The 72,089-nt window shown below is 36.0% G+C and overlaps 1 long non-coding RNA gene across 1 annotated transcript; it reads left to right on the top strand.

The window, feature by feature from the left end:
* Positions 1–19,558: 19,558 nt before the first annotated feature.
* On the top strand, positions 19,559–66,084 carry LOC132079468 (uncharacterized). The gene is made up of 3 exons (XR_009419414.1): positions 19,559–19,753; positions 25,621–25,690; positions 65,777–66,084. It is a non-coding gene; the product is annotated as an uncharacterized LOC132079468 (long non-coding RNA).
* The last annotated feature ends 6,005 nt before the right edge of the window (positions 66,085–72,089 follow it).

The raw sequence follows: 72,089 nt of genomic DNA, 5'->3' as shown, positions 1-72,089 counted from the left end.
TCACATAAAACCTGGCACAAGCTTTGAATTTCAGAGCAAGACTGGACCCTAGTTTTTGGATTCTGATTACAGAAACCTCCCACAATTGGAGTGTGTTCATGCTTTCCATTATATAAAACTCTCATATAAGAACTCTCTTCAAAGTTTGGTGTATTTTGGATCCTTCCATGTGACACCACATGATATTCTGGATATGAAATTAGTGGATTGAGAAACAATGGAGACAGTGTTTCTGCCAAAAGGTTTACAGATGAAGACTGAAGCAATCTGGTACAAACAATACCTAATATTAGTCAGTTCAGTATTATTAGTTCCTTGTAGCTTTATATAAAGTACAGATGCAGGTGCCCTACATAATTTCTTTTAGACTGGATTCTAAGTCTTCAGACTTTGGAAGACTGAATTCCTTTTCCTTTTCTTCTTCATGATGTCAATAGCTGGAATTGTGAAATATAGCTTACAAGATTAGGTTTTAAAAAGTAGGTTTTAAAAGAACACATCTCTGGTCCTTATAATTATTTATTATTGTCATTTTAGGCCATATTTACCTTATTTATTATTCTCAGTTTACTAAAAGCACATTCCTACAGGTCTCTGTGGGAAAGTGCTATTTATGAATAGTCATGGACAAATAGTAGTGAAGAGAGGCTGTAAGGAGTAAAGGAAATAGACTAGTCACAAACACAGTGAAATTTCCCTACCCTGTAAAGCTTTTTCAGTGTGAATCCAGAGAGATATTTTAAACTAAATCCCATCTATATACATACAAGTGGGCTGGAAATTTGATTGAAGATTCTTATTGATTAAAAGACATTTAGAGAAGAGCTTCATTTCTGGTCACATGTACTATATATCCTGCATAGACATTAATTTATCCAGTAATTTTTTTAGGTACTGAAGAAACAATAACATTTGTAGGACTTTCTTGAGTCTATTGACTTCCAATAAAATTTTGTGACAGAGAAACCTCAGAAAATGTCATGTTCAAATACATATAAATGATTATGAATCATTTACATTCATTATATAAATTACACAAACATTGAAATAATTATTTCGCTTTGTGAATGAAAGCATATTTCTTTATATACTTTTCCTTTTAACATTATGTACAGCTGGCACAGTAATATGATGTTTAATTTGCTGCTCAGTTGCTGGGGATATTTTCTCTATTTTCATTTTTGTTAGCTCTTATGCAGTAATTCACAAGGTGGTAGGCATGTAACAAATGTCTTGGAACAAACAACAGAAGAGATTAAGGAAACAATGAGAAATTTTAACTCTCTAAGTGATCAGGAGGAAAAAACAGGTGTGCATGTCAATCTATAAAGTCTTCCTAAATGCATCTGACATAATATACATTGCATAGGCTTCAGAAATGTGTGTGAGTAAGGCAGGACACAGGTAACAAAGCATCAGCCACAAATAGTGCCATGTAGATCAGATGTCAAAATTCCTTAAACTCTGCAAATGGCCAAAGGAACCTCAGGCACAGCAATCAATCACATTCCCAATCTGGATACCATCAAAACCCACCTCCAAGACTGGGTTATTTCATCTAGAATATTCTGTGAACCAATTAAAAAATCTTTCAGATGATTCTTAATCCCTGATGAAATATGAGTTTCTTTCATGTCTGCTCTGCTTGTCATCAGGATCCATACAGGTTGGGGTTTTTTTCCTCTGCCTTAACCCTTTATTTATCATTTTATCAAAGCTGGGAAAAGAATGTGCAATTTTACTGGGGTTTTTTTTATTGCTTTTGTTTCTCCTCATACCCAAATTTGTGGAAGTGGGTAATCATTGATCAGCCACTAAAGACTTTCTGGTTTAACTCCAAGTGAATTACAATATTTGTACCGCAATTCTCCAGCATTGCTTTATTTAAAATAAAAATAAAAAAACCCAAAACAACATGAAAAAAACCATAACCAAAACCAAAACAAGGTATTAACCCAAGAATCCAAGACAATAGTTACTATATTTCATATTGAAAAAGAATGTGGGTAATATATTAAAATTTGTCAATTCTGTCAGATGTATCTCCTGTTATTATCAATAGTTTTGTGGCAGGCTTAAGATGGAAAGCTACAAGGCAGCAAGTAATTCCTGCATTGGGCTTTCAGCTTAATTTTAATGCTCATGTCAGGCAGTAATAGAAGATTACAAAGTTGACATATTTTTCAGATCAAATCAATTTTTTTTAAAAAAAGCAGATATAATTTTCAGTTTGTTGATCTTGGTAGTGGATTAAGAAGTAAAAATTTATGAAAACCTACTGGCACAGGTTTTTGCAAGGAAGAAACTTGAAACTAAAAGACATTTTATGTAGTCATAAATGGTTTGCACATAAAGTATGTAAAAAAGTACATTTAAAATGTTACTAAGGATGAAAAAGCAAGATTGAGACTTAGGATATTGCCAGAGTGAAGGTTGCCTGCACAGTCTGTCTCTATATTCATGAACTGTGACCAAACCATTAACTATCTGATCATATACTTCTTTTTTGATACTGTCTCTGCCTTATTAAACTCTTATGAAGGAAAGTGTTTTATTACTTGTTGCATTGTGTCATTCCCCATGCATATTAAAACTTTTGCTGAAAAGGTAATTATTAAATTCCTTCTTATACTCAGATCCAATAAGCTTCCCTATAGCATTTGATCATTCTTCATTTTCACAATGGCACTCAGAAATAAATTAGATACATTATCCTAATTTTAAAGATGGTGCATAAAAAAGCTAAGGCCAGAAATAGCTGAGTTACTGCATGAGCACACTGAAATGGATTAGCTCACAGGTTAAGATACGGAACTGTGTTTTTCTGAGGATATGTGTACTGAAGGTCTCACTTTATACACTGGAGATTTGTTTAATACAGTTGGTGCAATGCAGAGAGATATTGACCTCACTTTAAAGGAGATATCCAGAAGTCAGCTTTACTGCCTAAGCACACAGGTACTCACAAAGCACTCTGTGCTGCTGGGCAAATACTCTTCAGTTGTAAGGGGAGCTTTACCACCTAATTCTTGCATTTGACCAAAGGTAGCTGCCTTAATGAAATGCTGAATTCTGCCCTGAGTGTTGTCTAAAATCCATGTTAAGTGATTGTAAATATAGCAAATGTACAGTAAATGAATTTTCAGCCAGAATTTCAATAGCTGATGCATTTCAGGCCCTCAGACTGAAGCCTTCCCAGTCCATCACTGATTTGGCTTTGTGCACCAGACTGGAAAAGTTATTTAGTGGAGTGCAGCATTGTGTGAACACAGCATTCCTCACTACAGTGGTGCTTGTGAGCATCTGCATCTCAGGCACTGAACCTCATGCTGGATACACACAGAAAGAGCAACATCTAATACCCTACCCCATCCTTTATTCCCAAGTCCAGGTTCATCACCAGATCTGCCCTGGATGTGATCAAACAACTAAAGATTGTGCCGTGCCAGGAGTGATTAGAGCTGAGTTGTTACCTCGTGCAGCTTTCTGTATCTGCTCCTACAACACCTTTAAAAGCCCTTCAGAGCAGCAACACATCACTTTTCTAGAGCATAATTTTTAATTCTCTTGGTTGTGGTATGTGGGAAGTGAAAGCCACGTCAGCAGGGAGAAGGGAATCACTCTGCAGAATGCAGTGAAACAGCAACAGCTTGTGCAGCTGTGCAGATGGCTGCAGCATTTGTGCTAAGAATGGCTTTACTCTGTGGAGTGTAGGAGAGAAGAAAACATGGACTTATTTGAAGATATTTTACCTGAAAGTTTGATGAAGGATTCTGCTACCAATACTGGAAGACTTGAACTCTATTTTATGATCTCAATATAATATAAAAGTTGGCTGTTTTGCTGAGCGTAATGGTCACCAAAACAATGTCCCACAGCACAACATTATAGATGATATTACAGCAAAAGACAAAATATTTGCTGAGACTGTGGACATTCTGTAAAATTACCTGTCCCCAAAGCCACTTATGACTGCAAAGCATTTCTCCTTTTAGAGATAAAATCAAGAAAATAAAATATTTCTGAAATATATGACGAGATTAAAGCAATTAAATGAGCTTTGCCAGTTTTGAGGGAGTTTAAGAGATGTATTAAGGGAATGGTTAGTAAGCATGGTGCAAAATAATTCAATCCAAAAGCAGTCTTTGATAAAAACAGAATTGACCCCAAAATGTGAAGGAAATATGGCAGTTTCAAAGGTGCCAGAGAGTTGCAATACTTCATTAAGTTCATACAACAAATAAATTAGATAGTCTCAGAAAGCACAGCACAGAGAACTGAAAGATTAGGTGCCTCCAGTAGAAAAAAAAATCTCCTGATGCTAATCATTGGTGGTTCAAGGACAAGTTCTGAAGGAACTGGAAATAACATACACATTCAGAAAGCATTTGGGTCAGTGCAAAAAGTAAAACTACCATCTCATAAGGCAATTATAAGGAGTATCTGGTTCACCATCTTGCAAAAAACCTGTTCAAGACTGCATGGGATAAAATAGCATCTCAAATCCAGTTACTTTAGATATTTTAAAAATAAATTAATAATGTTTAAAATGTAGCCTGAAAAGGGTTCTGTTGTTTCTGTCCTTCAAAAGCAGAATTGTAAAGACCTTGGCACTTCTAAGAATGTATACAAAGGAAATTCTTGCTCTTCTGGGTGTTATTCTGAAGACATTAAGGGATAACTGTAAACAGCTTATGCTAATGCCCTGTTTGCAATACAGTGGCCATGTATTCCTCAATAAAGATTGTCTGAAAGAAATTCAGCAGGGCTGGCCAAGTGTAAAGCATGCAGGCTCCAAAAATAATTATGAACTGTTGCCCAAAGCAAAAATTAACTGAACTTTTGGGCAGCTGTTATTTTTCTGAGATGACACCCAGAATTTTAAAATGTATGAATGCAAAAGGTTGTAAGCGCACAACACAGTTGCAATTGCTGTAGTTGCTTCAAGCACAGTTTCTGCTAAGCCTGTCCAGTACCTTTGTTTGCAGGACAGCCAAATATAGAAGGGGAACATCACCACTTTCCTGTCCCTGTTAGCCTTTTCTCCAAGGTCTAAGAGGGAAAGGGAAACTGCAGTAGTAGCAGTAATAGAACAGCATCAGGAATGTGGTGAATTACATTCTGATAATTGAGGAATGCATGGTGTGCTTCACCAGACTAGCAGATATCTGTCTCTTTGGTGGTTAGGAAGCATTTCCAGAGGGAAATGTTCCTTAGGGATCATAGTGGTTAAGGATAGTAGAAGCTGCAAGCAGTACCTGACAGCTCTGCCAGCTGAACAGACCAATGTCCTGAATGGCACAGCTGCCCTCTGATGTGAGCAGTCACTGCTGGTTTTCATGGCACACCTGCTCCTCACTGTTACTCTGTGTGTGACTATGGAGGAGGTAGTCCTGAACTCCTTTATTGCATGTTAAGGTGAAGTAGAGTTGAATGAAAATGATGAAAATTGGCAGTGCTTCAGTAAAACAACTGTTTTTGATGTTTCTCAGTAAACAAAATTATGATATCCAGTGAATTCACTTGCTGAATGCTAGGTGCTCTATTTTGAAAATGTCAGTTAACTTACCACTTAACAATACTTTCAGCAGTTTCACAGTGGCAAGTCCCAAAATCTTTGCACTTAGATATCTGATCTCTGTATAAACTCTCTACAGATATTTTTTTAATCTCCATGGCTCTCAAATAAATAAATAAGATTAGAGTGCAATCATCCATAAAAGTGGGATAGATCAAACTAAGGCAATAAACACTGGAGGAAAAGAAGGGCAAAGATTCTTGCTTATTACCCTTTTCTTTATAAAAGAGGACAAACATAAGTAATGCAGGCAGAGTCACAGATTTATTGGTTGAGTAGAAATATTTGATACCTTGATAGCAAGTCATTGCTGTTTAATTATCCCATAACAAAACACCTTCCTATTTATGATAGAGCTGAATTTTTTCATCTATTTTTACAAGATGTTCTCAATCACTTTGGAATATTTTAATCCCTGGATTTTTTAAAATTAGTATAAGAAGCATCTTATATTTTTTCAATATTTCATAACTGCCCTTTGACATAATTCAGTAATGATTATTACATAAATAAAATAAAGTTTACAAGGCAGTTGTATGTAATATATTGCTATGAAACCTGTTACTAATACCAGAATGAGAATGATTTCCAGATATGTGCTATAGTTGATATAATAACTCTACAATTCCCACATACTGGGGTTTATCTCAGACCACCTAAATCAATGGAAAGAATTTACTCCCAAAGGCTTTGGATCTGGACCTGTAGGGAATTACAACAATTTTTGATTCTCTCTTTTATTTAAAACTCTGAAAAAACATAGGTAAAAATAAACAGTGCACCAGGAACATTTCTCTGGCTGGGAGGCAACAGCCACTGAAGGCACATCTGACATCTTAGGCCAGGATTTTCAAGGCAGGATTTCACAGTATCTGGGTGATGCAGATGTTTGAATCAGCAGCTCCTTCAGCAAGACAGATTTTATTATTGTAATGATGTACTGTGATATTACTTAACAACCACAGTCAGGAAGCAATATATCTCACAGCACAAGACATTGTACATAAAAATTGTCCTTCCCTCATAGTGCTTAAAATATTTGAAATAAAGCAGCCCAACAATTGGGTTTGGGAAAAATGAGGAAATGTAGGGAATATATTGTTCACTTGATGGTGTCACATCTCTGGCCTGATTTAAGGCAAATTGTCTGGTTTTATGGCAAAGGAAAATTTCCAGGAAAGGAATAGAAAGATGACAGTGAAAAGACTTTGCAGGTTATTTCAAAGAGTTATTAGCACTGTGAGTAGCAACATCAACAAAGCCTAAAGGTGATTTCTTAAAAATCTAACCAGGTGACAAGCGAGGCTAGCACCTCCCCTTACCAGTTAGGGAGAGCAATTGAACCTAACTCTAGTGAATATGGCAGTTTAAAATGCTGGATTATTCATGATTCTGAAGTTTAAAAAAGCAGTCATTAACACTCTGTGCTTGCACTCCAGCTATGTCTATTTTTTGTGAAATATGTGAAATTTTTGTCAATTAAAAACTTTGTAGTTCTACATGCAGAGCTGATTGAATTCAAACTCATATATTAATATTCCAGGAGATGGACACACAGCAATGTAATGAAAAATGGGATTATTTCACACAGAGCTAGCCATGAATAAAAAGCCCTTCCAAGTACAATATGAGCAGGCATGCTGTAAGGATGCCAGTTGGCTTCATCATATGGAGATATTGCTGCCTTTAGTGTCTGTTTCTCCACAGACTGACACAATAAACTGAGGCTCCAAAAAGCTAAGGGCTTCTTAACTGCTCATTGACAATAAATAGTGGTCTCCAAGTACTCTTTCAGATGTCATTATGTTCTAGCATGTCAGTGATCCATGGATAATAAGAGCATCTCATGTAAATCACTGGGGGGTGTTCTGCTATCTTGTTAGGTTCTCATATAAATTTAATAATAGATTTATTTAATTTCCCTTTTGAGAAATTAAAATGGCTTGAAATGCCTTCGATATAGCCACAAAAGCAAAATTATCTCCTTTGTTTCACAGTGATGTGTTTCAGTTCTGCAGCCCATTTTCCTCCGATTCCCCTCTAATTCAGAGGGCAGCATGTTCCACCCCTGTTTTACCACCCAGCTCAGCTTACAGGGTTCCTGTTCTTCCAATCAGTGTTTTCAATCCTTTCTTCACCTGCTCCTCACTGGAGGTTCTGGCACCACACAGGTGCAGGGAGCAGGGCTCAGTCTCTGGGGATGGCAGGGATTTATCTCAGCTCTGCTGGCTTTAGCTTTTGGGAGAGGGTTTCCCCACTTGCAGAACTTCCAACTAAAGGAGAAAAATCTTTCTTGACACTCAGCAGTGGCATAAATATCTTTTATTACACACCCTTTCGCTGCTGCCCACAACTCTTGAGATTGTTTTTCCCCTTTTGTCCCCCTGTTTTCGTGTGGACAAGCTTTGAAACTGTGTCCAAGACAAAAATCACTCTCATTTTTCTTCCATTAATATTAGGACTTCAGAATGAAAATGTAAAGATCAGCTAGGAATACGTGATACATACAAGAAAGAACACATCAAGCCCTTCAATTTGAGCAATTACCTATACTAAAGTTCCTATTATGCATATAGAAAGGTATCTGTTCCATTTCATAGTTATTCAATGCAGTTCATTATTAAAAGCGCTATGTTATCTGTAATGACTTTATTTCAGTGCCTTTAACTGACCTTGAAATATTTGATTGTGAGTCAACTGCCTTTTTGAAAATAATCCCTATAACCCCCCTAACAAGTGAGAGCTGCACATGCCCCTGACATGCTGGATTTGATTATGCAAAAATCAACTGACTGCCAGATGTTTTGCCAACATACAGAAATTTGGATTTTTCAGAAAGCTTTAATGATTCTTTGTTTTTCAAATTATTGAACGATACTTTTGTGAAAGCTTAAAAAATTTCATAGAGCTTGGATCTAAATGGCCATTTTCATTCCTGAACAATTCAGATTGCTATTTTTTTGGAAAAAAATGATAATAAGAGTCAAAATTTTAAGAAATTGAGTAATCAAGCAGATTATAGTTTTCCTTTTAACTTAATTTAATAAGAAAAAATTGGAGGCCTCTAAAATTTAAATAAAATTAACTTCTTTCTAAATTTCATTTCTAAGGGAAAGATTTGTGTTTCAGACAACTGTGAGTAGGTACAACTACATTACTGCCTTACTAGGAATTGTGATAACAATACCAGCTATATTTGTTTATAGGCTAAAAAATGTTGAAACTCAATGACTTGCATGATTGGATCAATGTACTTAGAGCATTTGTGAGGTTTGATTGATAAAAATAATTTTATTTATGCTAGTTTCTCTATGTTTACTTAGATTCACCTGGTAAGAGCAATTTTCAGTTTTGATATTATTCCACTATATAAATTATCGTGACTCTGTGATAACCTGCTTGATTCTCTGGGAATCTTGTTGGAATGCATAACAAAAAATTTCTGGATGGAAATGTTGACTGTCCAGTATAAGCCTGATGTTTATGATTCTCTAAAAGGCACCCGTGAGAGGTAAATGCATTCAGAAGAAAATCATTCTATCCTAAACCATGTCTATAATTTTGTCAGTTAATGACTCTGAAGTTGCTCATCTCTCAGTGTCTTATAGCCTAGATCAGAAATTAACTCTGCCTAAATTTTAGACAGCTGCATTCAGAGTAGATGCATCCCATCTTAAATTACTCTTTTTTATTTTTTAATTTACTCTAAGCCAAGCTCTTTCAGGTGGATTCTGACTTTTAGATTTGGAGTTTTCAGCTTGAGATCAATGGTTTCTAAAGCCACAGTTGTTTCCTTCCATATCGTTGGTTTTATCTTGTGTTCTCCTATTTTCCTTCGACTTCCTCAGATCACCCTGAGTAAATATCTGTTACTGGAGCTATCAGAGCTAATGAAATAAGAAGCTTGTTCCCAAATTGCATAGTCTGATCCTATTAAGCCCAAAGACTCGGATGTGTTCTTTACTTTTCATTCACTTTGCTCCCTCACACTAGGGATTTGGGAGTAGCAGCTCCCCAGGAAGGTTTTTCAGGTTCTTCAGGAACAACCTGACACTGAAGAAACAGACGGACATTTGTGTCCATAGTGAAATCTGGTGTGTTGGGATCTTTAGCTTGTCAGAGTGACCCTGAGAAAAGTTCGAAAGTCTCTTTTCCCAGCCTGGCGCTTGAGGAAGGAGTCAGAGCTCTTCATTTTTTGGTCTCAAGGTTGTTTATTGTTCCTTATCTATAAAATATTTTCTCCTGTCCTGCTGAGGTCCGTCCAGCAGGACAGTTCCAGGCACTCTGTCTGCCCCCAGGGCGGTGTTATAGTTTTCATTTATACTAAAAACTACGTGTACAATGTTTACAATTCCTTTCCAATACCTATCACCTGTGTTAGACAGTGAGCTGCTACTCTAAACCAATCTAAAAGTGCCAACATCGCAGCAGAAGATGGAGGTCAAGAGGAAGAAGGAGAAAGGCTGGACACGCCCAGATCCCTTCATCTTGCCCCCTGAACCTCCATTCTAAATACCCCAAAATCTACTTTTTCACCTTGTGATAAATTCACTATCATTCTACTTAATTGTCATGGCTTGCAGATCTTCATCTAAGGTTGGTAACTTATTCCAAGGGTTATACTCAAACCCACAGGGGCATCTTGGGCTCTGTGCCAGGGTCTCTGCGCCCCCTGGCAGGGTCTGGGCTGCTCAGGACAGCCAGAGGGATGTGCTGGCTCCTGGCACTGGTGCATCAAATGACTTGTCTTTGCTGACTTCTGCTGACGAGAGTCAGGCCCATGGTTACTGACATATTCCTGGTTCCAGCTTTTTCAGTCACTTACGCTCCCTTGCTTTGTCATGGCTTTCTTAACACCATTTGCCTACAGTGTGTTTTATTTGCTGGTATGTTTTATTGCCCTACTTTCAGTATTTTCTTCCTCTAAAAATAGAGAAATGCAGTAAATATTTTGAAAAATACATGAAAAGCATTCATTTAATGTGAATTCATGTGAATTTGTAAAATGTGACTGCAGGGGAAAAGAAAGTCAAAGGTGTTTGCTAAACAACACTCCTTGCTGTTACATTTATGTATCATTCATTTGGTGTGTATAATTTTAATGAGCAAATCTGTGTGTGTGTAAGAATATAGCGCTGCAGTATTTGAAAATAAAAATATACAAAGTTAAAACCACTAGCACCTTTTTTAGTCCCTTCTCCTCACATTTCAGCAGATCATTCTCTGATTTATATCTATATTTCTCTGACTGGTGAGGAGCTATGGAATTGATGGGCTGGGATTTGCCTCTATTGTCTGCTTCTATTGTCTCACAATCTGACTTCATCAAAACCAATGTTACTTCATAAATGTCAAAATAAACATGATTAGAAAATTATTCCACAAATTAGACATTTAGCTTACAGAGAAAACTAAAAAGTTGATGAGAAAAATACTTGGTTCAATAACATGTAGTCAATTGTTTCCTGACATTCTATGCTTGTTAGGAAAAAGGTGAGGAGAATGTGTTTTAATGAAGGATTAATTTGATATTTAAATCCTTCGTTAGTTGAAGACTTCCCTGTTCTTCACAAAAACATTCTTAATCCTACAATGGAGCTGAATGAGCTTTTAAGGGCTGACAGAAATATCCTGGGCTGGCTGCACACCATTTTTGTTGGAGCCTTATAAGGCACCTGGAACCAGCTTTTTGTCTAAAGTGTAATTACATGATGAAGAGGGGTGAGAGTTTCAAAGCTGCTTTCTTTCCAAATTAAATGGTCACTTGTAAAACATTGGCTTTTTTCCAGTTTAAATTTAATAATGCCATTGCTTTAGTGGTCATCAATCCTTTGGAGACACTGACTTCAGACTGAGCTCCTTGGGGAACAATCCCAGCTGTCAGATGTAAATCACAACAGTGTTCATTGCTCTGTGCTCAAACAGAGATCATGCTGAGGGTGTGCTAATTCCAAGTGAGAGCCAGATCTGGGCTGCAGCAGAAGTGGTGAATGCCATAGATGCTAAATTTCTTATTTCCTCTGTTTTCTCCCCCTTTTCTTAAACAAAAAGTTTGGAATTCCAGTTTTCTCTTGAAAGCATAAGAAGAAATATATGGTAAGTAGGGGAATTAATTTCATTAAATACAGAATCAGTTTCTTCTACAGAAAAAATAAATATTAAGAAAAATAATCTGCCCATAGATATACTCTGAATTTAAGATCTGCAGAATTGCTGTCAGAGGATCACTGGGGATGGAAGGCACCTCTGGAGACCATCTAGTCTGACACCCTGCTAAGAGCACAGTCAACAACAGCCTTTTGGGCTTTTTCTTGGTTTTCTCCCCATAGCTTTTTATTTCTCCTGTACACTCGGAACCACTGACAGTCTGAAATGTGCCAACTCACAAGCAGTCTAGGTAATTGAAAAATATTACATCAAGAATATCCCATTATGGCATAAGTCCTCTATTTTTGTCTTTTTTGGCTGCACACCTGAGAAGCTTAGGAAAGGAGTGAAGGTTTTTTCTCTAATGAGCAATGTCTTTTATACACTGCAGGCATGTCACCTGTAAATAGTATTTGATGCCATCAAGATTTTTCTTTTGTAAGTATGTGAGGTGATATAATGTCATCAAAGTACCTATAAAAGTGATTATTGATGTAGCCATGAAGAGCAAAGGTACACTGTTAAATTTTGCCTAGCTCCATATCTGTTCCAAGAGAAATATTCTCTTTCTCTCCTCTCCTCTCCTCTCCTCTCCTCTCCTCTCCTCTCCTCTCCTCTCCTCTCCTCTCCTCTCCTCTCCTCTCCTCTCCTCTCCTCTCCTCTCCTCTCCTCTCCTCTCCTCTCCTCTCCTCTCCTCTCCTCTCCTCTCCTCTCCTCTCCTCTCCTCTCCTCTCCTCTCCTCTCCTCTCCTCTCCTCTCCTCTCCTCTCCTCTCCTCTCCTCTCCTCTCCTCTCCTCTCCTCTCCTCTCCTCTCCTCTCCTCTCCTCTCCTCTCCTCTCCTCTCCTCTCCTCTCTTTTTTTTCTGTTTATGAAGCTATGACTAATCTCACAGACTACAGACTGGTGTATGGAGCTGCAACTGTAAGGTTGAAAAAGATCTGAAAGTTTTTGTTTTTCCTAGATATAAAGTGCTATCAGTAAATAGAACTATTTCGGACAGATAACCATTATTTGAAGATTATTACTCAGTTCAGAGTATTACAAGGAATTAAGTTGGTTAGTAATCTATGGCCCTGAAAAATGATGTATTGTTAGTTGAGGATCTTTTTCTGGATCAGAAGACATAGATGCACCAAAAAAAAAAAAAAAAAAAAAAAAAGATGAAAGGTAGGATATTTTCTCTCTAATCTTCTGTAACTTTCTTACTTCATTATGAATGGCTATTTATTTTCTTTGCTTAAATTTAAAAATATCTTGTGGGGTTTTGGTGTATGTGAACCCGACAATCGATCTTTTTTTTTCTAAAAATAACTGGAAAAACATTTGAAAATAAGAAACTTGATGTTCAAAGAGATTTTTGTCCCTAAGATATTATCATATGCTTTTCAAATCAAAATATCATTTTTTATGATAAATGTCATTCTATCGATATATTTGTGCAAAAAGCAGTTGAAACTCCTTAAACTCAAGGAGATATTACATTCAGTAAGGAGATTTTATTTATTTTTTTAGATTCAGTAAGGAGATATTAAATACAGCTTGATACTTTGATTTATATTAGGAAGTTTTGTGTTCCTGTTACAGCACGTCTAGAACTTCTCCAAAAGCTTTATGGAAATTAATTTTGTTTTTTTATCAAAGGTTTGTCACTAGAATGTGCCATTGGAGTAGCATGATTTGAATCTTGTTCTTCAGGAAAATCTTTGTTTTCTTAATTTAATCAGTTTAAAGCAATGTACTTAAGTGATTGTTTTCCAACATTTTCAGAATCATATTTTATGGCATCAAATTAGGTACTAATGGCTTTTCTTAACATTAAAACTATCACTTCAGAAAGCAGGTTGATAATGGCTTTTGTATTTGGCCCTTGGGAATTATTGAGAGAATGAGTTTGCCTGCAAGATTTCCCAATCTGCAGAAAGAAATTCATTTCCAGTAAGAAAAAGCTATATCTTAAAAATAAAGGAGAAATACAGTTAAAATCAGACATGCCTGACATCCTAGAAATTATATAAGAGGTCCATCTCAGGAAGAAACTAATTTTTATTTTTTTAATTAGACATTTTGTCAAACTAAGAAAACTGCTTGATCTTACTTCTGATATCAGAAGTGAACTTGTGAAGGACTTGTTCTGCTAGGAGACTGAAAATTCATAACTCACTGTCTAAGCATTGATGCAGGGTTGAGACTGAAATTACAACTGTTCCTGAAGACAGATTGACATTCAGGGCCAACTTTACACCATCTCTTACAATTGATGGAAAAATTTAACTGGATGGGCTCAGCTGGACAACTTGAAAAATTATTTCATATCCTGAGCTCAAATGATTAATAAATATTTGATCCTTGGTAATAAATCACAGCCTTATCAGGCTAAAAAGAACAGCCATTTTTGTGATCTAACCCTGCATCAATTGAGAATATCATATATGTATGTGTGTGTGTATATATATATATATATATATATACATATATAAAAGAGAAAAAGTGAACACAAAAGGATTTAAATGTTGAACATGCCACTGAATCCTTGAGGTGATGGGATAGAGCCATCTTATTTGCCATACCCATGGGATACATTTAAAAAATATTAAAATATATATCCTACTTCTTCATGGAACTTGCCTTGTCCTAATGTCAGACAAAAAGATGGTAGAGAAAACCATCTTGGTCATTTGGTACAAAATTCACATTCTCATAATCAGAAGTTATCAACTACATGAAGTTCCATATTTACTTTAGCAACAAGAATTTCCATTTCATGAGATCACAGGAATTTTTAAGAATATAGGTCACATGGAGACATTCATTTTAATATTTGCAGGAGCCGCTTTTGCTCACTGACTTGCTTGCTGTGATTGCCTCTGCCCCGAAAAAAATTGAAAAATGATAATTTTAACATGTGAGGAACATGGGAATACAGAGCAGCCTATTCTTGGTCTGCAAAGTTATGTAAAGGTTCCGTTGTTTCCATAAGGTTGGATAAAACAAAATCTCCTTTACAAGTATAGGGTATTTTTAGACCTGAAACCAACATTATTATCATAAAACTACTGCTTTCTCCTCTATATAAACCCTTCATATTTCTATTTTAACATCTACAAAAACAAATGCAGCCTTCTAGAACAAAGAGCATTTTTTTCCAAGGGAGGAGGACCACAGCTCTGCCATGGGGAAGGACAGCAACTTCTGTGCAGACAGCAACCTTGAGTAAAACATCCATCTGAGCAACACCACAGGCAGTGAGTGGAATTTTATTTTTGTTCTTTTGTCCTTTTTGCAGCAGACAGACAACCCTATTGAGCCACCCTGGGCTTCCTGTGGGTGGGCAGTGATCTTCTTGTGTTGTGTCCTTTTGTGTGCCAGCCCTACATTTGGTGGCACACAGGACACGTGGTGGAGAGCTGCACATCTTTTGGGGACCCTGAAGCAGCCCAGAGCTGAGCTGTGTAAAGTCAGCCTGGAGATCCTCCCTAGGGCAGGAGGAGTGACCACAGCTCTGCGCTGCCACTGAGAGGAAATTCAGGGATGCTCTGAAACAGGAAGCAACTGCCACAGTCTTGTGGTCATCTCTCCTTCTGTTCTTTGGCTGTCCTATTAATCTTGTGCCAAATAGCTCTCTCCAATTAAAAATATATATATATTTTATTTTTTTTTTTACATAGCTATTCAGTGCAACTGCAAAACCATATTTCAGCACAGTCAATGGAAATAGTTAAAGAAGGAAAACTTCAGTCAAAGCTATAGGTTTTTGCATCAAAGCTATAGCATTGCTTTGCCTCCTATCTTCCTGTGTGCTTTGCTGAGGGCTCCTTTTTTTTTTTTTTTTTTGGTTTGTAGATTTTAATAATTTCTTTTTAATTTAAAATCTTTACATCAGCTGTATGAATTTAAGACTAAGAGCAGTGCTGACAGGCTGCAGAAGACAGTGAAACATCCTGATGTGAGAGCCCTGTGTTTGGAATTTGAGTTTCTGTCACAGTGAACACTTCCAGATTCCTAGCTCCTTACATAACTTGGTAAATCCTGTCATCTGTTTCTGATAGCATCTACTTGTAAGGCTGGAATGAGCAGTGCAAACATTCCTGAAATCCCCTCTGTTTGTCGTACCAATGGGTTCACAAGAATATCAACAGCATACCTGAAAAAGGATACAATGCTTTGAGTGATTAAAATGCATATCATTGCAGCAGCAAGAAATGGACTGCACCAGCTGAGCTGGAGAGAAAATAGTTTGAAGAAAGAGAGGTTTTTTATTCTTTTTTTTAATAACTCTCTGATTTCTATAAACTGTGTCCTCTTTTTCTTTACATAAAATTGCCCCAATATACCTATCATACTGTGTTTAGAATTGTTTCAGAATTTTTCCCTGCTATGGCACTTAAGATCATCCAGAAATTATTACTTATGTATTTAAACTCCTTAGCATCCCTAGAAAATGTGGATATGCAACAGCTGAATATGAGAACTTATTTAAACTACCCTGAAAGCACACAGGTGTTGGTGCAGCACGTCTGAGAAAGGCAGCTCTTTTTTTTTTTGAAGGAAAAAAAAAAGAGAGAAAATTAAAAATGGGGAATCTGGGACTGTCTCTTTTCTGCGTGAATAAACACACAGCATGAGTCTGAGAGCAGTGTAGATGTAGTAAGAAAATTCATAGGATTCCACTGTTTAATGTTTCACCTCTTTATTGAATGTTTTGGTATTTTGCTCCTACTAAATTATATAGAGCTTACAGAAATATTAGTAATCTCTAGGATTTCTAAACAAGGGCTTTTATTTCATTTTTATGGGCATAGGTAAAATTATCTATCTGTTTTTCTGGCTATGTGGTTTATTTGAAGTTTGAGAGTGAGTGAAAGGCATCATAATTTGTATTGGCATAAGCTAAGCACTGAATTTGTTCCTGAAGGGTTTATGAAGCTTGTTATGAAAACAGAAAATATCTGAAGTGTAAATCCTTACAGCAGAAGAAAACAATATAGGCATGATATGTGATGACAGTTCTGTATCAATTATAAAACCATCCTAAGGTATACTTTAGCACTTGCTAGGTCATTTTTTTTCACTACTGCACTAATTAGGAAATATTTCCTAAGGGTAAATGGGCTAAAAACAACCAGATGAAGCTACAACACAAGCATATAGGAAAAGAGATTAAAATTGGTAAAGTGCCGAAAACAGGATCAAGCCAGAGATGAAAATCATTTTACTCTTTATTGCTGCTACTATTTTAAAGTTTTTCACAGGACAATTTCATACAAGCAACATTTCCTCCGCTCGCTTCAATTAAGGTGTTGGTCACTCTGCAGCTGGAAATAAATAAATAAATAGAAGACTAGCAGAAACATAGAAAAAACTATGACAGAGTAAAAGTTGACAATGCTGCCTTCCAGTATGTGTCTGGTAAAACCAATGGGAAAAGGCACCCTCCAGGTGACAGCTGTGCTAACAGGCCCTGGAGCACAGATATCTTTGTCCAAACTGACTTTACAGGCATTTGGGATTCTCTTCTGTATGACTCCTAAAGGAAAGATTTGCTAGTTAGGGCTATGCATATACATTTCAGATACATAACTGAAACAAAACAAAACACATTTGAGACAAAGGCATACACATCTTGCCAAAGAAAGAAAAAGAGTGGCCAAAGACCTCTTCCAGCCATGTGGAGGAAGCAGAACTGAGAGTCCAGCTACAAGCAGCCCAGAGCATGAGGAACAATCCTGATGCTCTTCCTCAGGAGCCACTGGCACCTTGTCCAAGGTGATTTGTGTCGCAGCACAATTCCAGTCCTGCTTTCAGCCCCTTGCATTCCAACAACTTTATTTACTTTCTCATCCCTTCAGTTATCTTTGGCCACCGAAAGGAGGGTGTGACATCCCTTCTGATGTCAAAGGTGGAGCAGACACCATTAGAGGGACATGTAATGGTTACATGGGAGATTGTGTAACTCACTCTCCAACCTTGAACAGCTTTTAGGAGTGATTCCAATCAGCCACTCTTTTTGGCCCAGACCAGCTCTTTGCTAGCAGGCAGTGTCTTTATGCCTCAAAATCCTGGCCACTCAGCATTTCCAGAGACCACTCCACTTTGCCTCTCTTGTACACCTTCTTCTTGCTTTTTAACTTGAATTCCATGTCAGGTGAAGGCATTGCAGTGGGATTTTCCTGCAATTAAAAAAACCTGTTGATTACTTTCAAGACAAATGATGATTACTTTTTAAGATGTCTTCTATTGTCCTGGAGCTGGTGGCTCCTCTGTGTGATGCAGCACCTGCTCAGCTTTGCTCCTGATGTTGGCTGCTGAGTGTGCAGATAACAGGACCTGGCAGCAGCAAGATCCAAAGGAAAGGAGTCAACTCACTTAAAGACCCTGCAGTTTCTTATTCACTTGACATCACTAAGAACGACCATGATCCTGTCTTTTGTGACTTTGGGACTGTTATAATCCTTTAAAGACTGACATGAAACAACCAGGTTCAGAGAAAATGATTTGGTCTTGATACAAGCCTTGTGTTTTGAACTGCTGAGCCACAGCACCAGACTGACATTTCTTCATCATTCAGGTTACCTGAGTCTCTGGCATGCTACTGATGGACTCCATAAATAGAACTGTAACAGCTGGACTGTTACACTCCAAGTAAATGCAGTTTTCAGGTGATATCCATAAAAAGGACTCCTAAACAATTAATTCCTTTGTTTTGTAAATGACATTTTCTCACTTTAACTCATTCCTGACTTCTTGTATTGATCAAGAGTTAGCTATTTCATCAGGAGTCCTTTTTTTAAAGTTCCTTGTTTTCCAAACTTTATTTTCTTCTTGGATTTCAGTATAATCCTCATTTGCTGAGGTCTTACTTCACTAATGAAACTTGAGTCTTTTTATATGCTTTCATGTAATCCAGTCTGCTGTTTTTTGATCTAATTTCTGAACAAATTTTCATGACCTCCTTTTCATTTTCTTTAACTAAGTGTGCAGAGGTAGATGCAGAAGCACATAATATGTAATGGTCTTTGGTTTGATAAACAGTTATCTTAAACTTGTTTTTACATGTTGCCCGTTTATAAAATGCAGGCAGAAGAAAATGAGTGACTACACTGCACTGCTCAGAAAGCCCATCTTCAGAAAACTAAATATCAGATATGACTGTTATTGCAGGACTCTGATATATAAAGAGAGATACATGGTTCATTTAGGTTGAAATTAAAAATATAGCAAAGATCTTCTGTCCACATAAATTATCATAAATAAATATTTTTACAAGATCAAAAGCAAGCTCATATTTTTCCTATATATAGGTCATTCTTCACCTTCCACTCATTAATTTGATGTATTTGGTGACCTTTTCTATAGAACATCCTCAGTTATCAGGTTGAAATAGTAAAATTCTGGGTTTAGATTTATATTTAAGCAATCTGTATTGAAGGAGATTGTTCTAGCAAGGTTCATACACTGATTTTATAACATTGATAAAAAATCTAGTATAAACCCATTCAGTCAGTATTTTTCTTTTTCTTCTCTTTTTAATAAAAGAAATAACCTTACAAGAGATCTTAGAAAACAAAAACCCAAACAAACAAACAAACAAACAAAAACCACAACAAAAAGATATAACCTGTTGCCAGAACACAACATATGCTTTTCTAGAACTACAAGGCAAATGAAATGCTTATAATAAAATTCCTGACACTCCTGCCAAGAGTCATGCTTTGTGCTGATTACTGAAGTGCATGGCACTGTTTGTCAAATGCAGTTATTATTTCTGAGAAATTCTCTGTTGCAGAGGCACAAAAAGCCACAGTTCCTGAAAGATGTACACCAACAAATGTTTATATCTGTTTATATCTACAGTCATTTTTCATGTTTGCTTAACAGAAAAGACAAGATCCTGAAGACTTCATGATGATGTTGACTTATTTCTTCTCTAACTGTCCAATTAGTCATGATGCTACAAAGGGAGATATTAGTGCCATATGGAATGCAAGATGCTGAAGACACCAAGCTTTTTCTCTCCCTCATGAAGAACAGGTAAAACAGGCAGTGATTCTAAAGCCTGATGGATGTGGGAATTGAGCTTTCAAGTAGCTGCTTCACATAAAAAATCATTGAGAAAAACAGAAACATGGCCCTTCTGGGCTATCAAGGAAAGCCACAGTGTGTGCACTGCATTTTCTCTTTCCTCTCAGAAGGGTTGTGATAAATCCAATGGGATTTACTTGCCTCCAAGTGAAAGATTTTGTTTGGATTTAGTTGCAGTGGAAGTTAGAAACTCCTCCTTTGAATTTTAAAATGCATTTGTGGATATTTTTAGGTCAGTTTTTTCACATAGTGGGGTTTTTCTCTTATGTATTTCTTTGGCATGTATGTGTTTCTTTATATTTTATAATGGTGCTTATATTTTATTAGCTTCAAAGTACTTTTATTTTTCCCTCCTTATATTTTAAACTCTTGTTATTACTCCAGTTGCCAGCTCAAGCTCATCCATTCTGTTCTGAATGCAGTTCTTTTGCTATTCTCCTGTTTCTGCAATGTTATCTCAGTTTTGTGTTATTTTAAACTTAGCCACATACTGCTCCTCGTCCCCCCTCCACCTTCCCACCCCCCCACTGAAGATATTAAATGAAGTGAGTTTTGAGTGATATTCTGGAATTTTAAAAGCAGTCTCTTTTGGATCTCTCAAGTACTTTTCCCATCAGTCTTGCCTGTTACCTTTCCTAAGTTACAGTCACTCCACAATATTCATACACATCATATTTTCTTTTTTTTTCTCTATTTTATTTCCCATATGCCATCACACAGAATGTTAAATTTCAGTCCAGGTGAATGAAATGTGAATGTATATATATATGATTTTGTTTATAAACTCAATTATCTTAATGATGGGCGTTAAAACATTGGTCTTTGAAGGTTGTTCTTGCTTAAATAGGTTTGGTTTAATTCTTATTTTCTTGTATAATGCTGGAATTTCTATTCTGTTCCCATAGTGGCATTGAGTGGACAATGGCTGTTAAAGAAACAAAAAAAAAATATGCTCCCTTAGTCTCCTAAAGATACTTTGAGGAAGAGAGTTTAGGAATAAGAATTAAACTTTTGGAGTTCCAAGACTGAAATCAATACTGAAATGTATAGAAAAAAATTCAATCTACATTTTTCTTTACTGGCCAAATACCATTATTTTATTTATTGATTTATATGTGAGAATTGGATAGAGATGAAGAAAAAAGGCAGGCAATTTTACCAGTGATAAAAATTTCAAGACGAATCATGGGAAATGAAATTTGCCAAAACAAAATGGAAGAACTTAGACCTAAACGTGAGGGAATTTCGAATCTTCATGGAATTTTGCGAGCACAAATGCATGCAACTGAAATGATGATAGTAAATATATATATAATAAATGGATTTATGTAATGTTCAATAGCACTCCGTCCCCACCGAGGAGCTGGGCAGCACAGTGCAGGGTTTTCTGGAAGGATGTTAGAGTTAACAGAGCCCTCAGTGCTCATGGAGACAGAGGGAGAATGCTTCCCTTTGATCAGCTAAAGGTCTCGCATGGTGCCTTTGTGGGCCATCTGTATACCAAGGATGTAGCTTTTTTTGTGCAAAAAATGGGTCTTCCGGGAGCTGAAGTTACAAATAATCCAGATATTTTACCCTTAGCTCTTGCTTGTCTTTCCATCATGGATTTGATTTATACTAATGAAACTAACTTTCAAAATATAACAGTGTAAGCGAATTAAAATTAGCCAAATGTTTGTCAAATAACCTTTGGAATAATGTTTGGAAATAAGAGTACCTGCAACACACTATTTATAGTCTCCCTAGGAGCCACTATTGTGTAAAACATAATTAAAGAGTTTCTAAAATTCACACTACAGTCTAGGTCAGGTAAATACATAATCAGGGAGTTATTAAAGGAGCTGCAATTAATTAATATGCCTCCATCAGAGCCATTAAAGCTGATTAATGTTATGGCACACAAAGAGAATTTGTAGCGAACAAATCAATGACCCAGCAGAGCATATTGTCTCCTTTGGAGCCATTACCCTGTGCCATATCAAAGCCTCATTAGAGAATTTTTAATTTACCGATCATCATCCCCAGTAGTCATTAGCTGTCCCAGGCTGATGATGCATGTGTATAGGAGAAATGTGAGATAGTGCTCCATCAGGAGATAGATCTCCTCCCAGTTACACTGCTGTAAATCAAGGCTAACACCACTGGAAGCAATGAATATACATGCTTTGGAAGGAGGGGAAACCAAACCCCAAAATTACACTCCAAGAGTCAAATCAGTTGAGAGTTCAAACTTCATTTATTTTGCTTATTCAATAACTCATTTTTAACCTACCAACTAAAATGTTTGATTTCTTTTTTAACCTAGAAGGCAACCCCCTATGAACTTATAAATATATGATATGTAGGCAGGGAAAAGCAACAAATTACATATTTTCATGCCCGATATATTTGAATTTCATCTGAAGTTTATCTTGGGATCTGAATTTTTACTATGCATTTTACTGGAGACTGCTGATGCATACTCCCAGCCCTTGCTCTTTCTAGGCAGAGATTTTGCCTGAAAATTCACTCAATATTCCTCACCAAGGACAGCTCTTTCTCTGGCTTTCAGCAACTTTAGTGGAGCTATATCTGAGATAATTTTGTACTAAATGGTTAAATATGGAATAAATGTTCACAACTGCAGTAACCAAGAGCCTTTTGAGGACTGGACAGAACAAATATTGCAATCTTTTACAAAGGCTGGGCCCAGGTTTTATCTGCCTAAATTCAGAAACAGACTTGCTGTGGGAGGTCACTGTGCCATCCTGAGAGTGCAGGAAGGGAATGGCTCTGGGTACAGGATTTGCTGCCAGACACTTCCTTTGTAGGTTTTGTTACACTACAATCCCCTTCAGTTTGCCTAAGATTTAAGGACCAGATTCTTGTTTTCTTTTCCTTTTTGAAGGAAGGATTATTATCTGATAGTCCTGCTCAGAAATGTAGATAAGGGTTCATTTCGTTACTTTTGATGTATTGTAAATGGTGTGCGTATTCTGTTTCACACTTTCATTTTTACAATAGGCAGAGCTTAGAGTATTGCTAAGAAGGGCAGGATTTACTACATATTGTCCTGCTTTTGTTACCTACCTCAGACTTTCTGTAGCCATGGGTTTTACAAGAAGTTTGATTGAAGTAGAATAAAGGCATCACAATATTAGTTTAGATTAGAAAAACTAAAACCACCTTTTCCAATAGCTCAAAGTTGAAAGGAAGCAGCACCTCCACTGTTCCCCTTTTCTTTTTTAAACAGAGTGACAGTAATATTGAGCCAGTTATTTTAGGGAACATTCCTTTAATTTTCAATGAGTATTTATATAAATGCCTATATTGACATGTATTTCAGAACCATCAAACTCAAATTATTTAAGAAATAGGTTTTCTAACAGGTCCCATCAGTTAAAGTGTGCTCCTGCTCCTGATTTTAAGTCCTTGCCTCATTTAAAACTTTTTACTCCTACCATTCTCAGCCAAGCAGTGGATTCTGGCTGATGACAAAAAATTCACAGTACTACATTTCTTCACTAAAAGTAAATCAAAATCTAGTGGTACAGCCATAATATACCTATAGTTTGTTACATTGGTGAAATAAATCTATGTGCCTGACAATGATATTCTTTTGTTACCTCACATTTTTTAAAAAATCAAACATTCAAGACCACTGGAATTAAGGGAGATTTTTTTTGCTTTGGATAAAGCTTCATGAAATATTTTGGATGCGCTATTGCTAGACTTGGCAGAATCAGGAGACACTGCATAGTGTCAGGGAAATTTGCATTTTTCTCAGTTTTTGTTATTCTCTTTTACCAGATTCCCAACACTTTCCTTAATCTTAGTTGCTTGAAATTTTGAGTGTATTCATGCAGATTAAAGCTTTATAAGCCATTATGGGGAAAGAATTTTAGCTAAAATTAAAGGCTTACACTGAAGCAAAATTCTTGACAGGTGCAGTGTGATTGAATTTTGTGAGGCAGTGTTGGCCACAGCAAAATACTTAAACTTCAGATAGCCAAAGAAAATACTGAAAGCAGTTGTCTGTTCAGCTTTTCAGAGCATAACAGTGAAACAGAAATATTGTATATATTCATATATGTGTAAGCATCAGCAAAGAAGAAAACAAAATTACATAACAAATAATGATTTTTCATAAAAATTAAATTCCTTTAATAAACCACAAAGCATGCAAACTGGGATCATTTGACAGTCCTGTTTAGCAGGAGTGGAAACCAGGATTGATTGTGTATATATTCTTCCCTGGGAATTATGCAAAACACCTTTTCTCTGCCTTAAATTGATATGCTAGGGTATCTTTCAGTATATTTGTCGCACTGCTAAATAAGTATGATTTTTTGTGTGAATGTTTTTACTAAATAATAAGTATTAAATAATTTTAGACTCAAAATTAATCCTGGTCAAAGAGTTCTAGAGGAACTGAGACAAAGAATTTAATTTTGTCCTATTTTCTAAATGTACAAATCATTATAATTTTGATTTTAACCTCGCTGCTATGCTCTCCCCCATTTTTTTCATTTCTGCTTTGACTCATATTGTGAAACAGTTTTAGAGTGCATGACCAGGAACCTGAAAGTAACTGGGAGCTGTGCTCCAGTGTGCACCTAATGGACTCTAGACACGAAAAGATTATTCAGTCCAGAAGATCAGATGAGAATTAATCCAAACTTAACAACCCTGAAATTTCAACTGTCTTTTTAATGTTCCTCAATACAAACTGGTTCTCTCTGCATATATATCTGTTCTCTTCTGGTCCCTGCTACCTACTCACATAGAAAACCCACCCACCCAACCAACCAATCAACCAACCAACCAACCAACCAACCAACCAACCAACCAACCAACCAATTGTCATTTTTTCTTTCTCTGTCTCTAGACTGTAAACAGTTTAGGACATCTTTTTTTCTATTTTGTGTGAAAAGTGAACCTGAAATTAACTGACGTAAATTAAAATATTTTTAGAGGGGGAGCAATGGCAGTAACAATGAGAAGAACAAAAACCAGTGAGCAATTACATAATAATAAAAATGCTATCAAACATACAGGCTTGATTAGCACAGGGGCAGGATTAGAATGATGAGCACAAAATGAATCCTTGATGCTTCTTCCACAGATCTCTAAGGATTTTGCAAGAGAGGAAGAGGCAGGGGAGCGTCATGTAGAAGAAGTGGAGGTGCCTGTCAGTTTTAGCACAGAAATCTTCCCCTTCAGCAGTGCAGCACAGCAGGATGCCCTGGCTGTGGGAAAGCTGAGCTGCACTTACTCGCACAGCACGGCTCTGCCACAGGCAGGCAGCTTTGTCCAGGCTGGAGCCCCACCAGCCCTGTTTGACACAGCCAACAACTCCCACAGCCCTCGGGTGCTCACTGCAGTCAGGAAATCAATCAACAAATCAGCCAAATAAAAATATGTACACAAACAGTTATGCTTGGCGTTTAACTCTCTCCTCTGTTGACCAGGAGTAGCTGCATCATCTCTGTGTCACCTCTCTTCCCTCCTGATAAATCTATAATATCAGCTGTATCTTTCCTTTTAGCACACTTCATATAGCACAGCTAATAAATTCATTTCCTACTAGATGTCTCATATTTTAAAAGTGTCAAAATAATTTCACAGTCATAATTATGGTACTTTGGCAATGTCAGAAAAGCACAACACATGTTCTACCCTACACAGGAGCTGAAAGACACCTAATTGTTGTTTTGGCTAAGCCAAATTGCCCACTAGAAATTCAGGTACATTGAATTTAGACTTTTAAAAGGACAGTGGAATTGAAGAAGTGCATCAAGTTCACCTTTTTTTTTTTTTTTTTCTAATTTTGGCAGATGATCTTATAATCTGGGATTCTCCTACTTTGTGTAAATGCATCACAGCTGGAATGAAATTTCCTAAAAGGTTGGTTAATTTTATTTACTTGTTATTAAAGCCTTATCCAAAACCAGGTTTTCATTTTCAGTGAGATTCAGGTCTGTTTCTTCTGAGCTGTGTCAAAGGATGATGGAAAAGGCAGCAGGTGCCTTGACCCCAGCCACACAGAGCAGAGGCTTTATTGGCCTCCAGCTCTTTGCTGTTTCCATTAACAAGATGATTCTGGCCCCCCACCCCCAGTGCACCTTTGCAATCCCCTCTGTGGTTTAGCACCAAGGACAAATAAAAATTAAGTCATTTACTGTGTGCTCACAGAGAGTGAACATACCATAGAGGACTGAGAAGCTGAAGTATGTTGGTTATTTGCTAGCACTGAAGTGGAAATGCTGCAAATTCTTTGTCTTTCACCCAAAAGTCTGATTAACATTATGTGAGGAATATGTGTTTATTTTCTTACCTCTCCTTCATGGTTCAGAGCAGCATGGAATTGTTGGCATCAAGAAGAAAAATTCCTGTATTTTAACTTTGGACAAGCTATGTTTACTTCACAGTCATTGATATGTTTAGCCTAAACCTTCCTCTGGTACAGATAACTAGATTTACATAAGATGAGAACTTGCAGATTGACAACATTTTTTTACAAAAAAGTTATACACCATCACTTGCAAAAGGATTTTTTCCATTTTGTTTTACATGCTTTTTTTTTTTCTCCCCTCCAAATGTACTTTCAGCAAAGTCCACAAAAGAAATGTAGATCATAAATGGAAAACATAATACATTATTAATAAAACTTGAAAGCAACAGCTTAGATGGTAATCTGTAAGTAAACTGTAAATCTCTCCAATATGTCCTGTGAGTTATCTAAGCACCCTGAGACAGACAGAGGATACAAATTAGAGAAAAGTAAGGAGACAAAAATCAGCAAAAAAAATTATGAATTGGAAATCTATTCCATTGTTTCTTCTGGGGATTTTTTTTTGGCAAAGAAGAAATTATGTTCTCAGCAAATACAGCAAAGAGAGCTCAGAGCACTTGAAATTCTCATTTATGTTATAGTAATGCAAATCAGAAACAATTTTATGAAGCTCCACGAACATTGTTGGGAGAGAAATGAAAAGCAAGCTCCAAAACTCAGCTTATAAACTCAGTTGCAGGAGCACAGATCAGCTACTTGCACATAACCTGAGGGGAACATGCATCTGAATCCTTTATTCCACTTGCTAAAATATTGATAGAAAATTAGTTCTATAAATAGGACAAAATGAGAGGGATGCTAAATGGCAAAATCTAATGCACCATTGTTCTCCTTTATTCCTCCAACAGTATTGCAGAACCTCCCAGTATTTATTATATTTATCTACAACACAAAAGCACTGGACTTTCTCAGCTAGAGACACCATGTCATCATGGCACTTGTCACAGAAGAAGTTTTTGAGCTCCAAATAAGTTTCTTGCAGAAAGGGGCAGGCTCTTTTGGTGGCTGTAGGGACTAAGTTATCTTAGATATTCATATGTTTTAAATAAAAGGATAAAGCACTTCAATGTGTAACACACACACCCAATCTCAGCAACTTGGAGACTGTGCATGACTTCCAGGAGGAAATTCTCCCATCTCTGACTGATACTACAAGACCAATGTATTGAGCTTTGATACTGTGAATTCCCATTTAGTTCTGACTAGTTCTGGCTCTTTTATGAGTAAAATAAAAAAGTGGAGGATTCCCCATTCTGCCATTGAAATTTACAGTTTTACCATTAAAAAGCCAACTAGCAATATATTAATATAGCCACAGCTGGTAGATAATACTTACCTTATCTACTAATTTGCTATATTTCATTAATGTCTGAAATTTCAATTTACCCATGAAGCAAGAGATAATACACAAGAGTAAAGTTAGGAAGGTGGTCCCTAATTGCTTTTAATGACTATTCTCAATAACAGTATTAAGCATACATATGCATCAAGTCAACAACATCGTTACATTTCAGCCCACCATATCTAAAGAAGCAAAAAATAAAATAAAAAAAAACAAACTGAATACAGTAGTTTGAACTATAAGAATAAATTTTTTATACAACAACTTACGTTTCTCTTTGAATCTTTTACTTCTGTAACACAATTCCAGAACCCTGATTCAAACACCTGGGCAAACACTAGAAAACCTCTTTGCTTCAGTCCAATGCTTCCCAATTAAATTCAGTGTTTGCTAATACTGTTCCAATTAAGCAGTGGCGGTGCTTTGTGCTGTCTTAAGGTTAACAATCCCCTGGGAACATTGGTACAGCTATCCATTAGATACACTCTAAAGATTTTATCTGTCTTTATAAAAAGGCAAAAAAAACCTCTAGTAAAATGCTTAGCAGGTAATAGAGAAATCTGAAAATTTACTTGCCGCTTTCTACCCACCTCGCTAAAATTCTTTCTGTAAATAAAGGATGATCTATACTGGTGATATATTGCAATCACAACTTTTATCAAAATGTATTTTCACCGTGCAGGTCTACCTTGCAAGCTAGTAAAAATGTTCTGGGGGAGAGGGATATGGAGGATGAGGGAGAGGATGAGCAGCAGAATTCCTGTGTCCCCATCCCGGAGTCTTTGGGTGTCACCTGCTCCTGCGGGCAGCAAGAGAGACTGAGCCAGGTCACCCCACACGGAGCCACCTGTGGGGAGGTCAGCACACAAACCAGATCTGCTTGAGGGGCAAACAGCTGATCCTCCCTGCCCTGCAGGGCCTGCCTGGCACCTGCTGGAGGCTTCTTAACGCAGACAGCACTGCACCCCTCACTCCCCAGCCCATCCATCCAGGGATGGCAGCTCTGGCTCTTGCCCGACAAAGAAACTTTGCCAGACAAAGATTCTTTCCCCTTCCTTTGAGGATTTCTGAGACTTCAAAAAATGCTTCCTTCTGGTAATAGAAACAACACCTTTTATAATTCTAGGGATGTTTTTTTCTGTGGTTTTTTTTTTGGTCTTTTTTTTTTTTTTGGTGGTTTTATTTTCATTTTTTTCCCTTGAGGACAAAATCTGAAGAGCATAAAACTTTTGCTTTAAAAATGACAAAATAGAAAGTTAAACCATTCTTGTCGCTGCTGATTTTTCTCCAAATGAAATATAAATTGAGACAGAACATTTCACACATAGGGATTAGGTTTTAACACACAGTTTCTTTGTCTGCAGTTAGTAGAAAACAGCACCTTGAGTAAAGCATTCATCCCATTTTTATACACTTGTGGCAATCTGCTCTTTGAAACTTCTATTTTTGCTTCTGTTTCTGTAACCATAGCTTTGGTGACTAGCTTGGATTAAAAAAATAATCTTCTGAAGGCTGAGAAAATTAATAAAACTAAACAAATTAATTCTGCATTTGTCTTTCTTTAAAAGGCAAACTTTTCCCTAAGAATGGAGGTTTTAATCTCTAATTTGGACTAAAAATCCCAAAGGATAATCTAAAGAGCAAGAAAAAAGAGTCCACTCACTCTAATATTAGATGTCTAAGAAAAAAGAATTGTTTTATTAGAAAACATTTAATTACAAATTTGCAGTTAATTTTGGAGGTTCTCTGTTGAGATCTAGAAAATCAACTGGAAAAGGTGGCTGAAAACTTTAAAATAAGCCAGGAGACAGATCAAGGTTTTCTTAATCCATTTTTATCAAGTCAAGGAGAATATTTGCAGAAGCTTCATAAAATAGAGGGAATCTTACTCCCTGAGCTGTGAAGCAATAAAAGTAAATTACAAGTATTACTGTGATTCTGTCCTGTACTATGATTCTTGTCCTTTGGATATAAGTGAAATGGTAACGGCTTAAAATTATGTCCACAGACCACATATATGCACATATCACCCATTTTCTTATCTGCTTCACTGTTTCATTTGGTTAATGGACTTTTTGGGTGAATATTTAAGATAAAGCTGAAAAAAGCATCATTAACTCTGGATGCAAATTCCAATGGTAGATGGAACTAAAATGCCTGAAATCTCTGGAAGTCCAAGCAGTCCTCACCAATTTGAAAAGTCATATTTTTGTGAAAGCCCAGTCACAGAATAGGCTATACAAAAGAACTTGACTAATTAATTCTATATTAACATCCCTCTCCCCCTTCCCATCCTTATTATTGCTATCAAATCTGTGGGAAAATTATAGGAAAGACAAAGCAATAAGAACAAGGTAATGCTTGCAATATGATAGTAATATAAATAATAACATTAATCCAATCAACAACAGCATTGTTCCTAAATAATAACTCCTTTGTTATTTTCCAGTAATGCTGAATTCACACTCCAAATAACCCATGCAGAAAGACATAATCCAGTCTGACTGTGACAGGGCAGAAGCACTTTGTAAATCTAAGGACTAATATCTTTGCCATAAACCAGCACTATCATGTTTAGGGTGTTTTGTTTTGGTTTGGTTTTTTTGTTTTCTTTTCTTTTTTCTATTTTTTTTTTTTGTTTGGTTTAGTTTGGTTGTATTTTGGGGTTTTTCACTTTTTTGAGGGAGGTTCTGAATCAAATTCAGGTCAAAATATCCTTGAAATGCAAACCTTTAATGTTATATAGTGTATAGTATAGATCAAATGTCTTTATATCAATTCTTTTGGAAAGAAAGAAAGATACCCATCAAAAGCTTTGGGAATCCTTGGAGATATGTCTGGGATCAATCTTGTGACAAATCTGGGTAGAGAGTAGGGCAAGAGCCTTTCTTCCTCACTCCTACCCATTTCATGCTCTACTCCTTAATCTAGTGAAATTGCCTTTTTCTACATGGTTTGCACTGAAGCCAGCTGAACTGCTTTTGCCTCCAAGACCAGCTGATGATTGACTATAAATAAAATACTATAAACATCAGTTTACAGCACAACCATGTGTTACTTAAGAAGCATAGACTTTGGAATTTTTGGCAATGTTGCATTTGCTGGCTCCTTTTGTTTCATTAATGATTAAAAGCCTCACCACCTTCTCATTACCTTTTCACATAGCTATTCATTATTTTGTTTCTGAACTGCCTAATAATGGTGGCATCTTACAAAACTGCCCAAGGTATAAGGAAAAAAATTGGAAATTTGATGGGCTTCAGATGTGACTCTGGAATTCTTAAGTTACAGTAGCTCTTTGTAGCTAATTGTTATAACTAATTTATTATAATTGATATATGGATGAGACTATATTTTTAAATCTTCTGACTTATTCTTTAATTTTATCCAGTATTAAGAATATATTCTTAATACCTGATGACTTTCTGTAAAGACTTTTCCAGTACATTTTGGAACTTCTTTCTCATTGTTTGTGACTCAGACTTAGGGTTTCAGCAATGCTTGCTCTGTAGAGTAAGGAAATGCAGCATAAAACCTTTGCAGACTCTAAGTCAAATACCCACTGTTTTGCATAAGACACTAATATGTTTGGTTCAAGCTGTCACATTCTGTTCTAAATGTGTTATGGTATGTGCTTTAAATTTGGTTTAAGAAGTTAGTTCAGTTCTCCTCCTGAAAGTGCAAAGACACACTTCAGGAATGAGGAAGGAACCTTTTTTATGTCTAGTAAAGGTGGAAATAGATTTTAAGTTACCTGAACATTGTGAGAAAAAAAGCTGTACAGCTCTAAAAGAGTAATAACAGGTTGTTGGGGATTTTTTTTTAATCAAATAAATAGAAATTTAGGATAAAATTAGAAAGAGAGAGCGTCTCTTAACTAGTAGAGAACATTTCATTCTGTTTTGCCTTTTTTTTTTTTTTGCGAATGATCATCTGTTACATTTCTTTTGCCAGAATATACCAATTATATTGTTAAAAATATATCCTGAGATAGTTTACTATTTAACTTGAGAACTGGGATATTAAATGATCTAACCAGTGTTAAAATGCATAATAAGTACCTTCTAATAGAGACATAATCTCCATGTACTCTAAAGGATCTTTGTCTTCCACTTCTTTCTCTCAAATAAACTTAACAACAGTGTCTTCCAGGGCAGGTTAAATCTTCCCAGTTGATTACCATGAGTTAAGGTTTTTAAGTGAACCTACTGACTAGAGTTAGATGAGAATAAAACCAGAGGAAACTGCTCAAATAAGGTCTCCGAAATACAATAAATATGGCAAAAGTTTTATCCTTTTTTATTGTGGAAGTAAAAGTAAACGAATGGCTGTAGTTTCTCACTAAGGAAGTTTTTATTCCATAGTTAAAGAAAAAATATAATTTATGTTTAAGAAATCATGCTGAAGAGAGCAAATTTTCCTGAATATTGTTATTTTATAAAAAAATTATATTTGCTCTATCTTTTGAATGATGACTCTCTGTGATCTACATTAAGTATGAAATTCATCTAGAATAAATCAACTACCTTACTTTGCTCCTTTCAAGTGAGCTTTCCAAAACATTTTAGATTTTCCCCAAATTTATTAACAAATAATCTCCAATCAAACTGCAAATCATTTGTCAGTTCTGATATTTCTCAGTGATTGTAAGTTCAGAGGAAGGCATTACACAAATCAAGAGCTTCAGAGTGCTCCCTGACTTTTTTCACTTACTGTTTTTGGTTAAACTGTGTTAAATCAGCCTTGTGATGTATTTGAATAATTATCTGTTACTTCTACAAAGAAGCTTTAATAGTTCTTTGAATATACAACTGTTTCTGCAAATCCCAACTTCTTCCTGAATTAGGTTCTCACTTCATAATTCTCTCTTTGATCCTTAGACCTCAGAATTCGATATATTTCCTTGCAAAGCGCAATGGGCTACTGTTTCCTTATCATATTTTTACTAATATATGTTCTTGTATTTTAGTTATGGAAAACTTTATTTTTATTGTTGCATTTTAAAGCTTAAATATTTTTTGCTCCCAGATAATATGCTAAGTTTTTAAAAAATGTTTATAATACATGTATATAGTATAATAATGTATAATGTTATGAACCATTGTAACTGCTGAAAATTAGTAGTCGTAAATTAAGGCTTTTAACAGCTTTGCACTTCTCAGATTCCCATCTAACATTTTTTAGAGTGTTAATCTCTGTCATAGTGGGTAACAACACAAGAGAGATTCAGACCTTCATTTCTGATTTCATTTTCTGCTTTCCTTTAAATGGAAACCTCAGATTAGTGTAACAGTTGCTTCCTTTTTTTCCATACCCTGCTTTAAAGAGATCTTACCCACTTTCAGTTTGCAAATGTAAAGTGTTTGCTACAGAACTGCCTTGAATAGTAATAATGTTATTGAATATTCTCGTTTTAACAACATAAATTTGAAGTAGTGTGGGCAAACCTGCTCTTGACTTGGATATTATTGTCTTCTTGTAATGGTTGTCATAATCTTCCTTGTCAGCCTGCAGTACATTCCTTGTTAAGCCCTGTGCATGGATATTGCAGCTCAGTTTTGCCATTCGGCATCCTAAGTGCGCTGTAGGAAATTACCATAATGTGTCCGAGAAAAAAGCCAGATTACACAATGGGCTGTTCCATCAATGACTTGTTTTCCACAGGCAAACTTTCTCCATTAGGAAGAGCCAACTTAATCATTTTGAGAATCACAGCTACAAATCCAGATCCACTGCCCTCCTGCTTTTGGTAGGAAGCCACCACCTTTTACAGAAATGTGCTGCACCACTGCTCTGTCTCGGGATGTAATGGTTCTCTGGATGAATGGCTGTTGTGTCTGCAGACAAATCCCATTGTTCACACAAAGAGACTCTGTTCCAAAAGTGTTGGACTCTGTGCATGTGTTGAAACCATTCTAAATACACAGAGTTGTTTATTGAATTGGAGGCTCATGCCTAGAACAATAGAATTTAGGAAATAAATCAGACACAGAGCATTACTTTTTTGTTTCCTTTAGGATCTGTCAAAATTACATAGTCTGCAAACATGCCACTGGAGCAAGTTTGAGTCTCATTGATGTTGATTGGGTGATTGTATGGTGCTATAAAGTGCTGAACAGAACTCATGTACTCCATAAAGGCTACACAGGATGGTAATTTCATTCAAGCTGATTTAAATGTTAACTGAGTATATCTCAATGGGACCAGGATATTTCTTTCTACAGCTCAGTCATTTCCAATTTTCATGCCAGGAGAGATTGACTGATCTACTTTTCACCTAGAACAGAATGTTTCTTGGAGAGCCGAGATTAAAAAGTGAAGGTCAGACTCACCAGCTTACTGATTTTGGAGACAGCATAAAATTTTCTTTCAATTAGCCAACTACTTTATCTTTGATTGTCCCTGTCATCACTATGGTTTGCAATATTGCCAGTTCCTAACAAAAGTGAGAAACACATAATCCCTTTTTCTCTAGTGATTAAGAATATTGTATGAATGAAACTACCTCTGCCAGTATTTTATGAGGCTGCTTATGGATCCAAAGAGAATTTCAAAACTATTTATGAATTCCAGACTACAACTAAGTAACAATCAATTGTGTTTTGAAATTTGCTTGTAAATTACTATAAAAGTTTTACTTAAAAATGGCATTACATTCTCCTTTAAAATGAATGTTGCTTTCAGTCAAATGTAATGAAAATTATGGAAACCTAGCTGGTCAAAAAGAAAACCTAACTTTATTGACCAATGATTTAGATAAAGTGTGTTTTTCTTTTTTCATCGCTAGCAAAATAAAGCTAATATTTAGAATAAAGTTAATGGGTAAATCAATCAGAATTATTAAGCCATGACCAGATCCTATTCGAAAAAACTGCTTTTAGAAGTAGAAACTGAACTTAAAGCACTAATTTGTCCCTGTATTCCCTTATCTTCTTCCTAAAATGAAAGGGCAGGAAGTAAACAGACAAACTGTACAGTGGCTTGCTAAAATCCATTTCTCAGATTTTGCACCCTGATATTGAAGATCAGAGGTTTAAGGATCTTCCTGAGCTGAAGGAGTGCTAAGGCTGTTCTTGCATTGTTCTGGTGAGAAAACAAAAGTCTCCACAGACTGTGTTACACAAGTCTTTATCTATTCCCTTTGTTCTAAAGTGTGGGTTACCTGAGGACAAAATAGCCAAATTCCTTTCTGCTCTGTACAAGCACCAGTGACTGTTCTTAGATGCACTATGATTCAAATAGATGGACCCAGGGTCTTTTAGTCCACAGATGCCTGACTTTATAGGCAAATTATTAACTCAAAAATCTACAGTGAAGTCAATTAAAACCACAAGAATCTGGAAAAAATTTGTGAAATAAATCCCAGACTTTTTTTTTAATCCTGTCATTCTGAGATACTGGATAAGCAGTTGAAATTGCTGATGGGTGCTTTAAAACCTGAAGGACTTAAGACCATAAGTCCTCTTTGATTTGCACAGACAGAGAATGTATAGAAAATTCTCCTCCTGGTGAAGTAGTTTTACCACTGGTTTTGAATAGAAAGTGTTTTTGTCCTCTACTTCATTGAACATGTGAGTAGTGATGAGATTGCATCATAGAACCATCCTGATATCGTAAATTCTTAGCCACAGGCTCTTACTGATGAGACATTTTAAAGTTCTAAGCCTCTGAAAAATTCTACATTTTCATTTCCAATTTGCTTTATTTTAGGAGCTATGAAGTAAATTGCTGTTGCTGTTATTACAGGCACACACCTGACCCTGCTTCCCTTGGCCCTTTGTCCCTGATTAATTTACAACTGTGACACATTCACTTTGAGAGGCAGATGAACATGAGACAAAGGTGTGATAGAAGGTTTCTGGGGTTATGCAATCAACAGCAATTTACATTTTGTTTAACCTGTTCTGGTGGTGGTATCCCTGCATTTCACAGATTCTTGTGGGTAAAATCTCTGTCAGCCTTAAAGGGTTTCCATTTTGAGTGAACTCGGTGACCCGCTCATTTTTGTTCCATATACTATTTTGAAAATGAACCTTTCTGATAAGATCACTTGTTGCTCAGCAGGTGATTGCTGCACTTCCAGCTGTACAATTCTGATTTATGCTTACATCAATTCTTGAGCATTAAAAAATAACAATAAAACAAGGAGATACATCCATGGCAGCTGAATATTTATCAGTTCCTAAATTATTTTGAAACTTTTTTGTATTTAATGTTTTCTGAGGTAACCAGGATCTCCGTGCTTATCAGTGTCTATATACACTGATAAATTTAGTTAAATATTTAGGATATTTCATCACTTCTTTCAGATGATGTATAAACAAAAAATCAATTTTGAAGATTCCTCATGAACATAATAGTAGTATAGTAATAACAATAACAGCTATAACTTTAAAAAGCAAAAGTATAGGTACATAGAAGAAAAATTGGAATACAAAAGCTATTGAATCTGTACCATTGAAGTACTGATTGAAGGGCAGTGGTTAAACTGTGAAGGAGCTTTTGAATACCAAACACAACAGGAAGTTCTTTTACTTTCAGATGTAATATTGTTACTTAAAATATCTTTGTCTTTATATGAATAACCTTAAATAGCTATTCTCCCTACTTACTACTTATGAACAATACTTGAGAAAATAGGGTTTTTAAGTGCATAGATTACCAGAGCTCTCCATTCTGACAGATGGAGACAATTAACTCATTGACTGAAGAGGAAGATTCAAAATGTCCATTTAACAACTTGCCATGGGTACCCAGTCTGTGGATTTTTAAAACAAACCAATCTCCTTTCATGAAATATGTGCAAACATTATTCTTTGCCTTAAATAGCTGTTGGTTTCTCTGGTCTGGATTGAAGGCACTTGAGATGGTATTTCATGTTTGGACTCAAGTGTTTATTATTTTTTATCAGTAAAACAGTCTCACAACCATGAGCTTGGCAGCTTTTCATTAGAAGGCACAAAATGGCCAACAATCTCTTGGTACAAGGTCTTTTAAGACTGAACTATCCAATTAAGAACTGACACCTATTATTTCCCCTTTTAACCCAATAACTGATCCCACAGAGCCCACAATGTGGATTTTTCTGCCCAATTACAAAATGCCACCCAAACCCATGAAGAAGGAGGAAGAATGAGCATGAAGAAGAAACCCAGGATGACACCCTGTGCCCTCCATCTTGCTTCTATCCACAGCATACTAAAATTCCCAAAACCTAAATTTCTCACCCAGTGACACACCTACACTACTCTGTATAATCTATTTCACACTTTTGTGGATTCTGGTCTATCTTGAAGCCCAGGAAACTTTCTCCATGAATGAGGGTCAGAGTCAGTGCTACCCTGGGGGTCAGGGCACCCCAGAGCAGACAGAGAAATATTCCTGGTGCCCTGGGTTTCCACACTAGTCACTAGTAAAATAGAAGTAACTAATGCATGCAGCAGCTTAGGCTACTGTGCTGAGCATGTTTATGGACATTTTGAAAGCAGACAAATCAAATAAATTAATTTAAAAGGAATTTGTATGTCAAAAGTCCAACATGTGCTATATGGAAAATGGAATCTCTTAGCAAGATTCAGAAGTGCAAATCACATGGTCTTGTAGAGTTAAGCACTTTTTGAGCAAGACTGTTGACAGGAAAAAGAAAAAAAAGGAGATGTCTAGATAACTTCAAAAAGACAGAAATAATGTTGGTAGTTATTGCTTTTGGCTAAGTAAGCAGTTTTTTAACATTTAAAAAAATAGACATTAGCCTATATATTTAAATTGTTTGTTGTCTTTCATATTTTCCTCTTTTTACAACTAATTTTATTTCCTAGAAAAAAACAGTGTCTGAATAGGAAGATAGCAAGCAAATTTGAAGTTACTTATGGTCAAATATAAGAGCCAAGGCTGCTGCACTGACAAAGAAAATTGCATTTTTAGTTTTTGTAAGTATGTTGACCAGATGTCCTTGAATTTAATTTATTTAAGCCAACACTCTTGGAGTTGCTAAATAATTTATAGAGACATCATTGCAGAATTTTGCACTTGGTGACTTATTGAATCATTTTTTATTAATACATGACTTTTAATTAAATATTTAAAGCTTCACTACCATATATAATTTCTTTAGGGAAAAAATCTTGTAATCAATATGTTTCAAATATCGTATCAATAATCACAACACATTGTGGTGCCATTTCTGACTCACAGACATTTCAGTCATTATTCCAATGAAATGAAGTCATTTCTAAATAACACTTAACATTGAACATGATGGACAATAAATGGACATAAATTTCAGTTTCTTATTTCATAAGAGAATTAAATGTAAAATTTGTAATATTTTTTCCTAAAAATCTAGCTATTGAATTCTTACATTAGCCTAAAATTATATTGTTCTGTTTTCTTTCTTCTTGTGTTTTGTTTTGTCTTTCTTCTTGTTCATATAAATCCTTTTATAGGCTCACATACCCCTTACCACTGTTAAGCATTCACATTTAGGGTTTGATTGTGGAATAATCTGAATTTTCAGAAACCAAGTAGGCTGACCTGGTGATGCAAAATAGAAAAAGGTTCAAAACTGGTTTGTGACCATAAAGAATTTGTAATCTCAGCATCTATTTCTTTCTTCAAAAACTTTCTGATTTTATTTCAACACCTGCCCCCCACTTTTCACCTTTGCTATGAAAAGACTTTTGTCTCTTCTCAGGGAACAAACCCATCCATAGAAGGTGTTAATTCCTATATTCAGATATAAGCAAACCCTTAGAAGATGGAAGGTTATTTTTAATAACACTGAGAGAAAACTGATCATATCAAAGCAATTATGAAATTTTCCTAAGATTATCAAGTATGCATTGAATGTAAAAATTTGGCAACATGTTGGGTTTGCTCTGAGTAATTTTGTTTGTTGACCATGTTGATTCACTTTAAGCAATGCAATCCTAAATCTAAAAATTGTACAGGTCCAAGTCGTAAGGTCACACAGATGCCTGAACTTTCATTTCTAAAGTATTCAGCAAGTAAACACTACAGTTGTATGCTATACATTATTCAACTAGAAAGCCTGTTGGTTTGACTACATATTATAATGATGCTTGTGTGGATTTTCTCAAGAACACTTAGCAACTGCAACAAAAAAATCTCTCCTTTTTGTACATAGGTTTCCTTAGTACTGTAGTTTCCATGGAAACTACTAGAAATAGCAATTTCATTCTAACCTTTACAAACCCACTGTGAGCTTTTACATTTCAACTTTGTTCTTTTTTTCTTTAATAAACTCTTAAATTCTAACTAGTTAGAACAAATACTATTGATGTGGATTATTATTTATTAGGATATTCTCTTTTTTTTTTTTTCTCAAATAAAAAATTATTCTATCATTGTCCTTTTACTGCCAAAGAATATGAAGGAACATAATTTTTTAAAAATATTGTTTAAATTGACTGTCACTATGAACAGTTTTGATTAAGTTTTGTACTGCATTTTAGCTCTCTGATAGGATCTGAGTCACACAGAAAAATTCTATACCTAACTCTTAGCATTATTAAAATAGCTGCAGCTGGGAGGTGTAACTCCATCATGAATGAATGACAAAGTAAAATAAAAAAAAATTATCCTCTGCAAGGAAGCTTCTCAATGAAAATGCTGGTAAACAAGTCTGAGAAAAAAAGAAACAGATGCTAAGTGATAAGAATGTGCTTGTTCTGACAGGGAACACCACCAGTGTGCATATGTGATGGGTTGAATGTGTGTGTCTGCAGGGGGAACTTATTCAGCTGCTTCCTGGCTACATTCAAGAATGAACCAGTAAAATAAGATTTGCTTTTCAGCTGGGAAATGACACTTTGATTCTGTGTTATAAAGGAAATGTCCCTTTTGTCCTCTAGTGTAAATTACTCTTTAGGAATTCAAGTTGGCTCAGGTGCAGCCGGGATCTGGAGAAATTATTTTTCAAGACTCAGAAGATGTGTACTGTTGCAAAAACAAGCAAGTGACAATGGGTACCTAATTAAAAAAAATTGAGTGGCCACCAAGGATGGAACTGGTAGCAAATTTTCTGGAGCTTGATTAACTTTCTGGTCTAGACAGTTGTTTAAGGCTATTCACAAAGAGATCCTGCAGAAATTCTAGGGAACATGTTATGTTTAACATAGCCTGAGTTATTTCAAATGGCAAAATACTTTTCCATTCAGTATTCTATGCAAATCATGAAGTAGTTAACAAGAGAAGCTACAGGAATATTAATCAGACTGATATTGTCTTTACGAAGGTTGAAATCTTGGGTACATTTTAGTGGGCAATTTCAACTTATGACTGATAGGGTTGAACCTGGGTAATTTAGGAAGCACCTGTGTGGCATGTCCATATCTTTTAACATAATGAGATGTATCTTAAATCTTCACATAACATATATAGTCCTACTGCAGAAGACAATTGCCACCGTGGACTTCCATTTCCTGGCTGGAAAGCAGTTTGAAAACACAGTGTCCAGTTTTGACAGAACAGACCAGGTACTGCTTTTTGGATGAAAAATGTTGACATTTTCCATTTTAGCAAGGGCTGATATCTTGCTTAGTGATCTTTCTTGATTGTTGCATGTGTTATCCTCTGCTTTTGATCCCTCTTAGAAGAAATATTTCCCAGAATATTTTATTGATGATGGTTTGGAAAGCAGATGTGAAGGGCTCATTCTGTAATCCCAGAAATGTGCATATGGTATCTGCAAAAAAGTCTTTATCTGTCTCTGGTGGCCACATTTGTAATGATTTATTGTATACAGAAAACAAAAGATCTTTTTTCATAGTATACAAATATTGTCATTTGCATATTGCTCTCCAGGTAATGGATTAATGTGTTTTTCTCTTTCCTTGAGTCATAACAATGATGGTGTTTTAAATCTGGTTTCTGCCTTCTTAAGAAATTTTAGATTTTTCACTAGGATTCTTTAAAGACAGAATAGACACTCTTTTGGTCAGATCACAAGAGTACTGTATGGTCTCTGAACTAAATAGTACCATCTGATTTCTACTTTCTATGCTTTGTTTAGCCCTGAGACCAAAATTATTGTTCAGTCCATGCTTGGGTTCAAAGTAAAGCACATCCAGTGTGAAAACTACTTTTGGAAGCACAGAAATTCAGACACAAACTTTTATGGCTTTAAAACGCATAGAAGCATTTTTGGCTCCCTTATCAGTATGACCTGGATAAGCTGGGCTTCTGTTGAGACCATATTAGTCACAGGTAATAAAGAACAGCACTGAGTAAATCAACTCTTTCCTGCAGATGCAAACCAAAGATCCTAGGCTTGGGATTAAGCTGCCTTGTAACTGTAGAGTTAAAAGTGCTTGAATCTTACACTTCAATCAATGGAACTCATCTTCTTTCGAGGCTTGGGGGTAGAGATTGTGAGCTCTCACAATTGTGATATTCTGAGAAAAGCTGATCTAATCTCTACTGTTGTTTCTTCTTTTGCCTTTTACTTTTCCTTGAACCATGTGATAGGCATCTGTTAACAGCAATACATCTGCAGTAAACTGGGAGTGGGATCTCTCTCTCAAACACATATGGGTATAACTTGATCAAGATGAACCAAAATTTCAGCCTGCTTTCCCCTCTGATGTTACTCTTTGCAGCTATAAGTTAGGGCACAATTTTGTCTTTTTTTTTTTTTTATTCGATCAAAGTAAAAAGTTTACCTGCAGCTCCATAATAAAGTTTGAGTCCCTGAGGTACAAATTCAATCTGTGGTGCTAACAAGACTTTAGAGAAAAGACTACAAGGAAAATAACATCTGTAGAACAGCTCCTGGACAGGGTTCATGTTGGAACGAAGTGCTAAAGTCCTCCCTCAACATTGTTAGCTTCTATGCTCAAGGCAAAAGAACAGACAGTGACTTTACCTCAAAAGCAGAGTTAGGATTAAAATAACACTGAGCTTCGAGGCCCATAGGTGACAAATTCCTTCTCTTAAAATGATATTCAGCACAACCAGGGGTGCTGATCCCTCTTCAGTCATCTCCCACCAGGAGCTGGAATAAGAGCTTTTATCTGTTCTCCACAAACATGCTTGGAGTAGCAATATAGAAATGTTTGCAGAGAAATATAAAGGTGCCTTAAAGGCCTTTGAGGAGCAGTGAAGGCAATAATTCCAAGTTCTCTGCATCACTCTTGCCATCAGCAGTGATTTAATTTCACAGAGGGAGGGATGGGAGATGTCGTAAGGAGACACTTTGGGGGTCTGTGTATAAGACTGGGTCACAGCAGCCATGACTGTGTATGTCTGTGGTTCAGGTTTTCTTTCAGAACCATAAACTAAACTGAACAAAACAGTACTTGTGGAGGGCTAAAACAAAGGCTTAACCTCATACAAAAGTGTCAATTGATTTTTACCTTTCAACATGTGGGCTGAAAGTAGCATTGATTACAGGCACCTTGTGCTTTGAGAATGGTAACATCTGCACAGCCAAAATTTGTCACTGCTCAAAATGTCAGTACATGATGTGATAAAAAGTTTTAGAGCTTTGAAATAAGATACATTTTTATGTGATTTTAACAACACACATCTGAGTCCTGAAAAGACATGATGACAGAAGCAAAAACCTTCAGACAGAGACAGCAGAAGCTCCTTGTGATAACCTGCCACTGAGTTAAGACCCCACACCTTTTTCAGCACAAAAATAATCCATTGCATTCTAACACAATTGATGCTTACAACAGATGCACATTAAGTTGGACTGCAAAGAAACATTTTAGATTAACAAATCTCCTTGCTAGAGTCAAAGGATAATTTTAAAAAATGATGCAATTTATATGAAGAAATCTCTACTCCTGCTGCATGGAATTCCTAAAAAAGATTACTTCAACAGTTATATAGTTTCCTATATATGAATTATTTTCTAATTCAGCTAAAACCATCTCCATTTGAATGTCTAACTGAGACAGGAATGTGATCTTAAATTAAAAAACAAAAAGAAAGCATAAGAACAAAAATTTTTACTTAACATCTAATCATTCCTTTAAAAAATTTTTGCAGTGTTAGTGGGATTTGGTATTCACACAAAGTTGCCCTAGTTTGAGGTTAGCACAGTTAGCTCCCAGAAAGATGAGAATTTTCTATCACTGAAAGTCAGCATAAGTGGACTTCAGTTTCCCCATGATAGCTATGACAGAAAATGTTTTAATGAAGGGGTTGTAATAACCCTGTGAACTGTGGGACCTGGAAAAATACACTCCTGATTTCTCTCATGCAAAATGGCAATGAGGGAAACAGAGGAGGAGGATGAGATACCTTCTTATTCTGTGGTGTATTGCTTCCTAATTTTATGCTTACTTTGATAAGAAAAAATAATTTAGATAAAAAATTCAGAGCTAAAGAAATTTTAAACTTCTCTGTTTATATTCACTTCTTATACAAACCTTTTTGTACTTGAAGTTAATTTAGATTTTTGGCTTTGGGGAACAGTTCAGTAGTCATCCATAAGGCATCAGTTTAGGTGGGAGAATTTTAGATAAGACCTACAATTATCTTAAAGTCTGATTTCACAACCTGTTTTGGGAGAAGAGATACTGCTAACACATCACTATCCTGTGATGTCAGATTGGTGTCTATAATGAATTCTTCTCAAGGTGTATTTGTCATATATTACAATTATCTTTCAGTGATGGATATATTTAGCAAGTGAGCAGTTATTCCAAGAAGATTAATGCTACAGACGTGGAACAGGATGGGGGAAAAAGGGCTGATCATGCAGAAATGCTGAGAGTTCTGTAAAGGAATATAAATGTAACAGAACCTTTTTAATCTTTGTGTTAAAAGGTATGATATCCCTGTATTTAACTGAATGGGATTTTTTTAAGTACAAGGTAAAGCCTTCCACAGGAACTCTGCTATGAGCTTGTGATTTCTTGTGCGCTTTGGATTGGAAACTAAAAATGTCTTTTTCATCAGCTATCAAATCTTCTTTTATACTTCTATTTAGGACTGGAGTAACCTCTTATATGCTGGGTTGGCTTTGCTGGGAGCACTGATGAAAACTTTCCTTTTCATTAACATGCCTTATTTCCTTCTCACTCCTTATTAATGCTGTCCCACCTGAAGACTGTCAATACCACTATGTGCACTGCTATTAATACAGCCTGTTTCCCAAGCATATGAGAAAATAAACTTTAGGACAAACATCTATGGAAGTTAATATTCCCCTTCCCAGTCCCTATGTTGATCAAGCAATGAGAAATGTGACATATTTCTCTCCAGTGTGAAAGCTGCTCATGTCATCATTGGGCATCCAGCTGTGGTGATACACCTCAGCTCTTAATATAGCACTTTTTAAAAATCACATTTAGGGCTGGATAAAAACATAAAACCTTGTCCCTTTTGATCATCTCTTCCAGTTTGGGAAGGCCTTTGTTGGAAGGGTTGCATTTTATTTTTGTCAGGGTTTCATTTGCACAGATAAATGTAATGATATCTATTCTATCCAGATGAAGGTAGTTTGACAGTTGCTTGCATGTTTGATAACTTTGTAGGGACGCAGCAAGAGATATCTGGTATTCTACAACAAATAATAGCCTGCATTGCTTTGTATTTCTTTTCTATTGTAGTTTAAGTGAAACTTATAACACTTGAATCCAGGTGTTATATTTTTCTGAGATTATCCATCCTATTCTCTTCTGTATCTCCTTTTGACATTTAAAGACATAGACTGTATGATCTCTTTAAAGAAAATTTAAAATAAGCATAATATCTATTTCTTCCTAAGTATTAAAAATACATTGAATACTCTAGTACCACCACAGAGTATATCTATTGTTTCCATTTTTCTTCATATAGCCTAACCAAAGTCCTAGATCTTCTTCATGTCCTTATTCAGTTAATAGCTCCAGGTCTAGGCTGTCTTTTAATTCTTCCTTCTGTCCTATTAGTGTTACTATTTTCAGACCAAACAAACTAAGCTAACTGCGAAACTCCTCTGTGATCCTTTAAGAAAAATTCAAGATTGCCTCAGACTACTTTCCAGAAAACCTCTAGCTAGAAAATACAATAGAAAAATCCATGTTCTTAATGTGACTGCAAGCAGTTTTCCTCCTCTTCAGCGTCTCCCTTGGGCACAGTGTCTGCTTTGACCTTAGGAGGTGTAACTGCAGCTGGAACAGCTCTATTGGCACAGCTGGAAGATGGGTGTAGTGCTGCAGTGGAATTGCAGAGGTAACTGCAGATAAACAGATCTGGGCATCTGCTAGCAAGTGTTAGCTCAGATGCACAGGGTGGTCTTGTTTGGGGGTGACAAATAATGCTCATGTAGCAAAGTACTTGTGTGAGATACCCAATCCTGTCTGTGGTATGAGAATTCTGAATCAGAATTTGGTTTGATTCTAGTCATACAGTTTATTTTGAAAACAATGTAAAAAAGTCCTTCATTAACTTAAAGAATATTCAATATTCTTATATTAAGTATCCTTCAGACACGTAGAGAATTAAAAGCCATATCACCTTGCTTTGTAGTCAGGTGGCATTTCTCCAGTTTTAATCATTATTAGATCATTGATCCAGCTGAAGGGAAAACAATGAATATGGCAATGAAATGACAAAAAACCAAAAAGTGTACAAATGGAGATCATAAAACTGACATGAAAAAACCAGCAAAACCATAGAAGAGGTAATCTTTTTTCCTTATTCCTTGAAGTACTCTTGCTATTGTGGGCTTGATGAGCCAAGAAAAAGTTGAAGTATTTATTTACCATAAGATACATGATAATCTTCTTAGAACTTTGCCAGATTATCTGAATAGAATAATGAGATGCTTTGAGATATATTTAAATGTTTTTTTGGCTCTAGACCATAAATTTTTGGTCTTTTCAAAAATCAAAGCTTGCAGCAAGCAGTGTCATCTCATACAAGAAAAACCTTTTAAACTCGATTTCCACAAGGTCACCCTATCTCAAAAAAAAAAAAAAAAAGCCCTAGGAGGAAAAAAAAAAAAGTAAAGGTGGAAAAGAAGCATAAGATTACCAGACAAAATATTAAATAGTTAAAGCTTTCTGGCTTAGAAAATACTGAGTGGGATGCACAGTTTTGAAGGTCTTTTGAAGGTTGCAGAGAAGATGAATGCTTTGTATTTCTAACTTCTTAAAGCTGGAATATAACCACCACTGACTGAATGCATAGGCTCAGCCTGTTAAACTAGAACAGATCATGAACTCAGTTACAGACATGAGGCTGTTTGCATGATGTATTTGATGATCTTCTCCAGCTTTACCTTGTCCCAGGCTCCACACAGACAATTCTTGCACACCATTCAGGGAATCACTGTTTTTATGGGGACTGTATCCCAACCTGCACCTGATCCCAGCAGAGTGGAGTTGTTTTGAAACATTTTGCCTGCTCTTCTTGTTATATCACGCCTGGGGGAAGGCAGTGAACATCCTACATTTCTTGTTTTAGGACACTACAGTACTGAGCTTCTTTAGCATTCCATGGTCCAGACATTGCCTTACACATTTTGAACAAAATTAACACAAGAATAGTTATCTTAGTGTCATGGGGGACCACTTGTCCATAAGGTAAATTTTTGTTATGTAGTAAGGATGTGGCCAAGCTACTCATGAGGCTAAGAGGATGTAGAAAAACCATATTGGGCTTCAAGTGTAATTTTCTGACCTTTTTGTTATTTAACAGTTAGAACGCATCCATAGAAACCAAATATTGCAAAGAAAAGAAGTAAATATTGTGTTTGAGGACAAATTAGACAATTATATAAGTATGAGAAAATACAATGATTGAGACTGAACTTTCATTCCAGAATCCCCTAAATACATATCTCAAAGAGAGAAGATATTTCAAAGGAAATGTCACTCCAAGAAAATGTTCCATGGCAAGGGTTTGATACACTGGCAGGGACCCCTGATCTGACCTAATGATATTAGACATAAGAATCCATGAATGTCAAATAGAAAAGCTATTTTTCATCTCTCTCTTTTAGAACTTTTTTTTCATTTTTGAATGTGTAGAATTCACATGAACTTTGTATTTTTTGAGTTTTACATCACTTCATTCAAAAACTCTCAGATTAATTAATGCTTTAATTTCCTTGAACACATCTTTTTTCTGTCAACTCAATATTATAAGCAGTTCCTATTGTCTTTTTTGTGCCAAGAAAGTTACTGAAAATAATACCTTAACTATCAAATATCCTGTTCCTTACAAGATGCATTTAGATTAATGACTTCTGAAGATCTATCTTCTTTAAGTGGTTCAATTAAATTATTTTTAGAGTTAATATTATTTATTTATTTTTGGTTGTTTTTATTCTTTGCGCTGTATACTTTTGGACACAGATTTGTTACTCACAAGGCATCACAAGGTATATTTTTTCTGCTTTATAGTTTGCATCTCATATTCTAAGAATCACATTTTTCCCCCTGGAAAGCTTTTCATTTGCATGATCATTGCAGCCCATTACTGTGGTTTTTCATGTCACATGACAGTCTGTGGAGAAAAGCTGTTCTGTTTTGAAATACCAAGAATTCTTTTTACACTAGCTCTAACATGCTTGCAATACCTCAAATTTTAATCCAAGCAAATCTTACAAAAACACAACATAAAATCCTTAAGACTAGAAGCAGAATTCCACATTCCATTTGCTGTAATGAAAACAGAGATTAATATGTTATGAGTTAAGCTCTGCACAAGGTGTACATAGGCTTTGCCTCTTAATCCTGTAGCCCTGGCTAGCTAAATTAAGCTTTGCCTAGTGAGAGTTCTTCAGTTCAGATGTTGTGCTGACAGAAAAAAGCAAACAAACAAACCAACCAAATCCCAAACCCCTCAACTGTCACACAAGTTTTCAAAGAGAAATGTGATATTAGGAGTTAGAGAAAGAGTGAGTCTGAGCAAGATCTTAACTGCTCTTAACTGAGCAACAACTTACTCAACCATTTTCAGTTATGATATTAGATGAATATCTTGAAACTCACATTTGATTATGGAATTTTTGCTAAACATTTTGCATTTCATGGGTTAGATGCTGTATTAATATCATAGAATCACAAGATTGGAATATTTCCAAGAAATTAAGACTTCACAACTTCCTTGGGCGATTTGTACCACTGCTCTGTCACCCTCACATCCCAAAAGTGTTTCATTATGTTCGGATGTAACTTCCTGGTTTTAAATTTGTGCTCACTGCCTCTTGTCCTTGAAGCAGCTTGTCCAGAACTTGTCTCTATCTTCTGTACTGCCTCCCTTCAGATATTTACACACATTGGTGGGTTTCCCTTTGAGCCATCTTTTCACTCTGAGCAGCCTGCTCCCTTCAGTCTTTACTCATACAAGGCAGGCTCCAGTCCCTCAACCATCTTAGTGACTCTTTGCTGGCCTCTCTCCAGTAGCTCCACATCCCTCTGGCCCTGGGAAGCTCAGAACTCTGTATTTCTATATACTTTTTGTGCTTCAGTTTTGGCAGAAGCTCCATATTCACCCACAGATCAGGCCTCCCGATATTTCATTTTCCTGCTCGCTGGGATGGACAGCTCTTGAGCTTGGAGGACAAGACTTTTGAATACAAATAAGCTTTCTTGGTCTCCTTTCCTCTCCAGGGTCAATGGTTCATGTTTATTACATGGTCATGCTTATTTCTTCCAAAGTTTATTTCAATGCTTACTTCATCCATGCTTATTTAACCCAGGTAGTCCATGTTTGCATCATGAACATAATCCTGTTAAGGTATCTATCTTCCATAATTTTTGAAATTACATCATATTTTTTCAATAATAGTCTTTAATTACTTTTTCCCCTAGTTAACAGGTAATTAAGAATGAAAGGACTATTTCCCATATAAAGATTGTATTTTATTAAAACCTTCTTTCTGTTATTCACACTGCATACATGTTTTATAGAGGAGCCCAGTGATTCATACAGAACTAATTAGTGGCTTAATACCAAATGAAAATCTATAGAGAAACCCTAAATTTACACCACTGTACATGAGGTCAGAATTTGGCTTTTGGTATTTGTCATAAAGAGCAAGTCAAATGGCAGCCTTATACCAACCTAATCTAAAGATAAAAAGCATTCATTCCAGTCCATGATTTCAATATTAAAGCAGTGCATGGGGAAAGGTCACCACAATTAAAGGCATAATGTAACACTGAAACTCTGAACAAGTGTTTGTGCTGCTTCTCTATCTCAAGATTTATATGATTGACTCTTAATTGGAGACCTAGGGTTTCATTTCACAGCTTGGACAGATAGACTATTAGATCTCAAACAGGAAGAAAATAGCAATAATTTGTGTGCATGTAATAGAGAATCAAGATACTTTTCAACCTTTTATGATGATTAATTAAAGAAAAAAAAAGAAGTTTAAAATGCAGAAATTCAATATATTTGGTATAGTAGTTGTGTATTACTTTATGATGGCAAACAGGACAAAACCAAATCTTTAGCACATGCATACCACCATGCATTATGGAATTTGCAGATGGATGGGGAACACTGGCATTTCAACAAACTGAAGGCTCTTCCTGTGTTTTTGGCCATAAAAAAGCCACCCAATAAAAAATTTATTCTGGATTTAAGCTTCTTTGGATACCACTGAGTATGGAAATATAAATGATTGCTTAGTTATAGTTGGTAATTAATGTAAGGCTGGATGCCAAGACATCATTGAAGCGCCAAAACTGTGAGGCTGGGCACCTTCAATCCAGCTGCCTTCATCCTACCATCCAGAGCCTAGCAAGGGGAATTATACTGGGAGCCAAACTGGTGGATATCACAAATCTCCAAAGCCTTCCTGGATTGCTTGCATCTCTATCCATGTTTGTGGAAAAAGAATCTTAACAGAGTGAAGACTGCCTTTGTAACTATGTTGATTGTATTGTACAATAGAAGCATAGTGGATAAATAAATATCTTACCACATCTTGTGACGTATTGTGATATTGTACAAGACTTTTTCATCTCCTTTTTATTTCTTTTTATTTTTTTTTCCTACAAGAAAGTTGGTTTCATTTGTAGGGAGTCTGAGTATGAGACATAATATGTACAATCTCAGAATGATTTTTTGCAAACTTATGATAAAAGAAAAAAAATACCAGCAGCTCCAGACTACATCTGTTGTAATGTAATGAGTCCCTCACAAATCAGGCGGCCTGGGGCAAATGGCTTATTTTTCTTGCTTCTTTCATATGTAAGTAACTTCTTTCAGCTCAATAACTGAGCTTCTGGGCTTTTACTTTTAATGCCTTTCATTTGGTTTCTGAGGCTTCTATTTTCTTTCAGTATATTCCAAGGCCAATAAGATAACAGCTTACAGAAATGTAATGAGCAAACTTCTCAGCTTTGCATTTGCAGAACTGCAGTTGGGGATGCTCAACAGAATATTAAACTGGAGAGTTATTATTCCACTATATCATCTCCACTCTTCAGATGAGACATGCAGACACAAAAAAAGGGCATATCAATGTGGCAACTGAACTGTGGGTGGATAAGCATAGTTAGATAGTGTGCAGCTGAAATCTAAATCCATCAATCAAATAAAATTAAAACCATAGTCAGCACCTTGTGTCATAATCTCTGTGAAGAGATAATCAAACCATTTGCTTCAGGTGGGAAGAAGGCAAGTGTGCTTAAACAATCTTGTGCTATTGATCCAGTGCAATTCTGAAAACAGCCCCTGCAGTGTAATCTTAAAGCTTGACAGATTGCATTAGTAGATACACTGAGATCACTGAGATTACCTTCCACATCAGTAAAATAAAACATATCAAAAATAAAATAATAACATTCTTTAGAGTAGGAAAATTGTGGATTAGAAAATACAGAGAGGGCATGCACATGGCTTCCATCAGTGAAGTATCTGAATACAACACCCTTTTGAGAGTAGGAAGCTCACACATTTGGGTAGATAAGTGCTTGGCAGGTGTGGGAACAGAGGCCCAAAGATCCATGTAGCCTCTCAGAATGCCTGCATCAAAAAACTAAACTGACTTGCTCAAAAGTCAGGATATACAATTTTGGTTTTTTTCCTATAGCCCTTTACTGAAAGGAACAGGCAAGTCACAAGGCATTATTGTGATTTCTGATCTTTTTAAAGATAATCTTAGCAAGCAAAAATCTTAACTACTTCAGGTTTAAGTGAAAATATCAATAAAATGAGCTCACAAAATTCAGCAAATAACTGCACATATCTCTAGTTTAAAATATGAGTTGCAATTAGACTGGGAAAAATTATGCCACACACAGTTCTGCTGAGTTACCTTGCTATATGAATGGTGCAATTTGACAGAGCTTGAATAATTTTTTTTGTAGAACTCTGCTGCTTTATACAAGAAGAAAAATTGACTTTTCAACTTCACTGACTTTATATTTTATTTATTCACTGACTTAATTTATATCACCAAGTTCACAGCAGCACTGGACTTTGAAAGTTGAAACTCTAATAAAAACTATTCACTTTCATATTTTGTGCATTTGCAGCTGTAGAGAACAGCAGATAAAGATTTTTTTCTTGTTGCAGTTTCTTTATGTAGGCATTTATTATGTATGACAATATCTTGAAGGGATAAATCAGTAAAATTTAATTTGGTCACTCATGACTGTAAGGGAAAGAATACCTGAAGTCAAGTGTTTCATTCAGCTTCATAAAGTAAATGGACTTTAGTTTTCATCTGAATAGAACCTGACTTCTCATGCTTTCCATTTCACCTCCTTATTTTAGAGACAGAATGGAATGAAGTTCAGATGATCTTTCTTTTAAATTAGACCAGAGTTGAATTTGTTTGAAACAGATGAAACTGAAAGAGAGCTGAAACCTTAAGTAGTTTAAAAATAGACCAACCTTCATGCAGTAATTGAAATTATTGCTATATTCTTCAAATCCCAAATCCTTCCACCTTCCCATTTTTCCTTCCTAATGTTTGATTTTAAACATTTGCATATTTGACCTAGAGGAAGGGGAGTACAAGACCAGAAGCTTCATCGGCGCTTCATTGTGCCATGAATTCATCACAACGTTTATCCCACTGTAGGCTGCCTCCCCATGGGCCTGATCTGAGGGAGAAGGGAAATTCTGTGCTGTGGCTCCAGGCTCAAGGAGGGACTCAGTGCCAGCTGTGAGGAATTTGTGCAGAAAGCCTTGGAGCTGGGCATGGGAGGATGCTGCCCTGCTGCCTGCAGATGCAGTCCTTGGGACACAAAAACCCTGGAGCAGCTGTGAGGAAGCAAAATGTTTCCTGATGTTACTTTTACTTGCCATTTTCAGGTTTGCTGGTATTAAATCCTCATTCTGTATTTCACAAGAGCATGCTTGCAAGGAACCTTTCCTTGTCATAGGTATACTGAAAATCAGCACTGAAGATTTCTATTAATTTAAATATTTTTATGATGCCACTTTACTCACAGTGAAATGGCTTACTTCTCTACAGTGCCAAGCTTCTATTTCTACATTTTTTTCTGCATTTTCTGCATTTAGAAAGTCATATTCCTTCTCTTAAGTCATCACATTAAAAATTTTTCTCTGTAAAGATATATTTGTCTTCTAAATTTGGCAGAATAACTGAGTATGGTAAACACAGAGAAGATTCTAAGGTCACATCCTCATGGGAAAAGCTAAGCTTGTCTCTTGGGTTTTGCCATCAACTAGATGAAATTTAAGTAAATGGAGAGATCATTTTAGTCCTTGAAAATGCATCAGTTGGAATGGGCAGAATAAAGGCTGCATATGAAACATTCTGTGGGGGAGATTTCACAGTACACTGATGATCCAGAGTCCTGTCCTTGATTCTCTATGAACATGGCAAAAGGTTTTGCATACTAATGCAGTTTTTTCTCTTATGACAGAATTATTTTCTCCAGGCAGTGATCAGTCATGTCTTCCATGTTCAGATTTTCCATGAATTGTACTCTCAAACATATTAAACAGGATTGCTACTAATTTTTTTCTTTGCAATTTCAAATGCAATTATTTCAGTTTGTTGTGGACATTTTGTCAATACAGTTATGTGGAAGTCCTGCTAAAATCTCTAGTATACCTCTGTAATTGAATCAGATCATGTTGTCAGTTTGCAAGGAGAAATTTCTGCCAATCCTGGTGGTGAAAACTGCTTAAAAATTACTCATATGATAAGCCAAGGGAAAATAATGAATTGCTTATGCAGCCAGCTAAGCTTTCTTGGGAGGGGAACAGAGGGTGATGTTTCTTTTCAGGTTTTCTAAGACTAGACCTGAATATCTGCTGTAATAGAATCCAGGAGTGAATAGAGCATTTCATTGAACCCATTTAACATCTCTTTTCTCTCTAGTATATTTTAGCTGGCCTGTGGTGCTCTATCACTTCTTTAACTAGAATAACTTTGCATAATGTGCTAACTCTAGCAAATACTGAATTGTGTAAAAATAGCCTTACCTTGAATTACTGAATGCAAGGTTATATAAGTTGTTAAATATGGGATAATTATTCTACCACAGGATCATCAGTGGCCACATGTGCTTCACATAAGTGAATGGAAAGATTTAAATTCACTGTGTTAAGGAAAGGTCTCTAATGAGCTCTTAAAATTTTAATACCTGAACAGAAAATGTGTTCTGCACACACATCAGCTAAGGACAAAACTGCTAAACTTAATATCACAAAAATCTTCAGAAGAAGAGGAAAGTGAGAACATGTGAAATAATTGGCTAATTCTGTGACAAATTTCAATACATAACTGTGAAGGGGGTGAGAGAAGTCCCCCTCCCCTCAAACTTCTGCCGTTGCAGCAGCCCACAGCAACTTGGCCACACAACCTCACCAGGAGTTTGCCTTTGGGAAATTCATCATTTAACAGAGAGGAAGGGAGAAGGTACCGATGGAAAGTCAGAAGGAGCACAAAGGATGTGATGATTCAGCAAAACTGAACTCACAGATTTGCCTGTCTAGAATAGGACTCTGTTCTTTATTCAGTCACAATCTGCACAGCAAGGAGCATATGGGCTGGGGGTGAGGGGGCATCATTTGTCATCTACTGACTAACTTGGTATATAGCACATTTTTTCTATCTTTTCAATACATATGAAGTTGGAAATTATTTGAAGATTAATAAGGGGAAAACTGATCCATTTCTTTTTGTCTTGCAAGGCTAGCAGTTCACTGCACCTGATGGGGGGAAGGAAAGTATGAAGTAATGACAAAATTCCTAAGGGCATTCTTTCAACTTTGCAATCAAAAAGGAATATTATCAATCAATTACATTTTCTGCTAGAATGCCCTTATATTATACGAAAAAATCTAGAGAAAAGACTTGAAAAATGGCAAAATCTCCTAAGCACCTTTCTGATTCATATTGACCAATGCCACTGCACTTAGCTTCAGGCTGTGGAAACTGCCTGGACCATTCTGTCAACATGCAGAAAGTCTAATTCAGCTCCAAAAGGGACAGAAGTTTGGAATTTAATTAGAATTAAATTTTTGCAGGGACTATATTTGGACAAACTCAACAAATATAAACATTCTTAATTAAAAATTTTGTACAAATTTATTTTCAAAATTCCAATTTTCTAACAGTTTCCAAAAGCTAAGAGTATTTTTTCATTATTTTAAAATACTTTTTTTTTTCTAGTGCAATACCAGCAAAAACATTCTTGAAGTCTTAGTTCAGGTCAGGACACATTACTAGCAATACTTAGTCATGACAATGAAAGTGCAATTCAATCTGACGAAATTTGTTCATTGTCTCTCTCTTAGCCCTGGGATTAGATGAGATGTTCAAAATATGCATAAAAATATGAGAAAAGGTTACTTCAAACTAAACATTTGTGTTCTATTTAAAATTTTGTTCTTCTGTATGTAAGTATTTTCATAAAATGGTATTTGATCTGTGGTTTGCATGTGAAATAAAAAGAAAAACTAGAGATGAAAAAGTATTGAAATCAGGTACTGTGTTAACATAATTTGAAAATAAAACTATTTCTAGTACTTTGTGTGTCTTGGATTAAAGAGAAAAAGCCATAAAATGAAGGAAGCATATCATGTCCTACTTATATAGTAAAGAGTTATTCAAACCTTTAGCAAGGTGAGGGCATTGGGGTTAGTGCACCTATGTCACATTCTATGACAAATTCACACATCATCCTTCCCTCTTAATATGGTACATTTCTTAGGGAGAAAAAAGGATTTCACAAAGTTTTACAACCAAGTTATTTATCTGACCTTCAGCTCACAGATGCTTGCATATGTTTTTTTATATTATTCCTTTCTAAATGTTTTAGAGTCCTAAATAATTACCTTCTCACCTAAGGTTTGAAATATGCAGAGGCTGACTTTATACTTGTCTGTATCTATTGGCTGAAATAAACACAAATAAGAATATATGGGGCTTTTGTTTTTAATTCTGACTGCAATTTTTGTGAGCTTTGGTCATTTTAACAATAGTGAAAGCACAAACAGTAGCATCTGCCAGAGAATATTGTGAGTAGCAACACATCAAACAGCAGACAAGTGTGGAAGAAATCTTAGCAGTCCAGAATTACAGTTTTACATAATCATCTCACTTTGTTAGGTTGAAATCTTTGAGTCTGAACAACAGTTCTTGAAATTCACTTTTATTATTGAATTCTGCTTTTTTTTTTTTTAGGTGCAATAAAGCTCCAGATTTCCAGTTCCAATTATTTAATTACTAGGTCTATCATATGACAGATATAATTTATGAAAATAGATTGCATTTAATTATTCAGGCAAGGTCTATTCATTATAATCTTCTTGAAAACGCAGATAGAAACTCCTTAAAAATTTGTAATAATGTGCTATAGAGAGCTGTTAAGCTCTTCACTACTGGCCCCATCAGGTAATTGTAAGTTCAGGGGTTTTTCATTGTGTCACCTGCAGCTGAAGTGTGTTCTTTTAGGCATTTCTTGCACCTACAGAGCATGGAGGAGGCAGTCAGCTGATTGAACAAAAGAGGAAAGCAAACAAAAAGAAGCTGTATCTACAGTAGGTCTCCAAGTATCTGAAAACAGTTCTCAAAAGGCTTTTTTTTTTGTGTCAGAGGACAGTGAAAAGGAGAAGCCACCGGCCCACAGCTGAAGGTACTTACTGGTCACTGATCTCAGTTACCTGGTGGTCAATACAAGGTAGAATACAAGGTAGAAACCCACCCTATTCAGGCACAGAAAAAGAGTGGATGGAGTCTTGCCAAGCCTCCTTGCTGTGCCTCAAAGGATTCATGTACAGTGTGGGCATGGTGAAAGCTGATCCTGTGGGATGAGCTGCAGGCTCACCTCGCTGGATCAGACATCTCATCCTCTGCTCCTTGGGCAGAACTTCTAGGGCAGATTATCCAAAGCAAGTCAATTGGTAAATGTTGTAATACTGCCAGTCACTGGCAAAATAAAGTACAGAAAAGCAACTTTTGGATATTTTATAGATTTTTGTTCAAATAGAAAAGCTGGGGAGACATGGAAGTGTAGCTGCCACTCACAAGGCTTGGGATCTCCATTCCCATCTGCATTTTGTTTCTGAAATGCTTGTGCATTGCTTGATTCAACCTGAACTCATGGCAGTCATCTTGAATGGGACAAAATACCTTAGGAAAAACAGAGATTGCAAGAACTGCTTTCTATGACTGAAAATGAAAACAAAACTATGTCTGGCTACTTGCCAAAATTATTTGTTCCTGAGTGGAACTGGAGGAAAGCCAAAAAATATGGCAGCTTTGCTCTGAACGTAAATACTATCACAGAGCTCTCATCAAAACTTTGTAAAAGATAAAGCCATACCACAGGAGCAAAGACATCATCCAATTACACAAATGCCATTTTGTCCATTTTCCCTAGGAAAAGTTAGAAAGCAGAAGATACTCTTTTGAGTGTGCATGGGTTTTAAAAACAAAGCCAAATTCTTTCTCACTGGGATTGTATCTCAGGTGTTTCTTACATCTCTTGTCCAGCAAAATATGCATCTGCCCCAAATTTGACAAGTGCAGTTAGGCCAACCTGTCAATGCTGAGCATTTTAGCTGATGACCTGTATTCAGCTTTAATTTTTGGCTCAATTTTAAAGTGGGATTGAGTGATCTAGTTCACAGTCTGTGTGCTCAGTATGTTTAAGGATGGACTATAAGCACTAAATCTTGATAAAACTATTACTCACAAATGCTCAGAAGAACAAATAATACTCATTCCTGCTGTTTCTTAATATGTGTGACTATAAACATGCATTTCTGCTAGATTGCAGCTCCTCTGTTCATCCAGCTTTAAGGTGCCATTGGTAATGGAATCAGTAGAGGATGAACCCAAACAACTGAGAGTAGAATTACCCCAAATTGCCTTAGTTCAAATTGAACCAGATTTACCTATCACTTATGCTGCACAGTCAGGTGGCCCTATTTCCTAGCCCTGCAATCAGGACACTATTGACCAGCAAGAATAATTTTTATTTCATGTTATTGAAATGAATGACTCCTGCAGTACAGGGGGAGTTTGCTGGATTTTTCTGGTTTTGTTGTCGTTGTGATGGGGGTTTGTTTCCTTTTTATGTGGTGGTGATGTTGGGGGGTTTTTGTTTTGTTGGTTTTTGTTTTGTTTTTTTTTTTTAATTTCAGATAATTCACTGAAACAATAATCCTGAACTTAAAGATGAGGATCTTAGGCATGAAGGTGTCCAGCAGTCAGTGAGAATTAACTATCTTTCAGCTTTCCAAAAACTTTGGAAATGTTCACTTTCAAGAGTGAGTTATAATTAATTTATATCTTTGTTTACAGCACTGGTAGCTCTTTAGGAGCCTTTAGTACCTGGGCTTCTTTTCTTGAATGGGATGTGTGTACCTGGGAGTATGCATGCAGTTTGCTGCTTTTCAGTCCTCTATAGTAAAGCATCTCATGGAGATCACCCCAGTTCCCATTTATTTGTTTTTTGGTTTTTTTTTTAATCTCACAAGAAAGTAATTCCCAGGCATATGATTTTTATAGGATCAAAAGTAGATGAGATGAGTCCCATGATGATTCCCTTTTCCATTCATGAAAACATTTCTCCACTTTCCCTTTCTATTGTTGCTCTAGAATTTCCGACAAGTAAGGCACAGTCCCTAAATTTGAAACTCTGTGGCACTCAGTGTAATAGGAAACAACTTCAATATGTATTTTTCATACTGCACCAAAATTAGTGGTGTTCTAAACCAAAATGTACTCTAAACCAAAATGAATAAGGACAACAAGAAGAAATATTAATGTTTAAGACAGTAATTTTAAATGTCATTCATCTATGCATATTGCAATGAACTACTCTTGGTGCAGAAACCTTTGTTAAAAAATTTAACATGAAGATGCCGCAGGTTGTTGTTCCCTTCTACATTGTAATTTAGCTCTATGATATACTTGTTGCCTAGGAAACAGATTTATGAGGAAAGTATGGGTGATTGTGTAAGGACTGATTTGGGTTTCTGGTTTTAGAGTGAGAGTTTTTTTTCAATTTTTCAGGAGTTGAACGTATATTCATATTGCTAAATGTCGAAGAATTTCCAAAACTCTTCAAGGTTTTCATATTAGTTTAGGTATATAATACTATACTACAATTACAAAACATAATAAAGACTGAAATTGTTTAAGACTCTTAATAAACTGTACAGCCATGTACATATTGAGCAGCTCATTATCAACACTAATGAAGTCACTGATTGATTCTTGCTGTGATTATTCATATTACTACAAACTTTCTAAAAGCTTTAGCTGATCTAGTCATAAAACCAGGTATTTCTACCATAAAAAATTCAGGTGTTAAGAAATGTCTTGTATTCAGCTTCCAGCGTGTATGACATTACATTCTGGTGGTTTCAGTACATCTATTTAGACCACAATGAATTAGACCTTAAAGGAATTCACTTATTATCTTGAGCAAAGTGTTTTATTATGGAAATAATTCCCACTTCATTTGATTCAGAAAAACTAAAATTTTTATGCTGTCACAGGTTGTTCTGACATATATTAAGATGTTGAAGATGAAAATTTCAAGGGAGAAATACACACATTTTAAAGATGCATTAAAGGTATAATACATGCATGTATTACACTTGTTATAGTTTTTTAAAATCTAAACCAATATATTAATTCATCAAAGTACTTCAATGAAATAAGTATCAGATATGTTAGCATTATTAAAAGTGAAGTATATTATCCTATAAATTTCAAGTACGATTTTCAGTATGGAATTATTATTATGCTGACAAAAACCTTTTCTTTATAAGATATCATTACCCTTCTTGGCTATCTGCTTTCATTAATTCGCTCTCTGCAACCAGCATGGATAATGTCTCTATAATGCATTAAGACACAAAGCAAATTAGCACAGTTGCTATAATTTAAATCCAGTAAATCCCTAAAATAACTTCCTACAAATGCTACTGAAACAAAGCAGAAAGGCCAAAAAAGTGTACTCCCATATGTTGAAAAACCTGTACATAACTTTTATTTACTTTATCACTTGCCAATAATATGACTGTGCAAAACTTATGGTAATAAAAATCTGTAATTCAAGCCTCACGATCACTCTTTGAATTTTCAAATATTGCAAGAAATTGCTGCTGTGCAAGATTGAAAGATCACCCAAAAATACTGAAAATTTGCAGCCACCATCCTTTTTACCATTTATCTCAAAATTTGAGAGACTTCACACAGATCCAGTGGCCATTCCTGTGGTTTTACTTCCACTTTTCTCTTTGATATTAGTTTTTCATAGATTACCTAATCAGTTTTGAATAAAAAATTCCAATGGTAGTGTCCATATGGCATTATTTCATTTTCTTGAAACCTTCCAAGATATTTATGGTGGTTTTAGGCCTCAGTGATAAAATGTTTGGACTTATTGAAAACTATAAATCTAGGGATTTCACCTTTTATTTTTGCCTATAAATCTCAACTGAGGTACAAAACAACCTTGTATTATGAAAAAAAAATCAGTTTAGTGCTTATGTAACTTACAAGTATTTCAAACCCTATGCATGAATAAAGACAACATTCTTTTTCTTAGACACAGAGATTTAATGCAGCAAAGAACTTGCCTAATGCAATCTTTGTTAAAATGCAATCTTTGGTTAAAAACTGAAAATTAATCGTGCTAATTTTATTTATTTATAGCGCATTTTGTTTTAATTTAACAATAGCCTCTAAGGTTTAGTTCTATGTTTGGTTATACTCTGGATTTATCTTTAGATGTCCACAGAACAAGACTGTGAATCATCTTCCACTGTAATATACAAAGGACACATGTAATTTACAAAAATAACTGGCTGTTTCTTCTATAAAATCTGTTACAGCTATTTCACCTTTCAGGCCTCCAACTCCCTTAAAAACATCAAGAAATTTAGTACAAAAAAAATACTAACAAAACTGGTGTGATTGCAAAATCAAGAGGTGGAATGTAAAGCATTTAAAGGTTGGGAAATAATTTACTTTTCTTTTTAGAACAACATTACCTTGGGGTTATTTCATATAAATCTTCTATTGGATACAGACTTTGGTGGTTTACAATTTTTTATCTAATATCACAACCTTACATACACAGGACAATGAACATATCTAAGAATAATTGTTTTTTCTTATTTAAACTTTTTTTATAATTTTCCATTTCAAAAAGTAGTATAGTTTTGCATTTACAATTCCATATATATGTTGTACACTCAGACCACACTCACTAGGAAAATCATCTGTGTGGGGTTGGGGATTTTTTTGGTGAGGTTTTTTTTGAGCTAAAAGGAGATGAGGTTTTTGGATCAGTGTGCACTATTTATCACTTTTACGGGAAGGAGCAGAGCTCCTCCTGAACGATTTTGCTTGGCTCTAACATTGCACAGGCAGCAGGGCTGGGCAAGGCACGCCCTGTCCCAGCCTCTCCTCCTTGTCCTCCCCAGTGTCTCTCAAGGAAGGACACACAGTCACAGAAACCATCTCTGTGTCCTCCTGAAATATCTCAAGTTGTATTTTGGCCTGGCCCATCAGCTCTGGAAAAACCTCCATCACTGAACTCTTGTGCCAGAGAATCTGCTCCTGTAACCAAAACACGATAAAAAACAGCAGGGCTGTGTCTAGCAGCATTAATAATTTTTTTTTTTTTTTTTTTTTTTTTTTTTTGTTAAGGACTTCATTCTAGCCATCTGATAATTTTGGAATTTTTTTCCATTTTTCAGTCTGAAATTTCTTTTAAGTGAACAAACAGCATGCCACATTCACTTTTCCATTCATCTCCTCTCCCACCCTCTTCCACCTACCCCTTCCTTTCCCTTCTAATTCATACAGAGAAATGGATCTGGAACTTATGGTCAAAAGGGTAAGAACTGGATACATCAGAATTGAATTTAGCTGCTGCTCTCTTTCCCTTGCAGAGGAGAGTAATGCTTTTGTACATTAAATTAAGCTGTTTGCTTTTGGAGTTAGTTTTACGATGGTTTATCTTTTAAAGGAAAAATCAAATAAAACAATGATTTAGTGCATGTAAACATGTATTTTAGAAAATAATCAAAATATTCCCTTTTATTTAATGGTCTACACATGAAAATAAAATTTATTCTCTGTTTTTTATTAATGCTAAAATCAATTATTCAGAAAAATAACATTATTACAATTAGAAATACAATACTTGAAGCGTTAGTTCATTATTGCAGGATCCCCAAAGTGTAGAGATAGATTGCATTGCATTTATTTCAGAATTACTCTTTTGAAAAAATCTCAATCTGTTTTTCTGTTAACAATATATTTAACAATTTAAGAAAGACTACAGTCTAGAACATTACACCCTATGAGATAAGGAAGGAATTTGCTCAGGTGTGTGAGTGGAAAATAACCCAACATATGAATTGACTGCTGTGTTGGTGTGAGTCAGCTTTAGACAAGGGATTGCTACCAGAAAACTCTTCCTCTTTTCATAGGTAGCATGAAAGAGAGAAATGGAAAGAAATCAACAATTATATTTGCTGAAAATCAGATCACATCAAATACACAACTTCTGATGTCATTAGAAAAAACACTTTTAATGTCCATTTACAGTTCTGGGAAGAAAATCCCTGATCTCATCTGCACCATTCATTAAACCTTTAACAACAGTAGTGAGGAGTGACATTGAACACTGTGAAATTCATAAACTGGATATTGCTCTCTGAAAGTTTAAGGTATAGACAGGTTTTTTTGCTACTTTGTAGGACATTAAGAAGCTTATCTGGTTAGCAGAGTGAGAAAAAAATAGCTATTCCATAAGATCTCTGGATTCCCCAGCAAATGCATGAGAAGAACTTGCCAAACTTATTTTCTTCCTCTTTGCTTCACATCATAGAGAACTGCTGTAAAAAAATGAAAAGTTCAGCTGCTGAAAGAATGTATCTAATTATTAAAAAAACCAGAAATGACACAAACACTTTCTATTACTGTTTCTGAAAGATAAAAGTGTATTTTTTATTAATACTGAGAAAGAAAAACCTTTTTAGACTTGTGAATATCATGTCTGGTATCTTTACTTCCTTGAGAAAACTCTCTCTTCCTCTCACAGATGATAACCGTTCTAGAACAATTTTTTGTTGTTCTTTACTAATGGAAACTCTTGAGATTAGATCTAATTATTACTGTTTGTTCTTTTCTGCTTTTACCTTTCCTAAGTAAACTGTCCTGGTTTTCACTTAGGATAAGCTTCCTTTGAGTGTTTAAGTGGCTTTAAAGTTCAAGACTTGACTATGTTGCCCTCCTACTCTCCTTTATGCATGTTTCTATAAGATTTTTGATAAATTACCACCATGATCAATGCTGCACTCTGCTGTAACATTTTCACCAAGCTTTCAATTATTTTTTAAATCTAATTTAGAAATAATGTTACTATGAGCAATCCAAAATATCCCTCTAGCTCTGCTTTCTATCAGCAAGCAGAGTATGAAATTCACTCTTAATATTATCCTTGAATATTAAAAGTGAAATTATCTTGAAAATTGTCTTTGGGCTTGGCGATCTGCATCTGTGGAGATTTCCAAGACTCATCTGTATCAATCCCCAAGCAGCCCCATCTGAACTTTTGCTGACCCAGCTCTGAGCCCTCCTGGATTTCCTGTCACCCCAATGACTCCATGCTGCTGTGATTTCCTGAGTGAAGCCAAGACCCTGCAACTTCTCTCCCTGCAATCTTTCCTCAGGTTCTGAATAAAAAGAGGGCAAAAAGACTCACTGAAGAGCTCCAGGGAATATTGTTTAGTCAGTTTTCCTAGTTCTCCTAATTCCTCAATAATCATAGTTCCAGATTCTCCTATGCTTTGGCTAGCACTCAGGAAAAAAAGAAAGTGTAACTCATAATAACTCATAATTGTGATTTGGAGAACTGAAAGATCTATGTCAACTTTATTATATATGTCAACTTTATTGTCCATTTTCTGTTATCATTACTATGAGACTTTAAGGATGTCTGTCCCTCCTTTATTCCAGATAGCAAAAATGTGTAAGCAAATACCTCTTTTTATATTTTCCATTCCTTCATTTGCTCCTGATAAAGGGACCTTGAAATATATTTCATTTATTTGCTCATTAATTTGAGATTTTTCTTATACTTACTTTGCTTTTCCTTAAATTATATTAATAATAATTATAAAAAAATAATTTGCATATATTTTGTACAAAAATAACTACTATAATAAGTTATCACAGCTTCCAGCAGCAATCAGTAAATTTGTTGAATGTTTTTAGAAGCCACTGTTTGAAAGAACAAGTACAAAAATATTAGGTATCATATGAAATCAAGAACATATTAAGCAGAAAAAGATCCAGCATAAAACTATCAATAACAAAATGAAATACCACTTCAAGCATTAAAAATGGCCTAAGACAGAGTCTTTCTTAGGAATTGATCATTCAAAGTTTATTAGGTCTTGATATTGTTAAATTTGTCTAATGTTATGACCCTTTGAGGAGATATGTGTGTTTTCATCTCCTGACAGGGAATTCTAGCAAATATCTCAAAAAAAAGTATATTAGAAAACTTGTCTTCCCAAAATGTGTCTAATCTGTGTAAAACAAATATCTGCAGATATTTAGCTCTTGTGAAATTATTACCCACATTACTAATTACCAAAGAAGTATATTTACTATTAGAAGTAAAATTAATATGAATTGGAAGAAAATTATTTCTTATGGGTCTTTTTGTATTTGCAAAATTATAATTTCCCCCCTAAATATCTCTTTGCTATTTTAATTTTATGCTTTATACATTCTGAAATTCAATGCAATTTGAGAGAACTTCCTTATTTAGAAAGCAGCCATATATACCAACAAAAGAAGAGATTTGATGACATAAAGACTGACAACTCAGTTCTTATGATTATTCCAACCCACTGGTTGTATTTATTTCTCTGTTGGATGTTGGCACTCTACTCCGCCATTTTCTTCCAAACTTTCCATATTTTAAACATTACTGTAATCTTTCCTTCTTCTTTTTCCTATCTAGGACATTTTCCATTTACAGCTGTGCCTGGAGCCTTTAGGCTCCATCTTACTGCACCTGATTGCTGAGCTGGGAGCATTGGGCTCAAAATGCAGAGCAAATACATCTCTTTTTTTATCTTGGCAGGCAAGACTGACAAACATTTTCCATGGGTGTTCTCCTTCCCAGTGTTTGCGGTTGGACAGAAAGTGGCGCGAGGAGATGGGTTCAATGAAGCATGAAGAGATCAATTACTTGCATCTGTATCAGTCCAGTGTTAAAGCTGAGAAAAACTCAGGCCAGATCAGATCCATGCTGCCCTCCTGGAAAATTTACTCCATGACCAATCCCGCCCTGTCCCCTACTCCTCATCAGTTCTGCCTTCACATCAGAGGCGCAGCAAAAGAGGCATTGCCTCTGTTAGCAGCCACTTTTATGTGCATCACACATCCTTCTGTTCACTTCAGCTTCTCTGGACTATAGCTAGAATATTTTTTTTCTTGTTTGTCAGGGGTTCGTTTCTTTATGTTATTTGCTACCTACATTTTAGAGGAAAAAGAATCACAGTAGCCAGGAGCACAGTTACTTTGAGGCTCAGCCAGGATGCACAATGATGTATCATTAATATTTTACCAAAGGGCTTTTCCTCTGGCCAGCAGCACCTTGCTCCTGCTCCTTGCACCTTGCTCAGATCATTCAGCTGTAGCCAGCACTGGATTGCAGACAGAGGGTTTTTAATGTGCTCCTAACAGACAAAGCTTTAAATAGCAGTTAAATTTAAGAAAGGTAAGCTAGTGTCAGTGACTGTGACAAGGAGAGATAATGATTCACCAGACAGAAGGGCACATTTTTTCCTACCCTGTTGTTTGCTCTTCTACTAAGAGCAAGTAGAGGTAGCAAATTATGCCTCAAAACTCTTCAGATTCTTTTTATTTTTTCCTACTGTTAAATAAGACCCATATCAAAAATTTCTCCAAGTACTTTAGCTTTGTAGGTGATTCATCTCACAGGAATTATTAGAGAAAAAATATCTTTTTGAACTGCATTTATTGAGGTAATTTGGTGTTTTTCGTGCATTGTTATTTATTAGCATTTCACAGACACTCATAATAATAATAGCTCAAAATCCATAACACTGTCATAAATCTAGAAAAAAGTTAACTTTATCCTCTCACTTTTTCTTAAACACTTTCCTCCTATAAATCTTTAGCATTTCTTCCAAAAATAGAAACAATATCCCACTGCATTTCTCTGAAGCAGAAAAAGGCTGTGATGTTACAACTGCATCTGTGATTTTGTCCATGGCACTGGTCCTTCTGGTTCAATTAAGTGGAAGCCCTCGCTCCACTGGAAGATCTAAATTCAGTTTGGATACTGATTAAAAGCTTGTTGCTCTCAGGGGAAAAATGATTTGGTGGCTGAATTGCTCAGTTGTAGCACACTGCTGCAAGCTGATTCTGCATATTTCTGGTTTTTCATATTGACATTATTTTCCAACTGGCGATCTCTGTGTTCACAGTTCATTTACACTTGATGCCCCAGAGATTGTTTTCTTGAGCAGGCATTTTGTAAAAATACAGTGAATTAAATCCAGTTCTCTGCTGTTCTTTTGATTCTGTATTCTCATAAAAGCACTTTATAGACAAGGACCCTTTTTTTTCCTGACAATTAATCCCTTAATTCTGGTTCCTGTGCTTATCCTAAAGTTTCTGTTCCTCAACAAATGAGAAACGTGATTTATTGTTTGGGTTTTTGGAGAGTTTTGTGGGACTTTGGCTTTTGTGCCCTTTTTTAAGGATATGTTAATGTTATTTGTTTTCCAGATCTGCCCTATACCTTCACTAATCGCTTGAGACACAGCACAAGAATGAATTATTATGAACTGTCTTTCTGTCTCCTGACAGGTTTGCTTGAAAAGCAGCTTGCCTGAAGCTGAATTCATCGCTATTCCACTTATCTCCAAGTCAGCAAGGGACAGTTTTACAAATCTCTAACATAAGGCATGAAATAGATTTCAACAACAGCACTGATTTTCTTCTTTGTAATTGGTTCTGGCCAAATGAATGGAGGCTGGTGGACTGCAAACACAAACAGCACATTTTGGAATGTTTTCTTGAAATGTTAACTTTATTGAAATCAGTCACTCTGTGAGAAAAACCGTAATCTCATAGAGAATCAAATCTCCCTGATATATCTTTCCTTGTATATGCTTTAAAATATAACCTTGAGGTGAAACACTCTGAAAGCTGATTGCTTTTACTGATGTGTGTGAGCCATATTAATATTTTTGACCATTACATCTGTAATACATTACTGCTAATAAACTTTCTTTTAACAAAATATACAATTAGTTTACAATCACTAAAAGTCATTATAATTTCTCAAGACAGAGTCCTTTCCTGTGCAGGGATGGTCTCAAACACATTTTCCTAATAACAACATTGTTAGTAATAATTGACTTATACTCATGGCTTGAGTCCCATCTCTACACTTACATGAACAGAAGCCAAGTTTTCAATGACATATCTATGTTATAAACTACATGTGATGACATGTATGTCTTGGTGACACAATCATCTACATAACCATACAATCAGAATGGACCCTAGTGTGGTTCCTCTGCTGTCCCAAACCACAGGCAAGGGCCAAGCCAGTCCTTATGATAAAGCCCTTGGGGCTGGAGAGCCCTTCCCTTGCAGCAGTCTGATATGGTCACCTGTGATCACTGTGCAATTCGGGTTAACTTTGCACGTGTGAGTTCTGCCTCATGCCTTTACATCTAGGGAAGATGTTTAGTTTCTATTTTTAGTACTGACCAAGCAGTCAAAGTCTTCCTTCATCAGGGAACAGTTTCAGGCCTGGCCTGATATGGCCCTCCTGCTTGTTGGGAGCAGAGACCCAAATAACCAGAGCAGTCTGTCCAAATACCTTTGCAAGGTTATTGGCTTTGCTTTGGCTCTTGCATCTTGCTAAAGCAACACTTAAACACTGAAAGAATCTTCTTTTTGTGCTCATCCTAGAACCCCTTACCTGAAGATTGCCTGCTGAAGAAATACTTGTGCAAGGAGACAGGACCCTAATCCTTGGCACAGCTTTCAAACCTGTGTGTTTGGAAATGAGCTAGAAGTGACTCTGTGCCTGGGTGTGCTTTGTCCATGCTGAAACATCCCTGGGTCCTTGAACATTGAGGGGCGGGGTCAGAGATCAGAAATATGTTTAAAGAGTGCTATCACATGCCAGCATTCATGACTCCTCAGTTATACCTGCAGCATCTAAGGGTCCTGTTGCCCTGATCTCATGGCAGCTAAAACTGATCTCAGACTGCTGCAGCTCATTCACCTGTCCAAGGACTTTGAGATTGGTCACAGGCAGAACCTGACTCAGAGTGTTTCATATGCAGGTGGAGTGCACTGAAATTCTGTAGCTATAACAGAATTATATAGAAACACAGAAACAGAATAAGCTGAGCTGGAAAAGACCCATCAGGGTCATCAAGTCCAACTCCTGTCTCTGCACAGGGCATTCCAAGAACCACAGAGTCTTGTCCAAACACGAACACAGATACTCAGAAGCTGCCTTTGCTCTCAATCTCTATATGAGACATCAAAAGTTATGGGGGAACATTTCAAATCACTCATGAGTAAGATAAGTCCACCCTTTTTTAAAAAATTCTTTTTTTTCTTTCTCCCACAAGTACTTGTAATTATTCAGAGAAATTTTGGAAGTTAGACTGGAAGTAACTCTCTATTAAAACCAACAAGATATTCTTTGTACAATTTAAGGTTTAACATTAGCAAAAAGGATTGAAGTCAAAATGCAAAGCTTAAGACTGTTTGCAACAGTAAAATTTTCTAGCATTGTAACAGAATAAGAGACCGGTAGCTGCAAATTGCAGTCCTAATCCTTAATGTGATTTAACAATTACTAATGCACAGTAAGTTTTTTCTATTATTTTCTTTTTAGTTTTATCAAAAAGACCAGATCAAGTGCAAACTGCTATTGTAAGGATTTTTAATCAAATGCAATTATATAATTAATGATACACTACTAAGCCATGGCAGTCCAATTACCATTGATAAACATTTCTTCAGGGGTCTCTAGCTCTTCATAGTGAAGACTGGCAGAGAATGGATTCCTATTAGGCAGCTCAGAGCCCCTTGGGCTCTGTCATAGATAAATAGAATTTTACATGCTTGTACTGCTCTTGTCTTATTCTAACAGCTCCCCTTCTAGTCATACTAAATAAGTTAGGCTTATTCTGTTGAAGGCGACTTAAATTCTGCATGAATGCTATAACCAGCAAATGCAAATGCTGGAGCACAACAGTGTTACACATTGTGTTTTCCTCTAGTACCAGCAAATTTCAGGGTAGAAAATTTTACTGCAGTTGAATTTTACAGTGCTATGATTTTAATTTTAAAAATAATTCAGGAAAAAAACACTTATCCCAGGAAAATTGTGGTTAAGCAGCCAACAGTCAATGCTCACACAGCTTGAAAGTGAACTACAAGAACTGAAACTTGTTTTGCTACAAGTATGTTAGAGATAATATCAGTGTCTCTTCCTCTCAGGTAAACTCTCATAAAATAAACAAGATGCAACAGCTTTGAAGAATCATGGAAAGGCAGAGATAGAAAGCAAAACAAGAGGAGGGGAAAGGACAATTATCTAAAAGTAACTGACTATATGAACTCCCTCTTCTCAAATAACAGAAGAACACAGAACAGTGACAGAAACAAAAGCTTTGCAAATCATAGAATGGTTGGGGTTGGAAGGGACATTAAAAGATCACCTAATTCCAGCCCCCTGCCATGGGCAAGGACAATTTCCACAAGATCAGGTTGTTCAAAGTCCTGTTCTACCTTGTTTTGAACACTTCCAGGAACTGGGCATCCACAGTTTCTCTGGGTAACCTGTGACAGTGTCTCACTGTGGGATCTCAGCACCTCAGGATGGAGGTGCAGAGAGGCCGAGACCACCCTTGGGGGGCTCGGGAATCCTGGAATGTTGCCAGAAGTGTCTGGTGGCAGGATTTTGATCCTACACAGGAGATGAGACCTGTATGAGGATAGGAGGAATTCACTGGGTGAATGGTGAAGGGATAAGTTAGTTAAAGTGTGAAACACAGGGTTTAGGATTTTGGTACAGGGGGGTCTAGAGAAGTAAGATGGAGGAATTGGGGCGTGTCCTGTCCTTCTTCTTCTTCTTCTTGGCCTCCATCTTCTGTGGTGGTGGTGGCACTTTGGGATTGGTCATTACTAGAAGTGCACAGGTTAATAAGAGTAGAAAGTATTGGAGAAAAATGATAAATATTGTACACGTAACTTAGGGTATAAAGATAAGTGACCGCCCGGGGGCTTCGGGAGTGTGCCCATGGCTGACTTGCTGTGCAGACCTCTGTCGGGCTGAAAGAAAATCTTTTAGATAAACAATTAATAAACACCGAGACCGAGACAAGATCAGAAGTCTCTCCTCGTTCTTTGAAGCGTCGGCTCTCCAAGGCCATCCCTGGGCCTTTACAGGCCACCAGAACAGCAACAGCCAGAAAACCCTACATCTCACCACTCTCAATATCTTTTTGTGGCACATCTTTCACGGGTCCTGACTGATATGGCTTGTAGTTATGTTACTAGGAAATATTTTGTAGAGCTATAGGTGTTGGTACAGGGTTTAATTCTGTTTCTTCTGCAGATATTCTTGGGCTTAATCCAGGACAGAGCTATTGTGTTAAGGAAGAAGGAAGGGTTCAGAGCAGCTCATGCTTTTCACTTACAAGGTTGAACAGCTGTCACTGCATTTGCTGCTAACGAGAGGGGCTGCAGGCCCATTGCTGTGCTCCAGGAACTTTCCTTACTCCTGCTGGGGATGCAAAGCCACCAAGAATTGTCAAGTAATAAAATCCTCATGAGTGTGAATGTGTGTGTAATTACATATGTATATCTATATATTTCAGTTTATATTGACCTGTGAAATGATCCATGGAGTTTATTACCCCTGACTAATTCCTATCTTTTACCTTCTTCTGTGCCATGTTGGAGCTATTTTGCTGCATGTGTGTGCCAGTAACCATATAAGCTATTATTTTATAAGCCCAGTTCTTAAGAAAATAAATGGAGGAAAGTCAAGCAATTTGTGTTACTCTGGGGGTTTTTATTAGCTTTCTTTTTTTTCCCCCTTATTATTCAGTCTTCTCTTGAGATTAAAAATTATGCTTTGTAGTACATTGTTAAGCTTAGAAAAATTGTTCCATACAAGGAGGGAATATATAACTTCTTACACACAGCTTTTCAGACTTACTCAGCTGCCTTACTCTGATTTAGTCCACAAGGCATTTGTTCCCCCTGCCACTGGTGCTATTGCACACATTTTTCCAATTACAGAGCTATAGTTTCTTTATGAAGCTGGCTTCACATTTTACAGCCAAAAATGATGTGTAAAAAAATGCAAAATCAAGTATATATTGTGCCTATTGATTGTGTACCTACATCACAATCAGTCATAAAACAATCACTACCATGAAACCTCTTCATAGAATTACTGCTTCAAAACTCTGAATGAATGAACTGGTCCCTATACAAATGCCAAACTTATACATCTATTTTCCCCAAATGCATAGTTTTTATCTACCTAATAGTGAAATTGCCTTTTTAAAAAAACTTATTATTATTATTTTAAACATAATACATCAGTACACCAATTGACACTCAATGGAAGATGTAGACAAAAATAGTTCTTGGTCACCAAGTGCTGGATTGGCAACCTGCACTGTTATTGGCTACATCACCACCTACAGAGCTGCATAATCAACAAAGAATGGGGCTGCATGAATCCTGGTGTCTCTATCTATTGACAAAGATTAATATTCACATCAACATAGATATATGTCTCTCAATTAATGTGAGTACTCCCATAAATTTCCCTTAGGTTTTTTTTTTCTTTAATTTAAAGACTGCTTTAATTCTGAAAAATAAAATGGTTTTCTGCTCAAAATTCTGAAAAACAACTTGATAATATTTTATTGCCTTTTATGAATTATAATTTGAACAGATTCTGTCCACTGTACAATTTATTCTAGGTAATAATGTTGCATTATTATGCAAATATCACTCTTTTTTATTGCTAAGAATGTGAATAGTTTAGTCTCCCTATCCCTATTCTTTCACTGAGTTTTCTAGAAGGATATTAATGTAATTATGTTTTTTTTTATTTTACTGTTAGGACAATTAAAAACGTCTTGATTTAAGAAAGGATAAGCAATAGTATTCAACCTTTAATGTAGGTAAATGTAGATGTCTTAAACATCTGTAAATACATTGCTAAAATAAGGTCAATTTTGCATTTTTGGATGGCAGATCATGCTGTTTTAAATGCAGATGTTCAGAAGGTAAAACTCAGGTACGAGATAATCCCTGTCATAATTCTCATGACAGGGCTTACCTTATATATCTCAATGTATAAAGGTGTATGCATAATGCATCTGTATGTGATTCAAATTGTCTTTTTCAAAATTCCTCCTTTTTCTTGCACCAAAGGCCAAAAAGGCTGAGCTACTATGAATTTAATTTTTCTTCTTAGAGATTTTGAATGTGAAACAATACAATATCAGCTCAAATTTAAAATAAGAAATTTTCCTCACTCACTCTTGTCTCCCATTTCAGGATTGTGCAATACAAATAGGTGTGATACACCATGCAACTGAGAATTCCAGCTCTTGAGGTCCAAAGTAAGGACAAATGAAGACCAGTATTGTCTTACGGGCATTTCTGTTATTCATAATTGTCATCATTTATTTGTAATTGCTCTGTTGGAGAACATATTCCATCAGTGGATGAAATGCTCTGTTATAGCCATGAGGCAACTATTATACTGCAGCACACATATCACATCCATGGAAGCAATATGTTTCCTCTCCTTTGACACCCAGGAACCACCATCAAACTACACCAGAGGAAAGCACCAGAGGCTGTGCATTGCACAGATTTTAAAAATTATTTTAAAATGACCCCATGAAGTTATAACTTAATCCCAGACAGACATGGTCAGCTTCATTTTACAAAACTTTGATATGAGCAGTGTGGACATCTATATCTGGTTTCATCATTCAGATTTCTTTTCTCACCAGAGGAGACGACAAAGCATTTCTAGAGCACAAGGAATTACACCAGTTTTAAAGTACCTAATTCTCCCTGTTAGAGGCAGACAAGGTGAGTTTATAGG

Source organism: Ammospiza nelsoni, chromosome 1 (genome assembly GCF_027579445.1).
Source record: "Ammospiza nelsoni isolate bAmmNel1 chromosome 1, bAmmNel1.pri, whole genome shotgun sequence".
In the NCBI taxonomy this organism is placed as follows: Eukaryota; Metazoa; Chordata; class Aves; order Passeriformes; family Passerellidae; genus Ammospiza; species Ammospiza nelsoni.
This window is presented reverse-complemented; position numbering and strand designations above follow the sequence as displayed.